The sequence below is a fragment of the Pseudochaenichthys georgianus genome, chromosome 10 (genome assembly GCF_902827115.2).
Source record: "Pseudochaenichthys georgianus chromosome 10, fPseGeo1.2, whole genome shotgun sequence".
NCBI lineage: Eukaryota > Metazoa > Chordata > Actinopteri > Perciformes > Channichthyidae > Pseudochaenichthys > Pseudochaenichthys georgianus.
Window position 1 is genome coordinate 23,627,840 of NC_047512.1, and position 57,500 is coordinate 23,685,339.

The following is a 57,500-nucleotide window of genomic DNA, read 5'->3' on the forward strand; positions in this document are numbered from 1 at the left end:
TGCAAATCAAAATAGACTATCTTCACGACCACTCTAATTATTTTCAATCCCTCTTTCTTTTCCCACTTCCAAATCAAGCAGCTGACTAAATGAGGTTTGCTTCTTTAAACAAATAAATCAGATGTTGCCACAACAACTGTGAGCCAATCATCTCTTCCTGTTGTGGTGCTTGTCAATGTTGGATTTGATTAGATGTGAGTATAGGGGGAATACATCAGTGACCAACTGCCACCTGCGGAATCTCACCCCAATACCAATAGCCTTAATCAACAAATAATATAAACACGTTCAGTGAAGCAAGTTTGAACAGATACATCATAATAAAGGGCTGGTGTATATAATAATCTTGTTAATGCGTTATTAAAGGAAGTGGAAAGATTGCTAGAAGGAAACAGAAATGTTGTTAAAATATACATAAATATCAAATACCCACAGTTAGGCGGCTTTTTAATATTACAGCCCATGATGTTGAACAGCCTAAGAAAGACCAGGGACCTGGTTTTTAATTTGATATGTGTACTACTAAATCTAAGACCAAACTGGTTTTCAACCTTGGCCAGGGAAAGGCAGTACGTTTTGTCAAGTAAATTCGAACCATTGTGTGCACCACAACTATGCATCATACTTTTGAGGAAACGAAAGTGAGAGGTGTATTAAACGTAACACTCTGAATTCCACTTGGCTGTTTGATGTACTTTTGTAAACTGTTTTAACCAGTTTACAACCTTCTTTCTAGTGCAGTATTTCTGTAATTGTAAAACATATTGATATTTCTATCAATCATTCAAACTTTATTTTATATACAGAAGCACTTTTCATGCACAAAAGGTAAGGTTGGCTTTTGAAAGTGTTTCAAAAGCCAAGAACAAAAATAAAAATGTTAACAAGTAACATATAACTTTGTGATTGATGAACTTTTAAAAGCAGTAGAAGCCAATGCACACAGGAGTGAATAAAACAAGAATACAATAAATAAACAATACAATAATACGATTATAATGAATACAAATGATTTTTTTTTTTTTTTTACTTTACTGAGAAAATCATGAAACAAAGAAACAATTTGTGATTGTTTGAAGTTACATGAGTGTGAGCTTCAAGCTGAACTTGGATTCTCACAGTCAGTTAAACTGTCACATACATCTGACCAAAATGAAGTATTGTTCACTTCAACATAATCTCCCTCCTCCACCTCAGCGCCCGGCGGGACCTGGTAAATCTGTAAGAAGCCGTTGTCACCCAAAAATAACCTAAGATCTCTGACAAAGTCTTTGACTACTGCATTGTTGAAATATGGTGTAATTTCTTTTATAATGCGAGACATTGAACAATAGTTAACCAATTCAATCCAATTTTCTCTCAAAGTTGCAATGATTGTATCAGGGAACTCTGGGGGAAATTTGATTGAGTCGATGCATTCCGATCCACGATCCAAATGCTGACTTTTCAGAAATCCTTCAGAACTGTTTGCCAACCCGCAAAGAGCACTGTGAGCAGACTTAAAGGCTATTTGTACGTCTCTGTCATCTTTAAACATTTTGATATGAGGGCGTATAGCATCATTTTTTTCTCTTAATTTTTTTGTGTCCAGTGTAAAGCGGATTTCCTGTTCAACATCTGGATAAAGAGCACTGCTCATACTTAAGACGTCAGAATACGAGAAATCTTTAAGGATATCTGGTCCACTTAGTCCCCAAGGCTCTGAGAAGTACACTCCAGTCACAATGCCACATTTCCTGTACCATTGATAGGCTTTCTGTACAAGTTGAGTCATACAGTCACAATATTTCTTTCCTCTCTTTAAACATGGACTATAATAGGTATATATAAAAATCTTTCGAACTTCGAATCCAAATTCCTTTAATAATTGATCAATTTCTTCAATTAAAGTTTCCTCACTGTGTTTGGTAAATTTGGTGGAGGAGGCTGAATTGTTACGATGAACTGCATAAACAAGTTCAGTCTTAATTCTTTCACCATTTTTCATTAAAACTCCAGCATATGCATATTGATTATGGTGGTCCTTAAGACGGTGTTTTAGGAAAGATGGCCAAGGTCTCCCGTCCAATGCTGCATCAATACTGAATCCAGGTTGCATCTTTGAAAAAAACGTCATGAATTTTGTAAAAAGCTTTTTGTCAGGAACATTTGTTTGTTGGTCAAAATTATCCTTCTCTTCTTCTTTCTGCACGGGGTTTTGAAAAACAAACTACCTTTTGTTTTCTAACTCAAAGAAACTGTTTGAAGTGGCTGCTTATAAACCCTCCCTTAGCCAATCGTTGTGGCCAATCTTTGGTCGCCATGCCCAGTTTGCTTACGTATGCAGATGCGTGGGAGCCTGATATTTCTTATAGGTTTCACTTTCGTTTTTCTTCAAAAGTTGTGTAAAACGAGACTTTCCTGAATCCCAAGGGTCAAAGGCAAAGCAGACAATCGACATACATTTATTTATTTATTTATGTAAACTGTATTTCCTTTTCAAAGTACTCACTTAGTATGTTAACTTCTGCCAGTAACTGATACAACTTAAAAAGAAAATTACAAATAAAAATCCCAATATTTCAGAAAATATAAGGACTGTTTTCAGAGCTGGAAGAAGCACTCAGATTGTGCTTTTAATTAAAAGTAGAAGAACCAGAGTGTAGGAATACTCTGTTACAAATTAAAGTCCTGCATTCAAAATGTTACTCAAGTAAAAGTACAAAAGTGTTAGCATCGAAATATACTTAAAGTACCAACAGTAAAAGTACTTAATATGCAGATTGGACCATTTCAGAGTAATATATATGATATGATTTTATTATAATAACCCTTATCAACGCTGGTAAGGTGCAGCTAGTTGTATTGACTTTGTATGCTGCAGGAGAGCTGGATTTACTCCAGGTCTGATTTAAGAGTTGATTATATTTCACATTATTAATCAAAATCTGTCAAGTAACTACAAGTATTACATAAATGTAGTGGAGTAACAGTACAAGACTTACCTCTGAAGTAGCTAAAAATGGAAATCCTCAAGTAAAGTACAAGTACTTCACAATTGTACTTAAGTACAGTACTTGAGTAAATGTACTTAGGTACTTTCCACCACTGACTGTTTTTACAACCAAGTCCAATTCAATTATATTCAAAATGTGTTACCTGTTGGGAAAATACTGAATGTACTCTTCTAATATCAGAGTAGCACATGATAAGAAAGGCCATAGGTAGCTGTGTACTTAGCAGGATGTATGATTACCTAGAAGAGTGTCAGGACACACTGTTTTAGACATATGATGCTATGTGACAACGACTAACATGATGATTCCTCTATGGAGATAGACATATGACTGTCATGTTTATTGCCTTACTTGGGCCTTAGCTAATCTGAACTAACATTGAATACTTGCTTTGAACCAGTATTCTGCATCTTGTGACTGTGACACATCCTCTCTTGTATGTAAGGCATTTGAAGGACTCTGTTCTGGGAACTATTTGTCCCACGCAGCTCTGTGTGTGATGACCACTTCCATTCTTGCAAGGATAATACATACATGTATCCTGATATTGAAGCTCAAGCCGGTGACGAGTGATATTTTCCTAACATTACCTAACAACCTTTCTTTAGTAATGTTATATTTATGAATGAAAGCCAATAATGTAAAATCATTTGAGTCTAAAGATGCAAATCAAAATAGACTATCTTCACGACCACTCTAATTATTTTCAATCCCTTTTCTTTTCCCACTTCCAAATCAAGCAGCTGACTAAATGAGGTTTGCTTCTTTAAACAAATAAATCAGATGTTGCCACAACAACTGTGAGCCAATCATCTCTTTCCTGTTGTGGTGCTTGTCAATGTTGGATTTGATTAGATGTGAGTATAGGGGGAATACATCAGTGACCAACTGCCACCTGCGGAATCTCACCCCAAATACCAATAGCCTTAATCAACAAATAATATAAACACGTTCAGTGAACCAGTTTGAACAGATACATCATAATAAACTGGGTGTGTATATAATATCTTGTTAATGCGTTAAAGGAAGTGGAAAGGATTGCTAGAAGGAAACAGAAATGTTTGTTAAAATATACTATAAATATCAAATACCCACAGTTAGGCGGCTTTTTAATATTACAGCCCATGATTGTTGAACAGCTAAGAAAGAACCAGAGGACCTGGTTTTTAATTGATATGTGTACTACTAAATCTAAGACCAAACTGGTTTTTCACCTTGGCCAGGGAAAGGCAGTACGTTTTGTCAAGTAAATTCGAACCATTGTTGCACCACAACTATGCATCATACTTTTGAGGAAACGAAAGTGAGAGGTGTATTAAACGTAACACTCTGAATTCACTTGGCTGTTTGATGTACTTTTGTAAACTGTTTTAACCAGTTTACAACCTTCTTTCTAGTGCAGTATTTCTGTAACTGTAAAACATATTGATATTTCTATCAATCATTCAAACTTTATTTTATATACAGAAGCACTTTTCATACACAAAAGGTAAGTACGCCGTCAAAGAACAAAAATAAAAAATGTTAACCAAGTAACATAACTTTGTGATTGATGAACTTTTAAAAGCAGTAGAAGCCAATTCACACAGGACTGAATACAACAAGAACACAATAAATAAATAATACAATCATACGATTATAATTCATACAAATTATTATTTAAGATTTTTAACATACATTTATTTTTTACTTTACTTTACCCACTTTTTTACTTTTCTGAGAAAATCATGAAACAAAAGACAACAATGTGTACTTATTGTAAGTCGCTTTGGATAAAAGCGTCAGCTAAATGCAATGTAATGTAATGTAATGTAATGTGTGATTGTTCGAAGTTACAGTTTGAGTGTGAGCTTCAAGCTGAACTTGGATTCTCAGTCAGTTAAACTGTGGCTGTATTCCTTTCTGTGTCAATCCACATTTACAGGAAATCGTGCTCCCTTCTTTCAATCTAAGTTATGTTCTTATGTTGTTCATTTAATTAAAAAAAGTGTTGTGGTGTAGTGCATAGTTGTGCACCACACCCCTTTTCAGGGGCAGTCATTATGGTTTTGAATGAGCAGGAGCCTCTGTGGTCTGCTTCCACACTTCATCATCCTGCTTCTTCTGGGTAAAGACATGCTCTGTCTTGATTGTATTTCTTAAACCAATCACAATCTAAGCAAAGTTACAAGAAGGGTGCAGCCACCACAGTGCCATTGCACAAGAGTTAGCGCAGATTGCAGAAGGGGGGGGTGAATGGAGATTGAGACAGAAAGGAAGTGGAAAAACACCAGGCTCCAAGACCCCTTGCCTCATCATCATCATCCTCTGGCTAGGGGACAAGTCAGGCAAGGAGGCTGGGGGTACCGGGACCCTCACTACTACAAATGACTGGGAAATAAGAGCGGCTTTCCCTCCTGGATCAGGAGAAGAATTGTATCAACTCTTTATGCAAATTCAAGATACACTTAATAACTACGTAAAAAGCTTGCACCCTAAATATACAAACATCAAAGTTCCATCTGTAAAGAAAATATGTCTGTTACATTATTTCAAAAACACTTGCACATGCGCTTATCATGAATTTAAACATCATACAGAAAATACATTCCTGATCACATGTAAAGTCATGTTATCTGAGTTAAAAGCCAACTGCTCTGCAACAGCTGGTTTATACTGGCTCCTCTTTTCTTCCCAGCCAAGCGCTGTTGAAATACAAAGCATTGGTGAATGGATCTCAATGAAAACAATTCTGATACAATCACTGGAAATCACATTAAGACTCCTCTTGCTTTGGGTTCCATTTGAAAGTAACTAAAGCATCGTCTCTCCACATGTCTTGTTATGTTTTGTATCTTGTTTGTGTCCATCCTCAAGTCTCCAGCTTACAGACGAGGTCATGTGGGGGACATTCTTCCTGCGCTTGGTGGCATCCAGAAGATACCGGACTTTGGTTGTGTTACTGCAAAGTAACTGATGGGTCTATAATTCACTGTTTTTAAATATGGACTACCCTAACTGACAAAAATGTCCTCTGCCAAAACGTTGATAAAAACATTCTATTAAAAATATTTGTTTCACAAGATTTGTGGGTTTAATCTTTAAAGCAACTTCAGCCCTAATCAAAAATACCAAATATTTAATCATTTTTAGGATTTTAACCCTTTAAATGCCATTTTGAATACATTAATTCACTGTTGTTTTTCATGATAAAAACAGAGAAAATTAGTGATTTTCCATATAATACATATCTGGGGATTGGCTTTTTTTACATTATATTTAATTACGGTATGAAAAGAAAACCCGTTATAAACTAACACGCCAAATGTACCTGATAACAAATCACCCCCGCCTCCAACCTGCTCCTTTAACCCCATCCGGAACGATAAAAAGGACCCGCTGTTTCCCCGGGGACCCTTTACGATGACGGACCTTGGGACCGGAGACGGGAGAGCAGGCGGAGGTGAGTGTTATGATGTTGACTGTTATAGGAGTAACCTGTACCATTAATGCACCTTATATATCGTGACCTTTACACACTAAACATATCCCTTGCATATAATCTCAACCGCTGTCAATCTACACAAACCAACACTTTTGGCGCTCTTGCTATAACGCCCGTTTCTTTCCAGGTGGAGCCGAGAGCCCGACCAGCGTCTTCCAGACGATATTACAATTTAATACAGTTGAATCATTTAATACCCACTACATCAATAAACAGTATAAAATATGCAAATAGGCAATGTTGACTGTACTGTGCAAATCCCCATGTGCAAGATTACCCAGCCCGAAGCCGTGGCGAAGTTACCTTCGTCACAATCACAGTCTTGGATGAGTCAAAGATTAGCAATGAAATAGATTTTGGTGCATTATTAGTTTTTGCACAGAGTCAGATATAAAAGCAGGAGCCAGTTGTCCGGAGCCATGCTCAAAGGCACCACGGCAGGGCCCAGGATGTGAACTGGGACCTCTTGTTGTGTCTCTTCAGATCTGTTAGTATTATTTCTCTGTGAGTCTATATTGTCAAGTCCGTGTCTGCCATTTCCTGTTTTACTTTGTCATTTCCCTTCTCATTTCAGGTAGTTCAAACCTTGCCTGTTTGTCCACTGACCTGATTACCTGCCCCGCCCTTATTGTTTGCACCTGTAGAGTCCCTTGCTTTTGTATATATTCTGTGTGTTCCCTGTGCCAAGTGCCAGATCGTTTTGAACCTTGTGAATGGATTACCTTGTTTTATCATCACAGTAAAACCTTTTTTGAATCATCTTTTGTCTAGAGTCGTGCATTTGGGTCCTATCAGTTTTTGTGTGCTCCAGTCGTAACATTACGATCTGGCCAACAAATGGACTCAGCCGACTCTCAAACCCTGAGGGCAGCGCTCTGCTCTCAGGCTCAACGTCTGCGGCAGCAGGAGGAAGAAATGAAGGACATAAACCAGGGAGTTACAATGACCCTGACTAGCAGCCAGAGTGAGTTTCGTGTCCTAGTTACAACACAAATTAATCACCTGGCTGAACAGCTCCATAATGTACTCACACGGTTGGATAGTGTGCCTGCCGCTCCTTCCAACGTGGCTGCCCCAGCCCCAGAGCCTACAGCTGTTTTTTCCATGCCAGCTTCCATGATTCGTCTTGCTCCTCCAGCGAAGTTTTCGGGCGAGTCCGGTAACTGCAGTCCATTCCTAACGCAGTGTGACCTGCATTTTACCTGCCAGCCTGCTGCTTTCCCCAGTGATCTAGCCAAGGTGGCGTTCGTTGTGTCCCACCTCACGGGAAGAGCGGAAGCCTGGGCTACGGCGGAGTGGGCACGGGAGTCTCCGGTGAGTAAATCTCTCCAACTATTCACTAAGACTATAAAAAAGATCTTTGACCGAACCACACCGGGGAGAGAAGCTGCCAGAGCCCTGACACAGATCTCCCAGCAGAATCAGAGTGTGTCTGACTACGCCATTGATTTTCGTACTTTGGCCACGGACAGTGGTTGGAATTAAGACGCACTATACGATATGTTTTTCAGCGGACTCAGTGACTGTGTGCGGGATCTTCTTGTTCCTCTTGATCTTCCGCCGGATTTGGACAGTATGATCGCCTTGGCTATACGCACAGACACTCGGATGCAAGAGCGATGGAGGGAGAAAGCCAGGAAAGTGCCACCTCATGCACGATCTCCACTAAGACCCGTATTTCGGACCCACAATTCCTCCTCTACCGTGAAACCTGCTTCGGGGAACACAGAAGAGGAACCCATGCAGCTCGGAAGGGCCAGGGTGTCTCCAGAGGAAAAGCAGCGGCGTCTCCGGGAGCCTTTATGTTTCTACTGTGGGAAGCAGGGACATTTCCTGGGAGCCTGCCCGTTAAAAGACGGGGCTTACCAGTAAGACGGAGGGTGCTGGTGAGCCTCTTAAAATAACTATTGAACATGAACACTCGGAGTATATGACTTTTCATCTGTTTAATTCTGCACAGCATGCAGTAATTCTGGGCTATCCCTGGTTGTGCAAACATAACCCTCACATTGATTGGCGGACTGGTAAGGTTTTGGGGTGGGGAAGCGAATGCTCTCATTCGTGTTTCAGGGGCAAGACTGCTGAAATTGTCAGAGCCCATTATAGACAATGACAGGGAACATGAAAATAATCAAGACTCAGACTTCCCTGACCTTTCGAACGTACCCAGCTGCTACCGAGATCTCAAGGAGGTGTTCAATAAAACTAAAGCGACATCCCTTCCTCCTCATCGCACCTATGACTGCACCATCGATCTCCTGCCTGGGTCCCCCTTGCCCAAGGGAAGACTGTACTCTCTCTCAGCTCCAGAGAGAGAGTCTATGAGGGAGTACATAGACGGCTCTCTCAAAACGGGTCTTATCCGTCCCTCGTCATCTCCCGCCGGAGCTGGTTTTTTCTTCGTTTAGAAGAAGGATGGATCCCTGAGACCTTGCATCGACTACAGCCCCCTAAACGACATAACCATCAAGAACAGGTACCCCCTCCCGCTTATGACCTCAGCGTTTGAACTGTTGAAAGGAGCTAGAGTTTTTTCAAAACTTGACCTGCGTAACGCTTACCACTTGGTGAGGATACGGGAGGGGGACGAGTGGAAGACTGGTTTCAACACTCCAAGCGGACATTATGAGTATCTGGTAATGCCTTTTGGTCTAACAAATGCACCTGCCGTTTTTCAGGCTCTCATAAATGATGTGTTGAGGGAATTTTTTAATCATTTTGTTTTTGTTTATCTTGATGATATCCTGATTTTTTTTTTTTGTTTTGCCCCGTGATGAAGGTTCACACGTTTCGCATGTTCGTCAGGTATTAAGAAAGTTGTTGGACAATCAACTTTATGTCAAGGCTGAAAAATGTGAGTTCCACGTCAGTTCCACTTCATTTCTGGGTTTCATCCTGGGTCCTGACCAGATAATGATGGATCCTGCTAAAGTGAGCGCTGTGGCTGAATGGCCCACACCCTCTTCCAGGAAAAAAGTCCAGCAATTCCTTGGTTTTGCAAACTTGTACAGAACATGTGTTAGGAATTTTAGTTCTATTGCCGCTCCTATGCATGTACTCACCTCTCCTTCTGTTCAGTTTGTGTGGACCCCACAGGCAGACCAGGCCTTCCAGAAGTTAAAAAAAGTTTTCACTACAGCTCCAATACTTACCATCCCGGATTCCGAACGGCAGTTCACGGTGGAGGTGGATGCCTCCAACGAGGGCATCGGGGCGGTCCTCTCTCAGAGGGCAGAGAAAGACAGTAAGCTCCATCCATGTGCCTACCTTTCCCGTAAGTTGACTGCGGCTGAACAGAACTATGATGTAGGCAATAGAGAGTTATTAGCCATGAAGGTAGCACTGGATGAGTGGAGGCACTGGCTAGAAGGGGCAAAACAGCCATTTATTGTGTGGACAGACCACAACAATTTGGAGTACATACGCAAGGCTAAGAGGTTAAACTCCAGACAGGCACGATGGACCTTATTCTTCAATAGGTTTAACTTCACTCATTCCCACCGTCCTGGCTCACAGAACGCCAAACCAGACGCGTTATCCAGGCGTTTTGACCCAGAGGCTCTTTCCAAGGAGACCGAGTCCATTTTACCGCCCACTCAGGTGATGGGAGGGGTGACATGGCCAATTGAGGCTAAGGTAAATCAAGCTTTAGAGGGAAAAACCGTACCCAGTGGTGGCCCCCCTAACCGCCTCTTTGTTCCCCCATCTGTCCGCTCTGACGTGATTCACTGGGCTCACACATCTGTATTAACATGTCATCCAGGTATCAGACGAACTATGTACATGATAAAGCAAAGGTTTTGGTGGCCTAAAATGGAGAAGGTTACTCAGGTTACTGAGTATGTGGCAGCCTGCACTACCTGTGCTCGGAATAAGACCTCTACCCAGTCTCCTATGGGTCTACTGCAACCTTTGTCCATTCCAAGCTGCCCCATGGTCTGACATCTCGCTGGATTTTATCACTGGACTGCCGCCCTCTGCAGGTAACACCACCATCTGCACTGTTGACAGATTCACCAAAATGACTCACTTTATCCCCATGCCCAAATCTCCCTCTGCTAAAGACACAGCAGAAGCGCTCTTATCTCATGTTTTCAGGCTGCATGGATTTCCTCGAGATGTGGTGTCAGACCGTGGGCCGCAGTTCGTTTCCCAGTTTTGGAAGGAATTCTGCAGCCTGATAGGAGCCACTCCCAGCCTCACATCTGGTTACCACACACAGGCTAATGGTCAATCAGAGAGGATCAACCAGGAACTGGAGACGTGTTTACGGTGTCTGGTGTCCCAGAATCCCACAACTTGGAGCAAGCAGCTGATATGGGTGGCGTATGCCCACAACACCCAACCTACATCTGCCACGGGTCTCTCCCCTTTTCACTGCGCCTATGGTTACCAACCTCCTCTGTTTCCAGAAGTAGAGAAGGAAGTGACTGTACCGTCAGCACATGCCCTGGTGAGGCGGTGTCACAGAGTCTGGGCAGGAGCTCGCCAGGTTCTCCTGAAGAGTGCTGCTCGCATGAAAAAGACAGCAGATCGACATCGTCATCCGGCACCTGCCTACAAACCCGGGCAGAAGGTTTGGCTATCTACAAGAGATCTGCCCCTGTGTGTGGCCTCCAGGAAGCTGGCTCCGAGGTTTGTGGGTCCGTTTCCCATAACGAAAGTTGTTAACCCGGTGGCTGTTCGCCTGCGCCTGCCCAGGTCCTTGAGAGTCCATCCGACCTTTCATGTTGCCAAAGTAAAACCGGTTCGGGAGAGTCGTTTGGTTCCTCCATCCAAGCCTCCTCCTCCCCCCCGGATGTTAGACGGCGGTCTGATCTACGACGTCAAGAAACTGCTATCAGTCAGGAAGAGAGGACATGGCCGGCAGTTCCTTGTAGACTGGAAAGGATACGGTCCAGAACATCGGTCGTGAGCACCAGCAAGTTTTGTTGTGGATCAGAAACTGATAAAGGACTTTTTCAGACTTAATCCACAGAACTCTGGGCCGTCCGGAGTCGGCCGTAGAGGGTGGGGGGGTACTGTTGTGTCTCGTCAGATCTGTTAGTATTATTCTATTCTATCTATTAGTCTATATTGTCAAGTCCGTGTCTGCCATTTCCTGTTTTACTTTGTCATTTCCCTTCTCATTTCAGGTAGTTCGATTCCTACCTTGCCTGTTTGTCCACTGACCTGATTACCTGCCCCGCCCTTATTGTTTGCACCTGTGGAGTCCCTTGCTTTTGTATATATTCTGTGTGTTCCCTGTGCCAAGTGCCAGATCGTTTTGAACCTTGTGAATGGATTACCTTGTTTTATCATCACAGTAAAACCTTTTCTGAATCATCTTTTGTCGAGAGTTGTGCATTTGGGTCCTATCAGTTTTTGTGTGCTCCAGTCGTAACACCTCCAAGTAGCAGTCCACACTCCATACTTTAAGTCTGGTGGGGGACTTGAACCGGCGACCCTACGGCTCCCAGAACAAGCCCCTACTGACTGAGCCACTGCCGGACAAAAAATCTAAATATTCAAGTAAAATACAAGTACTTCACAATTGTACAATTGTACTTAATTACAGTACTTAGGGACTTTCCACCACTCACTGTTTTCACAACCAAGTCCAAGTCAATTATATTCAAAAAGTGATTAGATTTGATTATAGGGGGAATACATTAGTGACCAAATACCAAATACCCAAATACCAATACACTTAATCAACAAATAATTGATTTTGGGTGAAGCAACTCCAGTAAATACTACATTCTTCCTCCTTCCTCACTTCAATTGGCGCCATTTTGTGTCTTCTGTTTCCTGAGTGGTTCTTAAAAATAACTCTCTGGGTGCTTTCAAGTCTGAGTCCTCATCTGCAATTGACCATGATAGAAATCCTGGGTTGTTGTTTTCGGTGATCACCAGTTGGCTTTAAGTTTACTGTGCCTGAGTTTTTTTTTTTCTTTTTAACTGAGGGGAAAGTAGTTGGTTGAAACATCCTCATTGCTGTTTCACACGTAAAGGTCGCCACTTATAACTACAGCTCTGCTCAACCCCCATGTCCTAGCTTATGCAATTGTCTTACTTTACTGGAGGACTTTGATCAAAACTGTTTTGGTTCTCTATTTTAACTTCTTGCATATTGGGCATCTCAGCTTGTGGAAGAGTTCAGCTTCCCTGCAGCGGCCTGTTTACCTCCTGAGTGAGTCTGCTAAGTTAAGGTCTCGCTCTCAGCAACTTGCTTCCTCACTGCTTTAATGTGACTTTCATCTCATACAGTACTGCTGATGGAGTGGTTTGTTTAGTGTCTGCTTAGTTATCCTGCATATAGACTCCACCCTGTTATTTAACACACTTCTTCTTTTGGTCATAAGATGTTGGTAAAAAGTATGTTTGGTTGTTCATAGCCAGGCCTCTTAGGGTAAAGCTGTAACCCCCGTTCAATACAGTAGTCATGTGAGCAACATATCTGCTTTCATCACAGTAGAGGTGTGTGTATTGTTTGTGTTCAGCATTAGAAAGTCACAGAGTAGCTCTGCACTTTTCCCCAGCTGCGTGGTGACACTCTGCCTCGTTGTAATATCTATATCATTCATAACCAGGATTAAGCGAAGCAAAATGGAAATAATTGAACCAAAATCAACATCAGGAGACGGAGGAATTTTTTTCTGATCCCTGTGCTGTTGTTCCAGATGTGGAGAAAGTGTCAGACCAGGCTCCAGGTGTTTCTCAACATACTGGACTTGTGTTCTGTGGCGGGCTCTTCTGGTTGCCAGCCACTGCCTTTATGGTGGTTTCTTCCAAGAGCTCTAATGAGAGATTTAAAAGCATGATACTACTTCTGCACTCAGCACTGCTGTCTGCGGAGTAACACTAGTCTGAACCCCTAGGGGGAGACAAACCCCACCTCAACTGCTGGCAGAGTTAATTAATAAGATGTGAACACAATGTAAATAATAATCTTCACAGCTTGCTTGCCTTACTCATTCTCTGGGCTTAAAAACATTCAATGTTTTAATAATTTGTGTGCTTTTTTAAATTCTTACTCTTGACCAATCTTATGTTTTGAAACCTGAATAAGCTGGAACTCCAGTGTGGACTTCTGGTGTTACACGTCTTGATCTTTGTATTTAGGTTTTGTATATTTAACATGTTTTTTTGTATTCTCATTTGTTTATGATTTGTACCAATTCTTAAAGCTCCATGTGAAAAATAATTACAATGTGTGCTGAGTAGGGGTGTAACGGTATCCGTATTCGTCCCGTACCGTCACGGTTCAGACGTCACGGTTCGGCACATGCAGTCACACGGCGAATACCCCTTTTTTTTACGAGTGGGAAAAAAGTCTGTCACTCAGGGCAGTATTACACTACATATAATCCAGGGGTAGGTATTGCGCCTAAAAGCCAGCCGCCCGTAAATAACAAATGAAGAACAAGAACAAAACAACAAAACGAACACAATATATGAAGAAGAAAATGTAGTAGCCTAGCTATGGCGAGTTCACACAACTCACAGGAGCTAGAAGACCCACCTGCTTCTTTTAAATCAGGTGTGTGGGAACATTTCGGGTTCCCTGTGGACTACAATAACGATGGGGTGTGAGTTGTGGATCGGACGAGGACGGTGTGTCGGCGTTATTCGACAGCGGTGCGGTATGCTGGTGGTAACACGTCAAACATGCTCAATCACATCCGAGTCAGTCTCAGTCCCCAGCGAGAGGGTTTTCTCGACGGCAGGTGACATAGTTACCGCCAACAGATCTGCCCTCACTACTGACAACGTAGACAAACTCTTCTTTCTGAAGAACAACTTGAAAATAGAGTAAAGCTTGAGTACCTTTATTTAGGCATAATGGCCTCACACACTCACAAGTTAATTACACATGTTAGACATTGCTCCTAAAGGTACAGATTTTATTTTCTTATTTATTTTAATATGTTCAAGACATTCTTTTTAGTTGTACAGTTTATTTAACCTTTTTGTTTGACATCAGCCAATATAAATAATATGGCCATCTGAGTGTGTGTGTTACTGTTTGTGGTTTGTTTTTAACTGTGTAATACAGTTTATGATTCCAAATGTTAGAGTTCCTTATTTTCATACCAAAACTTGCACTACTGTTAAAAATAAATAACGGCAAAAAAAATTATGCATTTGGGACTTTTTTTTGCTTTTCCTTGTTGTACCGAACCGTGACCCCCAAACCGAGGTATGAACCGAACCGTGACTTCTGTGAACCGTTAGACCCCTAGTGCTGAGACAATAGGCACATTCACACCGCAGTACTTTTCCCACAAAGGTTCATGAGAACTCTTTTGTCGCGTTCACACCAAAAAGAGCCGGTACTAAAATTAGATCATGAGAACCCCCCTAGCAGGGACTTTCGTGCGGCTCTCTTGTGAGAAAAGAGCTATATTCCTGATTGGCTGGGCGGATTGCAAACCACGCCCCGTAAAACTCCCAAAAAGTTTTGTGAAGCCGCCATTTTATTATCCTTTCATTAGCATTAGCCCAGCGCAGAAACGCAGAGAGACTGACTTATGGCAACACAAAATAAAACATGGGAGCGGTGGAGATGAGGAGGTGTCGGCGTTCTGACGATTTCCTCGGAAGGCTTCAGTAGAAGCTGCTGGGAGTCCCAGCAGCTTCTACTGAAGCCAGTCCCCAACTCCGGGGACTTCCGGCCGGGCGGGGACTTTGGGCGGCAGTATACGCCGTGAAGTGGTTTGCGGCCTGCCAGTAAACCCAAAGCAGAAGAAGAAGAAGTGACGTCAGCGGCTTCATTTGCCTAATCCACCCCAGGGACTTATTCTGGTGTGAACCATAGACCAGGGGTACTCAAATACAAATCTTAAAGGTCCAAAATAAATGTTTCAATAAGACAAAGGTCCATTTATTACGGTCATTCAAACTTTTAAACAATTGCAACAAGATTCTTAACACGAGGTTGCAAAAACACAAATAATCTGTATGCAGCAGTTTTCATTGTTATTGTGTCTGTGCTTGACCCCTCAGAGTCGCAGTGTAAGAGCTGCAGAGTTATGAATAAAGGCAGCTGCACCTTCTTTCATTCAGCATTCCTATTATTGCTTTATAAATATCTTGCCCCCTTGTGTGTCCACTGAGGTTCGTCAGGCCCAACACATCTTCAACAAACTCCCCCTTTGCCTCGTCATAAAAACTCACAAACACCAGCAACTGAGCATTGTCAGTGGTGTCAGTGGACTCACCCACAGCTAAGGATATGCACTGTGCATTTTTTATTCCATCACAAAGCTGATTAATCAAATCACCAGCCAGTATTTATGTTCTTCTGGTTGCTGTGGAATCTGAGAGGGGGATTTGCTTGATTTTACCTGTTATTTCCTCTTTTTGTTTGCCTTCAACATGGTCTCCATCACTTCAGTCATGCATTCTTTATACTTCAGTTATTATCCAGTGGAATGTCCTTACCTACTGTTAAATGAAAGTGGTTACTTTTTTTTGGCTGGGCAGTGAAGTTTTACACACCGTCTTATTTGACTTTCTCAGGACTTAAAACTGTTTTTTGGGGGCAGACCCCCTCAAAGAAAAAAAAATATTTACACACGTAAGGTCATCTTAATAGTTTTGTATGCTCATCCGTACCATCTTGTTCAGCAAAACGCCTCACAAACGTATTAAGATCAACAGCTTTAATGCGTTTTGATTCAATGCTGAGTGCAGCCAAACTGACAGTCTCTTCTCTGTCAGTGTAGACCGCAAATACCTCATTCCTTCAGTGCTTGGGTCCGAATGCTTCTCGTTTTGCGCCGTCCTGTTCAAATGAAATCGCGCCAGGACCGGGGGAGGTGTTACATGACGTGCATCTTGTGCTGCATTCACTTGCACTCGGACATTAGAGACTTTCTCTCATAAATATCCAATGAGCCACAACTTTTATTTCAAAACAAAGCTGCCAACTGGGGTGGCAGCTGGGGTAGCAAGGCCTATGTTTAGGGTGTCAGTTGCCACCCCGGTAGGTGAAACTAGGCTACTAGCTACAGTACAGATGGAACTAGATGAGCTGTTAACTCTCGCTCTGATTTTTTTTTTAAACTCTCGACAGGTTGAAAGAGACACACACATTTTTCCCACCCGCATCCTGCGAAGACCCGCCCTACTGTGCCTCTGATTCGCAGATTGTTTGTGGGGGAAACACGCTGACGGGATGCTGAATGTGATTGGAACAATGCGTTGACAGACACACACAAGAGGCTTCTCAATTCTTAAATGTCCCCTCCTCGACTCCCCTCATCGGCTCCCCTCCTCGAGACTTAGTCCCGCCCACAGGAGATGCGAGCGGAGGACCGAGGAGGGGAACCGAGTAGAGGGGAGGGGAAGCAGCAGACGTTTAAAAGAATGAGAACTCCTCTCCTCTGAGCGGTCATATTAAAGTGACGTCCGTTCATTATTACGTGGCAACAGCTGCATCATCTGTCGAGTGTTTTGTCATATTTTATAATCTCTGCTGGATCAGCTGAACATTGTTCCCCCACATATTTACTTTGAATGTATTGAGAGTGCGGTATAATGAGACAATACCAGGCTACAGATGCGGACACACAGACACAAATATATTTATATAAATATATGCAATTTAAAGTATGAGAGCACTCTCATAATAACGTAACACAATCAGAAACTGGATATATCCCCCCCCCCCCCTCTCTCTAGTCGCTGAAATGGGGAATTGAAATTACGGGCCAAAAGTTGTATTTGCAATATATAGATATTAATTTCATGATGATAAACATTGTGGAACAATGATGAAAAATGGGAATGGATGTGGCGACGTAAAACTGACACAAAACAACAACAAACTTTTGCCAGCCAATTGGAGAGTTTCATCAGCAGCACGTGGTAAAAACCACCAATGAGCGCTCAGCTCGAGATACCAGCGAGCCGTTTCCCATCAAGCATTTCGCTTCCGCAGCTCGTGGAGAGCAAGTGCGCCAACTCGCCTCGCCTCGCTCTCGAGTCCCGCGAGATTTCAAAGTCTCATGTGGGCGAGTCTCCAGAGCAAGTCGGACAAAATGACTAACCATCATGCAACGCACCAGCAAGACGTTGATCGCAATTGCGCAGGTCTGCGCAGGTCTTGCTTGTCTCAAACAAGCCTATTATTTTAGAACCTGCTCCCATCGCAACCTGATCGCAACGCGATGTTTACAGTGATAACAGCTGTGAGGTGCAGAAAGCAGAGCAGTGTGTAAAATATATATCACTCAGTATAACATGCCTACTCTCTTTATTTGCTTTAGTTTAGTAGATATCTACAAACAAAGAGTCGATATTTTTCTAAAACCATTTAGTGCTTCACATAATATAATACACAACGGCTGTAGCCTGATTATGCTTTAGGAGCTGTAGGTAGGTGTGTGTGTGTGTGTGTGTGTGTGTGTGTGTGTGTGTGTGTGTGTGTGTGTGTGTGTGTGTGTGTGTGTGTGTGGTACAGTGTGTAGATGCGGCGGACAGACGGGTCTCAGTTGGTTTGATGTCCTTACTTTTAATACTTTTAATCAGTGGTGTAGTGGAGATTTTTTTACTGGGGGGACGCTATTTTAAATTAGGTCATCCCAAACAAGTGCGCACGCGGGCAGTGCACTCACAAAACGGGCAGACAGGTCCACAGAAACTACCGGTATGCTTAGTCCTACTTTACTTACTGTACTGCAAAAAGCAGACGGCGCTGCGCTCAACACACACACAGACTCAAAACCATGGACACACTGGCACATACGTTACATAAACAATGTATAGGCCTACATTTCATAAACTACAGTATTGCAACTAAGCAGACAGCGCTGCTTTTTTCACACACACACACACACACACACACACACACACACACACACACACACACACACACACACACACACACACACACACACACACACACACACACACACACACACACACACACACACACACACACACACACACACACACACACACACACACACACACACACACACACACACACACCTTGCGTTTTGAAGACTGATACATCAGATATGGATGAACAAACTTTGCAGCCCAGTTTCCCAGCTTTGCAGTCTATCCACGGGTATGCCTCTTGTTTCCTCCTCCACATCTCCTCCGTCCATACCTCTGGGAAAGGTGAGCTTGAGCTAGCCAGGGGAACGTTGCTAGCGCAGCTAACGTGCACGTTAGCTAGCATTATCCACGTCTTTAGGCGGCTCTTCTGATGATGTACTGTAGTACTAGTAGCAGCTTCACTTGTAGCTTCGGTGCTGCTAGACTCTTTCTTCTTGTGAATTATATTCTTTTTAGAAAAGAAGTCAAGTAAAAAATGTTTGCCTGCCATTATAGAGCTTTTTCGTTAGCGTTCTTGAGGGAAAGAGCTGCCGCAAAATCGGCGGGCGGTAAGCTGGCCGTGACACCCCCAGCTCAACACACTCTCACTCCCTAAGCGTCCAATAGCGACGTTTGGTCAGTGTCCGTGGCGTCCAATTGTGACGCTCCTAGGCTCCTTGCGCAAGGGACGCAAAATAGCTTTCAACTGATTGCAATGTATTCCCATCTGCGTCGGGATTTGACGCTCATGGAAGCACGGCATTCGTTTATGCGGCTGCCCTTAAAGGCAATGTGAGCATCCATTCCCATTGGATAACGGAGAATTTTACACCCGGAAGTAAGTACTCCTCTTACTGTCGATTGATTTTACAGTGATATCTGCACTACTCATCGACTAAAAAACACCAGATTATTCTTGTTAATTACACAACATTGATTGGTTTAAATTGTGTACAATGCTTTTGTATTTTTCCCCTTCGATTCGGAGAAACAAATATGTTTTCTGAGTAAAGGATGGCAGAAGACACTACACTACCCAGAATCCCCAGCTATCGTTTGGCCCATAGATATATATAAACACTAGATGGCTCATGGGATATTTTCCAGCGTAGCTGACTGGCCGCCATCTTGCTACAGTCAACAGTTACTCTGATTCGCGTTATGGTAGCTGTTGTAAGGTGAGTGATCTGCACAAAAATACTCTTAACTCGCTGAAATCTTGATTGATTTACAAACGGTTTGGTTTATTATAAACATTATTAGCATGGCCATGATACAGGATGCTTGGACATGTTGAAATTGCAGCTTTTCTTTGTGTATGTGGTTGTATTTATTAGCTGGCTAATAACAAGAGGCTGTCAGTGAGACCTAGTATTACAAAGTTCACCCAGCAACTTTACACCAGTGGGAGAGGCAGAACTGCTCTTTCTTTTCAACACAACTTAAGTTACACATGATTTCTTCCACGTGGTTTGGCTTGTTAAAAACATCTTGCATTATGATACAGGAATTTGCTAGCTTTGTGTTTACAGAAGTACCTGAATATGCCGGACTTTTGTGCAGCCTACGGATGCTCCAATCGCCGCTGTCTGCAAACAAGAACCCGTGGGATCACCACATATGTTTATGTTTGCTCAGTCTAATAAACCCATAACATGGTTGTGAAAGAATACCAAAGCTGAGGCTGGACGATGATTGATTGTTAGTGTGCCATGTGTCACTGTGTGTCTTATTGGTTTTGTGGTATACTGTATTTTATTTTATTGTGTGCAAGACACATTTAAAACAAATAACCTTGAACCTTGAAGCCCCATCTCTCCCCACCTGCTCCTGCTTCCTACATCCCCTCCACACCACACCAAGTTGTTCTTCTTAATAATAATAATACATTTATGTTGGGGGGCCGCCTTTCATAACACCCAAGGACACCTTATAGGGGCAATATAGGGAACAATTTAAACAGTGGATTTTGTGATATATCAGCCGGGGTGAGTCAAGACAAACCACAAATGGACTACAGAAAGACATATGGTACAGTTTATATTATTCTTGGTCTTTTTTCAATAACATATTTCAAAGGTTCTGGATTTGTTTACAAATCTAGAAACTAAATACAAAACTAGGATGATATGAAGATCTCATGTCAAAAATAATTGTGATAAATTAGACAGAACTGGCCTGTCTGTGAGCACATTTTATGTTGGTTTGGTTCTTCTGATAAAGGTGTGAATATCTAAATAATATACCAACATATGCTATTGTCATTAGTTGTGTCCCTGTTCTTCAAGCTAAGGCATTGCTCAATTAACAACTCTTGGTTTACAGAGTGGTAACATGAGACCGATTTTTATATATAAAATATAAATGTATTTTAATTTTATAATTTATTTATAATTTATTTTAAATATTGACAATATAATAAAATAAATGGAAATATATACACCGGCAAATATTTAATATAAATACCTTGTGTGTGTGTATAGCTATTGCTTTATCTGATTAATGTTATTTTCATATGAAAGTCCATGATTATAAGTATGCAGTATCATAACTACATCTTTGATGTTTATAAAAAACGAAACCGTTTGAAAATCGGTTGAAAATTGAGCAAGCTATGGTTATTTAAATAGTAAACCATAATGTTATGAATGAGAGCACTGCCTGTAGCAAGATGGCGGCCAAGTGGCAACGTCGGTCTCCATTGGCCAGCAGCGCGTGTGAGCCATCTAGTGTTTATATATATCTATGGTTTGGCCTACACCATGTGCTCTGTTTGACAAACCCCGTTTTTTTCTATAGGCCCTGGCTGCGGAACGCGGAATGGGGCGGGGTCGGATGTGGGCGGGGCTGGACGTCCGATGGGCGGGGTGTATGGATATCCTAATGACACAAATAGCATCATCTGCTGGACAACTACAATAAGTACAGACACAAATCTGCACTGACTAAATATAATTAATCTGCACTCGACTAAATATAATTTAAAAACTACATATACAAATTTCATACTAATTAAATGCATGAATGTATTTAAATATGTGGTATAAAAAGTCATATATTCTATATTAGTGTATTTAAGTTCATTATTTAATATTTGTTTTAGATGATAGTGTATTTAAGTATATTATTTAATATTTGTTTTAATTGATTATTCATTTAGTCAGTTCTGTGCATACTCATATCTAGTCCATATATTTCAAATGATACATTGCACTGCATTTAATAGAATGATAGAAAAAGCATTTATTATTTACAACATTTATCATATAACAGAACAATCATTAAGATAACAGAACCGAAAAAGCAAATACAGTAAATATAAAAACCAAACGAAGTATACAAACAAAACATCTATACAACAGTGAAAGGCTTTGCTGATGCAATCATTCAACCGCGCTCTTCAAAACAGGCACGAACCTTAAGGTTTTCTTTATCAATGCTCAAAAAACATTATAGTCCGACTCAAATTTGAACCTGAACATAAATGCTGTGCTGCCTGGGGATGCTTCAAGCGCTCAGAGAAAGGAGTATGAATGTAAGGTTTCCCCACTGACATAGAGAGGAGGAAAGAATGGCTGGCTCAAGTCAGCAGGAGCAATGTAACTATCACAAAAGACAACAACAGCAACAACATATGTGAGGTAATCATATTTTTCACAAAACGAAGACCACACCATTGGGAAGCTTAACGTCTGATTAATAAAAATAACAGGGAGAGGCTTGCAAAGCTCTGGGAGTTGAGACTCAGGTGCGGGGTGAGGGTCTCATTGCAGGTCTTTAGGCTCCAGAATCCCCCTGGGGTTCTTGTGCTGAAAGAGGGAGACAGGAGAAAGGGTTAGATACATCTAGCAACCAGAGGATGGGAAATTGCCGACCTATTTTAAAACGTACCTTGTGTTTTCACTCTCACTTAAGTCCCTCTCCCTTTGCCATCAATCCAACATCAGCTGAGCTGCAACATAATACAGACAGGTAATAATCAACAGAATCACAAAGACATAATATGACTCTGCTAAAAACACTCACCCATAAATTACGTTTTTGTTTACTGTTTGGAAGTCTCAAATATCCACTCTAAATCCATATCGATAGCGATGTATCACAAAAATAGCTCTCTTCCTTATTATTGTGTAACGTTAACTATATTATACTAGCTTGAACTCCAAAATGGATATCCTCATTTCACCACCTCCACCCACTACAATCACACGCCCCAACTCCCTCCACCCGGATAAAAGCACGTTAAGAAGCCCCTTTTCTCTAATTCCACAACGTTGGAGGAAATAACATTAGGAGAACGGATTAATAGGCTGTTTGTGGTTAACGTGTGTTGCTAACGTTATCCGGCATTCTAGCCTAATCTAATCTGTTATCTGTAAACGTCAAATATACTGATTGAAGGGATAATCCACTAACATCCTTTAATACACATGTGTAGTTAATTTGATTCAGATGTTCTGATAATATCCGCAATATAAATCTTTAAATGTCTTCTTACCTTTAAAAGTCCATCACGAACGGTCGGGTCTATTATGCTGCAACCATAGACTGCTAGCTGCAGATCCTCTCAATAGTTTCCCGGAAGTGCTCCGCGATCCGTCATTGCTGTAAAAAACTGGTCCATTGGAGTGAACGGAGATGTCGGAACTCTTCTCTGGGCGGGGTCGGACATCCAACCCCGCCTTTTATCCGACCCCGGCCCATTCCGCGTTCCGCAGCGAGGACCACCATTCATTCCGATGGCTGGCGTCTATGTCACGTGATCTTCAAATGTCTCCCTGCAGAAAAAGAAAACATGGCCGAACTTCGTTTTATTCTAGTTGTAAAATGCCTATTTTAAAGTTAGTTTGGCCATTAAAATGCGTTTTGATGTCATTTGATGCGAGAAATATGAGTTGTTATTTCAGATTATGTGTGCAGTGGATGTACATGATCTTTAGTTTGCTAGTTATTACGAAGATTACTTCAGGAAATCGCGACGTTTTCATTGTTACCAAGGTGGTTGCTAGGGACGCTGCTATCGATATTATTTCTGTTATGTTGTGTAACTGTTTAATGGTGTTATCTTTATTGCTACACCCTTCCCCGTCAATATATAGTGTTGGTCCACAGCCTAAACATATTAGTTTAACAAAATCCGCATCTAAAGATAGCCTACGTTATTTCCCCCCTGTGCAATTCCAGTCTCAAATCTCACAGCACACCGTCATTAACAAATACCGGAAACAGACCGAAATAATAATAATACCTTATTCCGAGTGTGCTTGCTTTTCTCTTTGAAAGTCATCACATAACGGCATTGTAATACACGGTTCGGCGGCATTACATATTACATATCTGCCGTAGTTCTGTATTTATAGAGCCCTGATGAGAAGACAAACATGAGGAACTGAAAACGTGACGTGGATCATAAATATATCAGCCATTAAACAACATCTTACATTTCTTTTCACACAATGCGTCTCCTTGCAGTATCAACACTAATTCGGCTCACTTTTATATTTGATCCAATTGGTAGATAGGCTGTATTTACACCATAAAGGTGCACAGTTGATATAAAGGGACACCTGGTGGTTAAAGCATGTTATTGAATTTCAATATTTTTATTATTAGATATTAATACGATCCCTATAAAGTATATTCATTACTCGTTATTCTCTACTAATTGTTAATTAAAGACTGTATGTAATGACTATTTTGCACATCCCTTTCAAGATTTCAAGATTTTCTAAGGTTTATTGACATATCATATAGGCCTACACAACTGTGGTGTAGTTCTACACTGAATGAAAAACTTGGGTTGCAGGTTCCTCAATAGTGCATTACAAGACATCTATCAATATTTGTGCATACCTCCAGCAATGTTAACTATGTTGAAGCACTTATTTTAACTGATATTATACATAATGTATTATACTCTTATAGATGTATGTAGATATTTCATCTCCGGCCTTGTCAGGTATTGAACAATCAATAAATAAAGAACACAGAATTGTTGAATATAAAACACAGAATGTATGTGATTATACTAAATGATTTTCAAATAAACACAACTGCATATTTAACTGTTACACATGCTGATGTAACGCAAATGTTTCAACTTGGGATCAATAAAGTATATCTTATCTTAAGCTGATCGATAGCTACTGCCATATTTGCACAATGTGCCTCTGAACCTTGACAAGTGCATGTTTCAGGCTTATCAATTAATGTAATGTAATGTTATCACAGGGGTCACACACATAAGACCAGCTGTTAAATAAAGCTCTTCTGACCTTAGCTGGCATGTGGGTATATATATTAATACTGCCCATATTGGGCACAAGCAATTTTCACCCATTTATTAATTATATGTTTTAAATGTGAGTGTTTCCTTTCCCCTAAACCTCCAGGGATGTACACAGTTTAATACTGGCAACTTCTTATTATGGGAAATACGAAAACGTCTTTTAAAACTACAACTCCCAGTAGAGACGTGCCATAGAGAACATGTTGCGAAACAGAATAGAGAACCGCAGTGACGCGTCCTAAAACCCGGATGTAAACTTCTTCCGGTTCCTTCGTCAAAAACGCAATGCAATTTCTCCATAGGATTTTGGAAAATAGCTCGAAATAAGGTCTGTGGTTGACACACATTTAAGAGAAGGATCACGTTTTGTTCAGCCGGATAATCTCCACATGTCTCTCCTACTTTTATAATTTTTGAATCATAAATCTAGTCGCCAAAAGCGAAATGCTAACGTTATGCTATAAACGAACTACAAGCCAGTACAGCAGCGTCGCACGACTTCAACGTCACGCCAACTTAAGATCGTTTCAACTGACTTGCACTGAAACTGCACTTTGAACACTTTAAATATATTAACATTTTAAACTGTATACCCCGTTTATCTAGGCCCTTTTTGTTTTATGTATAGGCTACATGTCACACTGTGGGAAACGATATTTCTGGATGTATAACACATGTAGAATTTGTTTACAATAAAGCTGACTTTGACTTCCGCGTGCTTGCATATTTTAACAAAGCTTTTCATTTTAGCCACACTGAATTTAACTAGATGTCATGGCTGTGTCAATTACCAGTCTGATATCGTTTTACAAAGATGACAAGAAGAATGGAGATAGAGGAGAGAACCACTACAAGTCAGGACACGGGCAGCCTAGATGAAGGTGTGCTTACCGGTGTTGTCAGGGCTAGCATGAGGGACAAGGTTTATAGAGTGTCGGTGAGTAGTTATAGCAAGAGTACCGTTAACCTAGAGTTCATTTATTCACATTAATTCCCATCAACAAATCCATTTTATGTGTCACATGAAATCTTTATTAGGCAAGGCAAGTTTATTTATATAGCACTTTTCAACACATGGCAATTCAAAGTGCTTTACAAAAAATGAAAGACATTAAGAAATGGCATTTAAAATCAGTCATTAAAAAGCAAAGCTAATAAAATAAACATTAAAAGAAAAAATACATGGATAAAAGTTACAGTGCAGTTTAAGATGTGAATAGTTCAATTAAAAGCAGCGGCAAAAAGAAAAGTCTTCTTGCTGGATTTAAAAGTAGTCAGCGTTGCAGCGGACCTGCAGGTTTCTGGGAGTTTGTTCCAGATGTTTGGAGCATAATAACTGAATGCTGCTTTACCATGTTTAGTTCTGACTCTGGGGACAGAAAGCTGACCAGTCCCTGAAGACCTGAGAGATCGGGATGGTTAATCATTTAGCAGGAGGTCAGAAATGTATTTTGGGCCTAAACCATTCAGTGCTTTATAAACCAGCAGCAGTATTTTGAAATCTATTCTTTGACACACAGGAAGCCAGTGTAAAGACTTCAGAACAGGAGTGATGTGATCCACTTTCTTAGTGTTAGTGAGGACTGCAGCTTCCTAATAGATGTTTTAGTGAGACCTGTGAAGACACCATTGCAGTAGTCCAGTCTACTGAAGATAACGGGACAAGTTTTTCCAAATCCTGCTGTGACATTAGTCTTTTAATCCTAGATATGTTCTTTAGGTGATAGGCTGATTTAGTAACTGTTTTACTGTGACTGTTGAAACTCAGGTCAGAGTCCATGACTACACCTAGATTTCTGGCTTTATCTGTTGGTTTGAACATTGCAGACTGAGGCTCAGCGCTAACTTTTATACGTTCCACCTTGGCTCCAAAAACCATTACCTCAGTTTTATCTTTGTTTAATTGGAGAAAGTTCTGACACATCCAGTCATTGATTTGTTCAATGCACTTACTCAGTGTTTGAAATGGAGCATAGTCTCCTGGTGAAATGGTTAGGTAAATGTGTGTGTCATCTGCATAGCTATGCTAACTTATTTTGTTGTTCTTCATTATCTGAGCCAATGGTAGCATGTAGACGTTAAAGAGAAGAGGCCCCAAGATTACACATTTTACACACCAGAAAACACAGAAATATCCATGAAATAAACATACAGTAGGCTATAATTGGGAAGGCATTATAAATGTAAATATATTTTAAATAATAAAACAATCCCACCACCACAGGTATCTACAGGAGAAGAGGGAATTCTCTCCACAAAATGTGAATGCCCATGTGGAGAATGGAAATGCAGTCATGCGGCTGCATTAGCCATCTTTGCCATCCACACTTTCAGCTGCACTGACACCCCCTGTCAGTGGAAGAAGCCAAAGGCAGCTAAACGTACGCATTCAGTGGAGGAGCTATTTCCTCCAACCAATAACTCATTCAACCCGCTGACAAGAGAGCCCACCTCCGAAGATCGTGACTGGCTGAGGGACAGACTCGGGGGCAGGTTCTCAGGAATGTCTTGGCTTCTCTCCCCCGAGCCAGAAGAGGAACACTACAGCTTGGAAACACTTACTGTTCCTAAAATTCTCAAATCTGTTGGGCATCAGGGACCTGAGGCAATTGTGGCAAGCATGGCATTGTCTGAGGAGCAACAGAGGGCAATTCAGGTGGCTACACTGGTCAGCGAACCAACCCAAACTGGCATTTGTTCAGGAAAGGAAGGTTGACTGCCAGCAACGTTGGAGCTGTCCTGAGGTCAAAGCGTGTGACTGCTTCCCTTAGTGCCAGGGTGCTAGGGCAACAACAGGCCCTTGGTGGTGTTTTGTCTGTACAGTGGGGGACTATGAATGAATGTGAGGGCGTCAGGGCATTCACCACTGCAACCCAGATGCAGGTCCATGAGTCAGGTTTGTGGCTCTCCCAATCAGGAGTGTTGGGGGCATCTCCAGATGGTCTGGAAGGGTCTCCCGCTGTGCTGGAGGTAAAGTGTCCCTACGGAGCCAGGGAAATGACAATTAGTGAAGCATTGCAAGTCAAGGGCTTCTGTGTCAGTAAGGAAGAGAAACATTCAGCCTGCGTGAGGAGCATCCTTACTGGCACCAAGTGCAAGGTCAGCTTCACCTCACTGCAAGAAAGAAGAAGAAATTGTGAATCGTTTTTAATTTACATTTACTCGCCTTTGCAATGTTGTGGTTGTTAGAGTGTTACCCCCTAAACGCACCAGGAGCGTCTGCGCCGCGTTACGTTGCGGCTGCGCCACGCTGCGACCTCCTCCTGCGACCTAACACACCAGGCGCGTTTCAAAACGTTGCGGAAGCGGAGCGTCGTGTGTGCAGCCTCGCAGTTCTTAATTAACTTTAAAACATTAATATGTAGTTGTTACCTTCCACTCCACAAACTGCAGCGACTAAAAACCAGGCCTTGTCCTTTCTGATGTTGTCCTTGTAAAAAGCATTGGTTACATCGTATACAATGGTGTGTTTCTCCACTTCCATTATGAACTCCTCGTCGTCCATTGTGCGTATCGTAGTGGAGGTGTTGTGATGAAGGAGGGGGGTCTGCTAAATTAGTATATACGCGTGATGGGCCTGGCCCGGATGCTCACCTTTCCACTTCCTGCGAGGGGGGGGCTGCCTGTCCGACCTTACGGCTGCGCCGCGGCAAAAATAGGATTCATCCTAATTTTAGAGAAGCGCTGCGCCGAGCCGCTTCTGGGACGCGTCTGAGACGTAACGCGGCGCGTGTGGTGGAATAGCACCCATTGACTAGAGTGGCCGCGATCCTTACGACCGCCGCGGCGCAGCCGTAACGCGGCGCAGCCGTAACGCGGCGCAGCGCAGACGCTCCTGGTGCGTTTAGGGGGTTAGGCTTCCTGTCAGCTCGTCTGTTGGGAAGATATAAAATATTAGTTTCATGGAAGTCACATCGTCACAAATAAGAGCATTAAGACATACAGTACATAGGCTAAAACATAACATCTAAAGATATAACCTTGCACTTTGTCTCGTGAACATTTTCACTATTTTGACATTTTTATAGATCAAAATTGAACTAAAGAAATAAAGGTAGATTAATCCATATTGAAAATAGGTGTCAGCTGCTACACTAATTATAATAGTTATATTTCTTAATTAATTAAGATATTACTGTATTGATCCCAATTGGGGAAATGTTTGTGTTGCAGCAGCATAACAAGAAAAACAAAATATAAGTTATTATATATACAAAAGTATGTTAGGGATGGAATATTAAATTGAATATAAATGTAAAATGTACATGTGATGTTACGTCCAAGAGAAGCTATGGAGCAGAGAGTTCTCTGCCAGCCAGAGGTGATTTGTTATTAGTTCAATATGTCAAACTGATTTCCCTGACTACAATCTTTAGTTACATGGTGAAACGTTATGCTGCTTGTACTAATTAGACTTATCATATAAGCCACACAGGTTTTAATAGGATGTATTCATTATCTTTACTTATTTTGCGGTCTTTTCAGCAGTGCCATCTCTAAAACGGCGATACACTACCCATCATTTACATTTCACCGTGACATGGACAACAATGTAACGTCAGCTTACCTCATGGCACGAATCCAGACTCTCCTTTGGAAAACATTGGCCGGGAAACGATAGAACGAGCACGTTTCATGCGAAGACCTGTGGCTGCAACCCGGAGCAAAGCAACCATTGCGTAGCTAACTAGTAGCGCTAGCTTTAGCTAACGTTAGCCAATGAAACGAACTGCCGAGTAAAATTGGAAAACACTGGCAATTAATTGTTCTATAATTTATAAAACTACGGTGTTAAAAATGACCATTTCAAAAATAGAGATTCTAATGGTAAGATATAGATATACAGATACTAAAGAGACTACAGATAGGCTACTAAAGATAGGCAGGTACTTGCTTTCAAGCAGAACACAGGGGAAAACAAACTTAGCGGGAGTGTTTACGTGTGTAGGCGTAATGACGTACAACGGACTCGACCATTTCTGTAGTCCTATTCAGCCACTCGGTAACAACCATCGTTTTTCAGACACGTAAACTCTTCACAAATCACCAGTGGGGTCACTGCTGATGTATCTACTGTCGTAGAACAAAACGTGATTTATCTCTTAAATTTGTGTCAACCACAGACCTTATTTCGAGCTATTTTCCAAAACCCTATGGAGAAAATACATTGCTTTTTTGACGAAGGAACCGGAAGTGCTAAAAATGCTAACTTACTTCCGGGTTTTAGGACGCGTCACTGCGGTTCTCTATTCCACCACACGCGCCGCGTTACGTCTCAGACGCGTCCCAGAAGCGGCTCGGCGCAGCGCTTCTCTAAAATTAGGATGAATCCTATTTTTGCCGCGGCGCAGCCGTAAGGTCGGACAGGCAGCCCCCCCCAGGTAGTGTAGTGTCTTCTGCCGTCCAAAAACTCCGAAAAAATATTTGTTTCTCCGAATCGAAGGGGGAAAATACAAAAGCATTGCACACAATTCAAACCAATCAATTTTGTGTAATTAACAAGGACAATTTGGTGTTTTTTAGTCGATGAGTAGTGCAGATATCACTGTAAAATCAATCGACAGTAAGGAGAATAGGCTACTTACTTCCGGGTGTAAAATTCTCCGTTATCCAATGGGAATGGACGCTCGTAATACAAGACATGATCATTATCTTTTAAATAACGTTAACTAAAGGGAACAATCTATTTGACACAGCTGAAGCTCTGGCCTTCCTTAAAAACAAACTAATTTAATCAAATTAACAGTTGCATTACACACAATGCACGTTGTAGAAATGCGTGTGTGCACCACGACAAAGGAGCCTCATTCACTTTACATTGGGGTTGTTTGCGTGGTGCCGACACGCAAATGTAACAAAGTTCGTGACTCCACCACGCATTGTGGTGTTAAGGAGTCGTGGTGGAGTCACGCATTCTGGTGAGATCAGGTTGGATTAACTACATCATCGTTTTTATCGTTGTAATGCCATTGAAGACCAGTTTAGACCAGACAATGAGGAAGGTAAGCCGTTAGCCTGGCGTATGTTAGTACCTAGCGCCACTTGTTTTGATGTACGTTTTTGTGGATAACCTCGCGAGTTTGTATCTTTCAGTGTTGAGGTGGGCACCGTTAGATTCTGTGTCTCCTTGCGATCATAAACGATGTGTTGGATGTGCGGCTAGGATAAGTAATAAGGGAGCTAGGAGTGATTTTCGGTGCAGTAATAGGTTAGCATTTTCGCTCGGGGCTAATTCAGAGGCTCACTGTTAGCATTGTTTTTTTAATTTTTTTATTCCGGATCGTATGCCACTCTATTCGACCGAATCGGTTCATAAGCATAGGCCATGGGATGCCTGATAACTGTAGATGCTTCCACATCAATGTCATCTCCCGACGAATAGTCAAATTCATCGTTCAAAACGTCGATCTCATTGCAAAATTCCTCCATCGCTGCCATATCTGCTACGTTGTGTTGACTTCCGGTGGAGCGAAAACACAGCCAGTGACGTCACCATTTGGGACTCCCCTAATGGCAGCGGCCTGGTCCCGGAATTCCCCACCCGGCCGGCGGATAATTAATTTTCTTTTGGCGAGTAATATCATATACAATAAATATTACGATCAATATCCATTGTAAAATGAATAAACTACCGGAATATTATAACTGTAATTGGTGTTTCCTTTCCCCTTTAAACGTCTGCTGCTTCCCCTCCCCTCTACTCGGTTCCCCTCCTCGGTCCTCCGCTCGCATCTCCTGTGGGCGGGACTAAGTCTCGAGGAGGGGAGCCGAGGAGGGGACATTTAAGAATTGAGAAGCCTCTTGTATATATAAGGTGTGAACGCGATCTGTACTTAGTTCATGAGAAGTAAAGAGTTCTCATGAACTAAGTTCTCATGAACCTTTGTGGGAAAAGTACTACGGTGTGAATGCGCGGTATCTGACAAGGTCATGTATCAGTAATGAAACTATTAATAAAGGAAATCAAATCAGAGGGTCACTATCTTTTGTGCTGTTGAAAACAATCCCTGTGTAGCTGGAGGAAGGAGCAACATCCATATATCTTGGTTTATTAAAACAAATATTTAAACTAAATTAAAACAATCAAATAAATACGACTTTTGTAATGTAAGGCAGTGCTCAGATTTTGCACTGTTGTGTCTGAAGTAAAAGCAGCTGGAGAATGACTTGGTTCTGAAAAAAGGCATAGTCATAGTTCAGGCATCTTTACGTCAAAAAACACAGTAACTCAAAACTAAATATAGAAAATCATAGAAAATACCATAAAAAGGTATAGTATAGCATGTTTAACAAAATGTAAACTAGTTTGTCGTAAAAAACTGTTTAGTGTGTCCAAAAATATCAGAAAACAAGTCATAGCATATTGTGTTGAATAAAGTCAAAATATAGTCTTTTGCAGTCATAGTATCGCAGGTTTAAAATAAGTCAAAGTGAATAATGTTGAAACATTCCGAAATAAGTCATGGCATTGTATTTGAAATAAAATCATAAGAAGGCACGTTATGTTGAATAACAATCACAATGTAGTATCAGACAAATGTTAAAAAGTCATGGTATAGGATGTCATGAAACAATCTTGGTATTGTATGTTGAAAAAAAAATCATTGAATCGTATGTTGGAAAAAATCATTAAAAGTCTTAGTATATTGAGTTGAACAATTAATTGTAGATTATGTCAAAAGATGTGAAAAAGGGGATATAATTGAATGTCTGAATCAACGTCTAAGTATAGTATGTGGAAAGATATCATAGAAAATGTTACTGTCGTGTTTCATGAGATATCTGAGAAAAGGTCACAGCATGACTTTCCATTTAGCTGACGCTTTTATCCAAAGTGACGTACAATAATAGCAAATTGTATAATATTTAAAAAAAAAAATCATAGTATATAAGACATGTTACTTGTTAGATGCTTTTATCCAAAGCGACTTACTGTGGGCAATCCCCACAGGAGAAGGTGAAGTGCCCATGGACACAACGACATGCAGTGGGGTTTGAACCTGTGCTTCCCTGTTCCAAACACCAACGCACTAGTCCACTACGCCACACACCTCCCTTTAAAACATGTTTTATAGTATAACATGTCAAAAAAAGTAATTGTAGAGTATATCAAAAGTATCCTAAAAAGTCTAAAAGTATATTATGTTGAGAAAATTCATCGTAAAGTATTTGAAAATAGAGCATAGTAAAAAAAGACATAGTATATTATGTAAACAAAAAGTCAAAGTTTAGTGTTTATACAAAAACTCATAGAACAGCATGAGATAAAACAATTAAAATATAGTTTGTCAAAAAACAATGTCATAGTATAATATGGAAACAAATATCACACGAAAAAAGCAAAACAACTTTATACCAAAAATGAAAACATCTCTAAACTTCTCAGAAATCCCACACCTGTGCAGGCGCATCAGAGGCAGAGAGATTTTTTCCTGTGACAAAGACGCACAACGACTGAATGGTTGTTCCCTTCCCCCCCCCCCTTCTTCTATATTGTTAGGTAACATAAAGGAACAAGTATAGTTCAAACTACTTTGTCCTGTCAAATTCTGCATTATGTCATTTAACTCATTTTGGCAGGAGATCCAGTTGCTGATTTTGGGGTATAGTCAAATGTGGATTATGTCCTTCCTGCCTTTACTCCATCCGCCCTCTGTCTCTTTGTCCATTTATTTGTCCTCGCCTACTTATGTGTCTCGTTCATGTCCACACACCTGTTGAACAGGCAGGGACATTTAGTTGCTAATGAGGGAACAAAGCCAACACAGTTTCAATGTGAGTTTTTATTATTTATTTTATTTAACAGCTCAGGACAGATGCAGACAACAAACATCCAGACAAACACTTGAGTTCTAAAAATAATTAGAGCACTAATTACAATTAGAACCCAACGATATTATATTATCAAATTAAAAAAAAGCATCCCTCCAAAACCTGTACCAATAGTAATAGTTCAACACAGTCTGAATGCCATTGAGTGTTTCAAAAAAGCCCCAAAACCTTTGTTTAACTACAAAAGGTTAAGGCCAATGTTTTATTAAATTCAAATATATATATATTAAATGAAAATTAAATTAAATCTTGTTTCACATAAATTGTGAGCAAAATGAAGTATTAATCAATTGAACATAATCTGCGCTGAGGTGGAGGAGTGAGATCCACCTCAGCGCCCGGCAGGACCTGGTAAATCTGAAAGAAGTCGCTGTTACCCAGATCTCTGATAGTGAGTTTGACTACTGCGTAGTTGAAATCTAATGTTATTTTTTTTTTAAGAGAACTATAATCAACCCATTTAATCAAAGTCTTTCTCAAAGTTTCAATGATTGTTTCAGGGAAGTCTGGGGGAAATTTGAGTGAGTCAATGCATTCCAATCCATGCTCCATATGCTGACTTTTCAGAAATCCAACATTACTGTTAGCCAACCCACGAAGATCATTGTAAGCAGATTCAAAGGCTTCTTGTACGTCTTTGTGTCTATCTTTAACATTTTCGTTACTAAGGATAGCTTTATATTCTTCTATTTTTTTTTTGTCCAGGGTAAAGCAGATTTCCTGGTACCAGTTAACATCTGGGTAAAGATCACTGAAACCATCCAACCAACTTGAGACGTCTTGTTTGTTAAAGATACCTGGTCCACATAGTCCCCAAGGCACTTTGAAGAACACTGTAGTCATAATGCCAGGCCATTGACTGTCCCATTGATAGGCTTTCTTTATAAGTTGAAACATACAGCCAGGTTTTTTATCTCGTCTCTTTAAACACGGACTATATTGGGTATATATACAAATGGACACAACTTTGTTTCCATATTTCTGCAAAAAAATATCAAGTTTTTCAATTACAATTTCCTCACTGTGTTTTTTCTTACAAGGATCTGGATACTCAGCTTCAAAAATCTCTGTTTTAAAATCTTTCATTTCAACAACAGCATATGCATATTGTTTATAGGGGTCCTTAATATGGTGTTTTGGGAACATTTGGAAAGGTCTACCGGCACACGGTGCATTAATACTGAATCCAGGTTCTATTTCTGAATTACGTTTCATTACACGATTATAAAGTGACTTAGGGACAGACATATTTAGTAGTTCTTTCAAATTATTGTTGGCATTTCGAACACCAAGCAACACCTTTGGTCTATTTGCTGTTGTTGATGTCCCTGAATTAGAATCAATGGCACAGTGATGATCTTCCAGATGCTGGTCTTCTTCCCTAGAAAATAAATATAAAGGTTTGACTTTATTCACAGGACAAAACAATATGCTTAAGATTGTTATTTAACTGTTTAGCACAACAATGCTGCATGTACTGAATTCATAAAGCATATTGTCAAAAGCTAACAGATTGTCAATGGCTGATTTAACTTGTGTGCTAAAGGGCGATGTGTTGGATTGAAGATCTCTTCTTGTTGTGAAAAGAAACAAACTATATATATATTTTACTTTCACATGTTTATATTTTGTATTGAGATCTGCAGAAGGTTTAGACAAAGATAAATAAAAACAAGCTGTAAATATCAAGTTGTGGTGACGTGTTAAGTCTCTTTCTGTATCTTGAATGCAGACTGATCAATGTTAGAGACAAATAAATATTAAAGTTGGATTGAGTCATTCGACCCACTGAAAGCTGTATTTTAACATTTACCTGTCTCAGTTTCATGGGACCCAATACCTAGTAACTACTACTTAACTAGTTTCAGTTAATACAGCATTTTATTTCTTAGACGATACCTTTGGGGTGAGGAGGGTTCTGGCTCGGTGGAAGTGGAGGAAGACATCTCTTCACTCTCAGGCGCTTGTGGAACTTGTTGTCTGCTTCTGTCCGTCTTAGTGGAGAAAACAAAATGTTACCATCTTCTGATGTTAAAGTCTTTATTGTCATTAGTGGAAAACACGTCTGTTATGAACGGCTGAATGCTTTGCCTGTGGTATTGCTGCGTGCACATTTGAGGTAGTGCTTCATTTTCTAAAGCTTCTTTTTCCATCCTGCATTTTAGCCTTTTGTTTGAACCCTGTTGTATGTCAATAAGTAAAGCAGAGCAATACTGTTCAAATTGAAAATGTTCTGTAAAAGTTCAAATGTTTTTTGTTTGTTTCTGGAATTAAATCAAATAAAAAGAGCTGTTGTCATTTTTTATCAATGGAAAATGGAAACGGGAATGATCTTCTATTCAAATGTTTCTTTAAAGTTTGATAAGCATTTGATGAATGAAATGCTTAGTTCTCAAGCTCTTCATCAGTGCTCAAACAAATATGTATAAAAGTAGATAACCTAAGTAAAAATGAGAATTTAGGACATAAAATAGTGCAGAAGCTTAAGTAAATAAAAAAAAATGTGCCAAACAGATGTACAGTAATTTCAATATATATATATATATATATATATATATATTGAAATAAAATAATGTAGAGTAACCTTACCTGCATGATGAGAGGGTCTAAATTACTCTGGAGAAACAAAGAGACAGAACAGTTAGGTGGACAAAATGTAAAAGTAAAAATAATGGCTAGTAATGGCTTTTTGTGTTTGATTAGTTTTAGGCTTATCATAACTGAACTTTACAGGCCAGTTTTTCAAAGTTACACGGAGAATATACAAACAAAACACAATACATGTAGAGAAACAGAAAATGTATTGAAAATGTTCTGACTCACCAGATTTGAGTCTGAGACCAGCCCAAGCAGGGGCTGGCAGTTGTTGTTTTGTAATTTAGTTAATTCAAACTGGTCGATTAGATTTAGGTTAATATCAATGGATGTCGAAAGATTCGCCAGCCCCTGCTTTGGATACATTCTAATTGTTCTTTTTTCTCTTCTAATTTCTGGGTTTTCTTCATGAAGTGGCTGCTTATAAACCCTCCCTTAGCCAATCGTTGTGGCCAATCTTTGGTCGCCATGCCCAGTTTGCTTACGTATGCAGATGCGTGGGAGCATGATGTTTCTTATAGGTTTCACTTTCGTTTTTCTTCAAAAGGTGTGTACAATGAAACTTTCCTGAATCCCAAGGGTCAAAGGCAAAGCAGACAATCGACATATATTTTATTTATTTATGTAACTGTATTTATCTTTCAAAGCACTCACTTAGTATGTTAACTTCCTGCCAGTAACTGATACAACTTAAAAGTAAAAATGAGAATTTAGGACATAAAATAGTGCAGAAGCTTAAGTAAATTTAAAAATATGTGCTAAACAGATGTACAGTAATTTCAATATATATATAATATATATATATATACAAATACAAGTCCTGCATTCAAAATGTTACTCAAGTAAAAGTACAAAAGTGTTAGCATCAAAATATACTTAAAGTACCAAAAGTCAAAGTACTTAATATGCAGATTGGACCATTTCAGAGTAATATATATGATATGATTTTATTATAATAACCCTTATCAACGCTGGTAAAGGTGCAGCTAGTTGTATTGACTTTCTATGCTGCAGGAGAGCTGGATTTACTCCAGTTCTGATTTAAGAGTTGATTATATTTCACATTATTAATCAAAATCTGTCAAGTAACTAAAGGTATTACATAAATGTAGTGGAGTAACAGTACAAGACTTACCTCTGAAGTAGCTAAAAAGGGAAATCCTCAAGTAAAGTACAAGTACTTCACAAGTGTACTTAAGTACAGTACTTGAGTAAATGTACTTAGGTACTTTCCACCACTAACTGTTTTTACAACCAAGTCCAATTCAATTATATTCAAAATGTGTTACCTGTTGGGAAAATACTGAATGTACTCTTCTAATATCAGAGTAGCACATGATAAGAAAGGCCATAGGTAGCTGTGTACTTAGCAGGATGTATGATTACCTAGAAGAGTGTCAGGACACACTGTTTTAGACATATGATGCTATGTGACAACGACTAACATGATGATTCCTCTATGGAGATAGACATATGACTGTCATGTTTATTGCTTACGTGGGCCTTAGCTAATCTGAACTAAACATTGAATACCGCTTTGAACCGGTATTCTGCATCTTGTGACTGTGACACATCCTCTCTTGTATGTAAGGCATTTGAAGGACTCTGTTCTGGGAACTATTTGTCCCACGCAGCTCTGTGTGTGATGACCACTTCCATTCCTGCAAGGATAATACATACATGTATCCTGATATTGAAGCTCAAGCCAGTAACGAGTGATATTTTCCTAACATTACCTAACAACCTTTCTTTAGTAATGTTATATTTATGAATGAAAACCAATAATGTAAAAGCATTTGAGTCTAAAGATGCAAATCAAAATAGACTATCTTCACGATCACTCTAATTATTTTCAATCCCTTTTCTTTTCCAACTTCAGGAAGTGAGGATACTCAGTTCGGACGAAGCCCGGGGTCCCCTTCTGGAGCCAGGCTCAGAAGGAGGACTCCTCGGCGAGCGTCTGGTAGCCGGGCTTGCCACAGAGCCCGGCCGGGCACGGCCCGAAAAGGCAACGTGGTCAACACCTCCGCTTCTCCGTCCCGCGGGCCCACCACCTACGGAAAACAGCGATGGGGTCGGGTGCACTGCCAGAAGGGTGGCAGTGAAAGCGAAAGCAGAGGGTCTTGACGGACCAGACCCGGGCGACAGAAGCTGGCTTTGGGGACGTGGAACGTCACCTCTCTGGGGGGGAAGGTTGTGCGGGATGTGGAGCGTTACCAGTTGGATCTGGTTGGGCTCACCTCTACGCACAGCGTCGGCTCTGGAACCTTACTTCTGGATAGGGGTTGGACTATATTCTTCTCCGGAGTTGCTCAAGGTGTGAGGCGCCGGGCGGGTGTGGGGATACTCACAAGTCCCCGGTTAGGTGCTTCGTTGTTGGAGTTTACCCCAGTGGACGAGAGGGTCGCCTCCCTACGCCTGCGGGTTATGGGGGGGGGGAAACTCTGACTGTTGTGTGTGCTTATGCACCCAACAGCAGTTCAGAGTATACGGCCTTCTTGGAGACCCTGGAAAGAGTCCTGTATGGGGCTCCTGAAGGGGACTCTTTAATCTTGCTGGGAGACTTCAACGCACATGTGGGCAATGATGGAGACACTTGGAGGGGCGTGATTGGGAGGAACGGCCCCCCTGATCTGAACCGGAGTGGTGGTTTTTTACTGGACTTCTGTGCTAGTCATGGATTGGCCATAACAAACACCATGTTCGAACATAAGGATGCTCTTAAGTGTACGTGTACCAGAGCACCCTAGGCAGAAGGTCCATGATCGATTTCGTTATTGTATCATCGGACCTGAGGCCGTATGTTTTGGACACTCGGGTAAAGAGAGGGGCGGAGTTGTCAACTGATCACCATCTGGTGGTGAGTTGGGTCGAGTGGCGGGGGAAGCCTCTGGATAGACCTGGTAAGCCCAAACGTGTAGTTCGGGTGAACTGGGAACGTCTGGAGGAGGCCCAAGTTCAGGAGGCCTTCAACTCACACCTCCGGCGGAGCTTTTCGGGCATTCCTGTGGAGGTTGGGGACATTGAACCAGAGTGGTCGGTGTTCAAAGCTTCTATTGCCGAAGCCGCGGTGGGGAGCTGTGGTCTCAAGGTCTTAGGTGCCTCAAGGGGCGGTAACCCTCGAACCTCCTGGTGGACACCGGTGGTCAGGGAAGCCGTCCGACTGAAGAAGGAGGCCTTCAGGGATTTGTTATCCCGGGGGACTCCCGAGGCAGTTGCAAGGTACCGACAGGCCCGAAGGGCAGCAGCCTCGGCCGTGGCCGAGGCAAAGCAGCGGGTGTGGGAGAAGTTCGGAGAAGACATGGAGAAGGACTTTCGGGCGGCACCAAAGTTGTTCTGGAAAACTGTCCGACACCTCAGGAGGGGGAAGCAGGGAACCATCCAAGCTGTGTACAGTAAGGATGGTACGCTGTTGACCTCAACTGATGGAGTGTTAGGGCGTTGGAAGGAACACTTTGAGGAACTCCTGAACCCGACAACTCCGCCCTCTATGTTAGAGGCAGAGCTGGAGTATGACGGATCAACACCAATCTCCCGGGGGGGAGGTCACTGAGGTCGTCAAACAACTCCACAGTGGCAAAGCCCCGGGGGTGGATGAGATCCGTCCAGAAATGCTGAAGGCTCTGGGTGTTGAGGGACTGTCATGGTTGACACGTCTCATCAACGTTGCGTGGAAGTCGGAAACAGTACCGAAGGAGTGGCAGACCGGTGTGGTGGTTCCCCTTTTCAAAAAGGGGGATCAGAGGGTGTGTGCCAATTACAGAGGCATCACACTACTCAGCGTCCCCGGGAAAGTTTACTCCAAGGTACTCGAAAGGAGGGTCAGGCCGATTGTCGAACCTCAGATTGAGGAGGAACAATGCGGATTCCGTCCTGGTCGTGGAACGACGGATCAGCTTTTTACTCTCGCAAGGATCCTGGAGGGGGCCTGGGAGTACACTTATCCGGTCTACATGTCAATCAATCAATCAATGTTTATTTATATAGCCCAATATCACAAATGTTACATTTGTCTCAGTGGTCTTCACAGTGTGTACAGAATATCAGTATGACAATACAACACCCTCTGTCCTTAGACCCTCACATCGTACAAGGAAAAACTTCCAAAGAAAACCCAGTTTAAAGGGAAAAATGGGAGAAACCTCAGGGAGAGCAACAGAGGAGGGATCCCTCTCCCAGGACGGACAGACGTGCAATAGATGCCGTGTGTAAATTGAAAAGATAATACATTTGCAACATAGGTAGTCCAAATGTTTGGAAATGCATGTGTGTATAATAGGAAGATGAATCCACGAGGATATCCATCCAGTACCGATGATCCAGGACCACAGCCACGACTCAAGATCCAGCGCTCGCGATCCAGGACACAGGACCGCAGGATCATCCATGACTCCGGATCCCAGCGTATATAGACACCAAAAAGAAAGACATTTGGGGAAGCTGGGTTAATCGGAACATGAGAGTACACGGGTATAGACAGAGAGAAGGAAGAAGTAAGATGTCCCCCGACAAACTAAGCCTATATCAGCAAAACTAGGGGCTGAATCTAACCAGCCCTAACTATAAGCTTTATCAAAAAGGAAGGTCTTAAGCGCACTCTTAAAAACGGATAGGGTGTCTGCCGCCCGAACACAAACTGGAAGCTGATTCCACAAATGTGGAGCTTGATAAGAAAAGGCTCTGGCTCCCATTGTACTTTTAAAGATTCTAGGAACAACCAACAACCCTGCATTCTTGGAACGCAATGCCCTAGTAGGACAGTAGGGTATAATGAGTTATTTAAGGTAAGATGGCGCCTGCCCATTAAGGGCTTTGTAGGCGAGAAGAAGAATTTTAAATTCTATCCTGTGTTCTATAGGGAGCCAGTGTAAGGCAGCCAGAACAGGAGTAATGTGGTCCCTTTTCCTAACTCTGGTTAGTACACGAGCCGCAGCATTTTGAATCAGCTGAAGCGACTTGATTGACTTCTTGGTACTCCCTGATAATAAAGAGTTACAATAATCCAGCCTAGAAGTAACAAATGCATGGACTAGTTTCTCTGCATCGTTTTGAGGCAAGATATGCCTGATTTTTGCAATGTTACGTAGATGGAAGTAGGCGGTCCTTGAAATTGATTTTATGTGGGCGTTAAAGGATAAATCCTGATCAGATATAACACCAAGATTCCTTACAGTCTCACTGGAGGCCAAATTAATGCCATCCATAGTTAGTATGTCTTTAGATAATTTGTTTCGTAGATTCTTCGGGCCAAGTACAATAACTTCAGTTTTGGTCGTGTTTAACATCAAAAAGTTTAAGGTCATCCACGTTTTTAAGTCCTTAAGGCAGTCTTGAATTGTATTTAGATGATTAATTTCATCAGGCTTGATTGATAAATATAGTTGAGTATCATCCGCATAACAATGAAAGTTTACAGAATGATTCCTTATAATATTGCCTAACGGAAGCATATATAATGTGAACAAAATAGGTCCGAGCACTGAGCCCTGTGGCACTCCATGGCTAACTTTGGTTTGCGTGGAAGATTCATCGTTAACACGTACAAACTGAGAGCGTTCAGATAGATAGGACCTAAACCAGCCTAAAGCAGTTCCCTGTATGCCAACTAAGTGCTCTAGTCTTTGCAATAGGATATCATGGTCGATAGTATCAAATGCAGCACTGAGATCGAGCAAAACAAGAATAGAGACAAGTCCCTTGTCTGAGGCTATTAGAATGTCATTTGTGACTTTAACCAGAGCTGTCTCTGTGCTATGATGTGTTCTAAAGCCAGACTGAAAATCTTCAAATAAATCATTGTTTTTTAAGTAATCACACAACTGTTTTGCGACCGCTTTCTCAAGAATTTTTGAGAGGAACGGAAGATTAGAAATAGGTCTATAGTTGGCTAAAACCTCTGGATCGAGGTTGTGCTTTTTAAGAAGCGGTTTTATCACTGCTACTTTGAATGATTGTGGAACATAGCCTGATAATAAAGACATATTCATAATATTTAATAAAGAAGTGCTAATTAATGGAAAAACTTCCTTCAACAGCTTAGTTGGAATTGGGTCTAACATGCACGTTGATGGTTTAGAAGAGAGAATCATTGAATGTAATTGTTCAAGGTTAATGGCTGAAAAGCATTCTAGTTTACTATCTAGTGTAATATTAGAACTTACGATTCCGGGAGCTGTTGATAACACTATACTGGTCGAAGGCAAGAGGTCATTAATTTTGTTTCTAAGAGTAACAATTTTATCGTTAAAAAAGCACATAAAATCATTACTACTGAGTGCTAAGGGAATAGAAGGCTCAATGGAGCTGTGGCTCTCTGTCAGCCTGGCTACAGTGCTGAAAAGAAATCTTGCATTATTCTTATTCTCATCTATTAATGAAGAGTAGTAGGCTGCTCTCGCTTTACGCAGTGCTTTCTTATATTCATTGAGAGTAATATGCCAAATTAAACGAGATTCTTCAAGTTTAGTGGAACGCCATATCCTTTCAAGTTGTCTAGACTTTTGCTTTATTTTGCGGGTTTCGGCATTATGCCATGGAGCTAATCTATGTTGTTTTATTTTCTTCTTTTTCAAAGGAGCAACAGAGTCTAATTTTATTCGCAGCGCATCTATAGCACTATCAACAACATGATCAATTTGGGGTGGTGTACATTTTGTATAAGTTTCCTCCCCTACATGCAGACATGCTATCGAGTTAAGTATTGGTGGAATCTCTTCCTTAAATGTGGCTATAGCACTAACAGATAGGTTTCTGCTGCAAGAGCTTTTGACTAATGCTTTGTAGTCTAGTAACAGTACTTCAAAAGTTACTAAGAAATGGTCGGATAAAGCAGGATTATGTGGTTCGACTAATAGTTGCTCAATTTCAATACCATAAGTCAGAACAAGGTCGAGAGTGTGATTATAACAGTGGGTTGGTTTATTTACACTCTGACAGAAACCAACAGAATCTAATATAGAGTTAAATGCAACAGTAAGGCTATTTTTATCATCGTCAACATGAATATTAAAGTCACCTACGATAATTACTTTGTCTGTTTTAAGAACCAAAGTTGATAAAAACTCAGAGAATTCTGATAAGAATTCTGAATAAGGACCTGGTGCACGATACACTGTAACAAATAAGATTGGCTGCAAAGTTTTCCAGGTCGGATGCGTAAGACTAAAAACGAGGCTTTCAAAAGAGGTATAATTACATTTTGGTTTAGTATTGATAAGTAAACTTGAGTCAAAGATTGCTGCAACTCCACCTCCTCGGCCCGTGCCTCGAGCAATATGAGTATTGACATGGCTGGGTGGAGTGGCCTCATTTATGCTGACATATTCTTCATGTCTCAACCAAGTTTCAGTGAGACAGCATATATCAATATTATAATCTGATATTAAATAATTTACCAATATTGCTTTAGATGCTGGAGATCTTATGTTTAAGAGACCACATTTAATCTTCCTGTTTTGTTGCACTGTAGTAGTTGTTACATTTACTTTTATTAGGTTATTATGTATGACACCTCTATTAGGTTTTACCTTAAATTGTCCTTGGGCAGACACACACACCGCTAATATTGGGTATTTTATTGGGTTCGGGATTCCTATGGGTGACTGCCTAGGAGAGAGCGCAGAGAAGCGTGTAAGACTGCGACTCTGCCTCCTGGTCTCAACTCCAGTTTGTCATGGATTACGTCCACAAAGCCCTGAAATGTTTGCCGAAATGAGATCTGCACCTTCCAAAGTAGGGTGAATGCCGTCTCTCTTAATCAGACCAGGTTTTCCCCAGAAGGCTGTCCAATTATTTACGAAGCCCACATTGTTTGCTGGGCACCACCAAGACAACCAGCGCTGAAATGATGACATGCGGCTATACATGTCATCATTGATCAGATTGGGGAGGGGACCAGAGAAGATTACGGTGTCCGACATTGTTTTAGCATAACTACACACCGACTCCACATTAAGTTTGGTGCATTCTGATTGGCGTAAACGAACATCATTACCACCGACGTGAATAACAATCCTACTGTATTTACGTTTATCTTTAGCCAGCAGTTTAAGATGCGCCTCAACGTCGCCCGCTCTGGCCCCCGGAATGCATGTGACTGTGGAGGCTTCGGTCTCTAAATTCACGTGTCTCATAATAGAGCTACCAATAACCAGAGTTGGCTTCTCAGCGGGTGTCTCGCTGAGTGGGGAATATCTGTTAAACCATGTGTTTTGTAGACTTGGAGAAGGCGTATGACCGGGTTCCCAGGGAGTTACTGTGGGAGGTGCTGTGGGAGTATGGGGTGAGGGGGTCTCTACTCAGGGCCATCCAATCTCTGTACTCCCAAAGCGAGAGCTGTGTCCGGGTCCTCGGCAGTAAGTCGGACCCATTTCCAGTGAGGGTTGGCCTCCGCCAGGGCTGCGCTTTGTCACCAATCCTGTTTGTAATATACATGGATCGGATTTCGAGGCGTAGTCGTGGGAGAAGGGGTCTGCAGTTCGGTGGACTAAGGATTGCACCACTGCTTTTTGCAGATGATGTGGTTCTAATGGCTTCATCGGTCTGCGACCTTCAGCACTCACTGGATCGGTTCGCAACCGAGTGTGAAGCGGCTGGGATGAGGATCAGCATCTCCAAATCTGAGGCCATGGTTCTCAGCAGGAAACCGATGGACTGTCCACTCCAAGTAGAGAACGAGTCCTTACCCCAAGTGAGTTCAAGTATCTCGGGGTCTTGTTCTCAAGTGAGGGAACAATGGAGCGTGAGATGGGCCGGAGAATCGGAGCAGCAGGAGCGGTACTGCAGTCGCTTTACCGCACCGTTGTGACGAAAAGGGAGCTGAGCCAGAAGGCAAAGCTATCTGTCTACCGGGCCATTTTCGTTCCTACCCTCACCTATGGTCATGAAGGATGGGTCATGACTGAAAAAACGAGATCGCGGATACAAGCTTCCGAGATGGGTTTTCTCCGCCGGGTGGCTGGTGTCTCCCTTAGGGATAAGGGGAGAAGTTCAGTCATCCGGGAGGGACTCGGAGTTGAGCCGCTCCTCCTTCGCGTCGAAAGGAGCCAGTTGAGGTGGTTCGGGCACCTAGTTAGGATGCCACCTGGGCGCCTCCCTAGGGAGGTGTTCCAGGCACGTCCAGCTGGGAAGAGACCAAGGGGTAGACCTAGGACCAGGTGGAGGGATTATATCTCTTCGCTGGCCTGGGAGCGCCTTGGGATCCCCCAGTCAGAGCTGGTTGATGTCGCCAGGGAAAAGAAAGTTTGGGGCTCTCTGCTGGAACTGCTACCCCCGCGACCCGACCACGGATAAGCGGGAGAAGATGGATGGATGGATGGAACAAGTAATATAAACACGTTCAGTGAACCAGTTTTAACAGATACATCTCATCATAATAAACTGGGTGTGTATATAATAATCTTGTTAATGCGTTAAAGGAAGTGGAAAGGATTGCTAGAAGGAAACAGAAATGTTGTTAAAATATACTATAAATATCAAATACCCACAGTTAGGCGGCTTTTTAATATTACAGCCCATGATTGTTGAACAGCCTAAGAAACTGTAACTGTAACTGTAAAACATATTGATATTTCTATCAATCATTCAAACTTTATTTTATATACAGAAGCACTTTTCATGCACAAAAGGTAAGGTTGGCTTTTGAAAGTGTTTCAAAAGCCAAGAACAAAAATAAAAATGTTAACCAAGTAACATATAACTTTGTGATTGATGAACTTTTAAAAGCAGTTGAAGCCAATTCACACAGGACTGAATAAAACAAGAATACAATAAATAAATAATATAATTTTTATCACACTTTTATCCAAAGCGACTTACATACATTCAGTACTGTGGACAATCCCCACAGGAGCAATTTGGGGTGAAGTGTCTTGCCCAGGGACACAACGACATGCTGACTGCAGTGGTACTTGAACTTGCTACCCACTGTTTCGAAGTCCAGCACTCTATCCACTGAGCCACAGCCGGCCCATTAATACAAATTATTATTTATTATATTTATCATAATTATATTTTTACTTTATTGAGAAAATCATGAAACAAAAGACAATAATGTGTGATTGTTTGAAGTTACATGAGTGTGAGCTTCAAGCTGAACTTGGATTCTCAGTCAGTTAAACTGTGGCTGTATTCCTTTCCGTGTCAATCCACATTTACAGGAAATCGTGCTCCCTTCTTTCAATCTAAGTTATCTCAGATATTCTGTTGTTCATTCAATGAAAAAAAGGGTTGTGGTGTGGTGCATAGTTGTGGCGCAATAGGTGTGGTTAGACCAGAATTGTTTCCAGGTGACGAAGCTTCAAACACTTCACAAAGAACATGTCATTGCCTCAGGGATGGCTGTTTCAGTTGGTGCTTCTGTACTATTCTCTGGGTTTACATTTGTAAATGTTTGCATACTAACAAGCTACTAAGATGACTGCGTGCAAGTGTTTTAGATGATCGTATCAATGTTACCCAAATCTATGTTCTTTTATGTAAATTGTTGAAATGCTATTCTTGTCCAAGTGTACCTTGTAAAAGAGGTAATCAAGAGAAAACACAAGTGGTTTAACAATAGCTTAATTGCAAATTGGTAATTTCACGTCATATTAGAGTTATATAATTTCTTACGCTTATGCAAGGAATGGCTGTAGGTTGAGTTTCAGAACATCACACCCAGTTCATCACCCACAAGTGTTGGCTCTTGCACCCCTTACAGTATGATACAAAAATAAAACATGAATATGACTCCATTAAAACTGCAAGCAAAGCTTTTCAGGGGCAGCCATTGTGATGGAAACTTCTGAAGCAATGGAGACGAAACTCAGAGAGACACTGGGAGAGCTTGATGGAAAACTGATGGTTTATTATGGAGTTACGGCCGGAGAATTGACAAGACATGTGCTGCAGCCACGAGGGGACACAGCGGTTGCCAAACCAATTCTGAAGATCTCGTCTGCACTTCGAGGTTTTAACTAATTCAGTTTAACAACATTCCTCATCAGCGAGACTAAACAAATATGGACCCTGAATCTAACTATAGCTGTCGTTCATAGAAAAAGTGTGTGCGCCAGGGAACCTACGTCGCTGAACAATAAACTACCTCATTGCAGCTTGTGCTCTGTCATAGACTGGCAACACTTGGCCTCTCCTTAAGAGAGATAGCAGCAATACCCAGGCCCGGTTCCAGAACAAAATGACTTGGGGTGCAGAAAGTGGTAGGCTTACGTGAGCAATAGTGTCCGGCAACAGCAATGAAAAATAGCATTGATGAACAGATTATAGCATTTGTTATGTTTTGAAACCAAGCAAGTGAGAACATTTCAAGTGTGTTAAAAGTGCAATCCTGAAATATTTCATCCAGTCCAAAGTGGACTATGGCAAAGAAAAGATAAGATGGACCTTTATTAAAAAAAAGGACACAATCTTCAAAACTGTAAAACAAATGAGAACATATTGTAAATCAAGGCAAATATGATTTGAACCAGCTCATGGTTTGCAATGGCAAACATTGAAAGGCAGAAGTATTATTAAAACCATGTACATCATCACCTTGGTCCCATATACTCTTGGAAGAGAATTTACTGTGCTTGAAAACTGGTATCACATCATCATGTGAGGTTGACTTTGTGACCTGCACTTAAACCTTTATCATACAGAAAATACATTCCCGATCACATGTACAGTCATGTTATCTGAGGTAAAAGCCAACTGCTCTGCAACAGCTGGTTCGGGTAAATAAAGCATCGTCTCTCCACATGTCTTGTCTACTTATGTTCTGTATCTTGTCTGTGTATGTAGTCCATCCTCAAGTCTCCATGGTACAGGTGAGGTCATGTGGGGTCAGCTTGTATGACAAGGAATTGCTGCTGTTTTTTGTTTACATGAACAATTTTCAGGCAGTTAGAAACAAAAAAGGACAACAAAACTGTAGGAAGAAAAGTAAACGTAAACATATGACATTCATTTTCCAGCAGGAGAATAAAGAAGATACTTCTATCAATATATGTATAAAGCAACAATGAACAGCAACACAATGTTTAGGCAGGTCAAACTATTTTGCAAAATTGTAAATAACAATAAAAGAGTTGGACAGCGCTATATTAAGGTTTCACCCTCAGTATTTTTTTGTGTAGATTTTCTGAGTCTCAGGATAGAGTGTCTGGTATGTCATAAAGATTGCGATGTTGGTAAATGAAAAAGACTCAACTTGCTTTGATGCTTTCTTAAATCACCCTCAGCTTAATGTCATCCAGTCACAGTGGGGCATATATTATTATTATATATTAAGGGTCAAACTCCCTGCCATTGCTTAGTATTGTGTGGAAACAAAAACAGGTTGTGGTAGTAGGGAGACGAAAAGAACATTATGATTGCAAGTGCAAATGGAAATTGTGACTGCATAAAGAGTCATGTAGACTGTAGACAGCTCCTCTTCCAGTTTATTCACAAGAGAAGCACCGTCTTCGTTTCAGTGAACAAAAGACAAACAATGTAGGAGTAGAGAGTGCTTGACATTCTGAGAAACACCTGGATAACCATAGTCTTACAGTCTTTCAATACGTCATGAAGAGGTTTTACCTGATCAGGTACTTTCTACACTGTGACAGTACACAGAAGATATTGAATACCAAGCATGTCTTTGTTCGTGCGATTGAATAACAGCCAAAGGCTTCGCATTCAGAGCTTGCCTACTAACAAAGGAGTTGGCCATTGTCCCAGAGTAGATTTCCACTCACATAAATCATACACTCTATGGTTGAAGCTTGCAAACACATTTCTTTCAAACTTGTGAGTGAAATGAACATGTACAAAACTGTCAGAAATGAAAGAGAAAGAGCAATTATCTATTTGATCTGTATCTGTTTGATGGTGATAATGCTGTGGGTTGTCATACAGTAGGGCTATTGTTAGAGAATATTTCTTCTTTCTTCCTAAGTGTCAAAGAATAATTCTTCCTTACTCCTAAGATATTTAACATTTTCTGTGTGTTGACATTTACGATCAGCCCTGCTCCTTATCTTCCGTAAGGAATGTGATAATGCAGTCGTACTATAAGTTTTATGGCTTGACCTAGTGGACATAGGGGGTTTTACACTAAGCTCCACAGATATGAGAGACATCTCCTGTGTCTCCAGATGTTAACGCCCATCCCCAATATGTGGATTTGACGCTCTGTAAACTAGTTAAAGGGTCTACCAAGATGCGAGGCTGATCAGAATTGACATGACAACCCACCCGTGCAGTCAGAACCTTTTGCTGCTGTGACTTGTGATATGAATTCTCCGGCCGTTGACTTGTAATAAACTACCATTGTTTGACATCAAAGTTCCTGCTCTCCTCGTGTCTCTCTGAGTCCTGACTCTCCATTGCTGCAGAAGTTTCCCTTACAGCTATCATTTAGAGAATCTCTAAATAAATGACAACATGCATTTGCCATCGTCCTCATGAAAGACAAAGAGAAAATGTTTTTTCATTCGTCCAGATTTTCAATCGGCTCACCTATACAGTATGGGCGTCATTCTTTGTATCCTGTGTGTATTGCAAAGTTGTTTTCAATCTGCTCTTTCTGAACACATACTTAACCAGTCTGCTTGCTCTCTGCCCGGGGCACGCCTTGGAGTTGTACAACCTGTTGAGCTGAATGAGGCTCTGCCGTCACATGTGAAACTACGGCATCACACAACTTGCTGAAGGTTAGAAGTTCCATGTGAGTATTGTTGCATTTCGCATATTGGCTACAGCACAGTCGTTGGTTGGCTCGGTGCTGCATTAAATCACTCTTTAAACAAGCTGCTGGGCCCGTCATCGGCAACAAGTATGTTTACAGAGAGTCTGCCGACACACCACCAGCTTCTTCTTTTTCTTCCCACAAGGACCCACCGTGACACAGGTGTCACATGATATTTAAGTGTTCTGGAAATGTCCTCATACAGCTTTGGCCTTGTTTTTATCTCATGAAGTCCCTCAGCGACACACCCTGAACCGTCTGGGGGGTCATGGGCCGGGTCATTTGATTTTGTGTTCCCATAACAACATGTCCAAGATGTCCATGTGCCAGGCTAACACATATAACAGAACTACATTTCAGAAGCTTGTTTTTTGTTGCTAACGGTAAAATTCAAGCCAATCCTTTATTACATTGAACCTGTTGTGGAAACATGTCTTGATGAAATTGATATGAAACAAATGAGATAAATATCGTTGTGACACTGATGTCACATCGGGACATTAACCGTAAACCTTCAGGAGTGACATTTAGAAATATGATTATGATCTGCACAGTTAATTTAGGTGATTCAATGATATTTAGTTAGTATATTCTTTATTCTTCAATTCAAATAATGTTATATTATTGTTGTTAAACTAATTTAAACCAAAAAATCATCTTCATTAATTAAGTTTTTAATAAAAGTGACTTTACCATTAATGCCCAATGTGACATATAAGTCACATTTCAGATATTTGACACTAGGGGGGAGGGGGTTACTGAAATGTGTTCTATCTGGTCTATTTAGTCAAAATGATGTTCCCCTTCATTTCCCCAAAAGTAGAAATGGGTCCGGGTTCTTAAACATTCTGACAATGTTAATCATAACATTTACATTTTCACTCAGTAATGGATGCACCTTGAAATGCCGGCCCAGTTCCCAGTTCTCTTTATACGGCCTGGAGTGTAGTGCAATTGGCTAGCCATGGTTAGCTCTTACTGAACTCTAGATTGTTTTTACATTTATATGGAGGCTCTTAGGCGCAGGACTAAACATGTAATGATAGGAGATGAAAGGTTCCCAGGCAGGCCTAAAATGCTAATCACAGCTACCTAGCAGCTAAATTGCCTTTTCAGACTTACAGAACAAATGCACCTGTTTAAGCACATCACAGTATCTGATATTCTGATCAATATTAGAGAGTGCCGTCTTTTGACAACGAGGTATGTTCTATACTTAAAAAAAGGTTTTATTTAAGACTTTATTTAAGAAATATGATAGCCAGTTGGTATCCTACACAAAATAAAATGTCTTAAAGAAATGCGAGTATATAATGTGTTACTTTCATCATTGATTAGGCTATGTGATGTGATCCTCAGCTCACTGCAGATAAGTCACCCCCTCCGTAGAAAGGACACCTACATCGAATCCAAATCAACCTTAAACGCGAAGTATGTAGGCATAATTAACTCTGTCCTGAGAGAGGGATCCTTCCTCTGGTGCTCTTCCTTTTGCACGATGAATATGAATGCTTTTACTTGACATATTTGCTTTGTTTCATGAGCATCAGTTACAATGAATCAACTGAGGCTCTATTGCAAATGAAAAGAGGTGAAAGACCTTTGACCATATCACACATTGCTGCGTTAATGTGTATCTTTTACTTTCCTTCTTCTCCTCTGCTCGCTTAATCCTTAAGTCTCTGTTGAATTTGTCACATATGTAATGAAAAATATATAAATATAAACCAATGCTTAAAGATTTCAAGACATAGAAAGTCCATTGGCCTATAAACCATTCGTCCTTTAAAGTTAAACAAATAATAAAACTGCTAAAATGTTGTTTAAAATTTAATTTTGAATTATTAAAGGATGCATTTCTCCCACAAGCTCATTTTTCTCATGCCTTTTGTTATCGCATGCAACCACTTGAAATTGTGTTTATCATGTGTGTGTGTGTGTGTGTGTGTGTGTGTGTGTGTGTGTGTGTGTGTGTGTGTGTGTGTGTGTGTGTGTGTGTGTGTGTGTGTGTGTGTGTGTGTGTGAATGATTGATTACTGGTGTGCATTGCCCTCTCGTGGCTCTCTGTTTATTCCTTATTACATAAGCACAATTATTTTGATGTAGTACTTTTCCTTGGTTAAAACTGGGATTACATTAAATGAAAACACAATTCAAATTAATAAGAAGGGGGGGAAAGATTATTTAATATTAAAAAAAGAATACATCAGAGGAAAGTAAACACCAACTGTGTCTTTCTAAAAAATAAAAAAATGGAATTAGATTTGACCATCCAGGTCAGAGGTCACCCTCTTGGGAGGACACCGTCAAAACGTGGAAGCAAAAGGTCGGTCAGCGCGAAGAGGTTTATGATCACTGCCTCTCTTTGATATGTTGACCTTTCAGACCAGAATGACTCGATGTCTTTCTGACAAAAGCATTTGGAGTAGTAAACTGAGAGTACAATTGGGAGTTAAAATGAGACAGTAACAGTGAAATGCGGTTCATTATTTCATAATAATTTAATGGGAAATGAAGACAGTTGCCATGCTAACCGTGAGATGTACCAGATGTAACACAAGCACTCAACACTTGGTGGAGCTGTGTGTCCAACAAGGAAAGAGTGAAGAGGATGGTGAGTTATGACCATCTGCACATGGCGGCACAAGACCTCGAGACAGCTTTGAGCTGAAGGGGGCAGCCGCACTCTGTGGAGTACGCTGGGCCTCATGTGAGACCTGTTGTAATTGAAATCTGAAACAAATTGTAGAGAGCTTAGATTGTGGCTTTTCATACGTAAACACTCATTGGAGAGTGCGCAGTTATTTCCAAATCAAAGCCTTCTCAGGTTCAGTTTGCTTTGCAGAGTCCATGAAGCACACTTTCTTCCCCTCCCAGGTATCAGGAGTCTTTGAACCCAAACATGGCCCCATAAACTGACCTGTCAGAGGCTGCTTGGCCGCATCACTGCTGAGGGTAACAGGGCTACTGTTCCTATACTACACCCTGCATCTGAGACATATCCTTTTCGACAGCTTATGTAACATGTCAGCTGAACGGGGGAGACATTTCTGTGTGTGTGCACGCGTGTGTTTCAGGACATACAATATCAGTGTTTTAGAGGGCTGAAGGTGTTGGCAGGGGCAAGGAGTCGGGTCAGAGTGTCGGGACCTATCTGCTGTTTCTGTTTGTGGTCACTTTGGGTCCATGTTACAAGTGCACTCGTGTGTGTGTGTGTGTGTGTGTGTGTGTGTGTGTGTGTTAAGGTTTGTGTGTCCTACAAAATGGTCAGTTGATAATAGAAAGACTATAATTAACATGTGTTGTTGTTGTTGTTGTGTTATTTGCACAGAAACATATTGTTATTTACTTGTGAAGGGAGCGTTTTTCGATGTTTTATGCCGCTTTATCAGGGTGGCTGATCTATAATGCCAATATCATTTTGTTCTATTCGTTTTTTTGCGTCCATTAAAATACAACAATTTAATAATGACAACGATCAGACACGACATTTCTTCAGTTCATATGAACATTTATTTTACATTATTTTCTCTATTGTCTATATAGCTAAAGTAGATCTGCACTCTGGATGCAATTCCCTTTTATAAAGTAAAAAAACATTACTATCATCATCATGGCGTTTGATTATTGCTAGTCAGAAATAAGTCACACTAAAATACACTTTGTTAACAGGATTGTATCTAAATGTAATGCTGTTTCTTATTGTTTTATAGAAAGGTTATGGAAAGCACTGAATGTCTGTGAAAGTGTTGTCAATGTGTTTCGATGTGAAACTGTGGTAAAGGTGCCCGTATGATGTCAGTGTTACATCCTGTTATGTCCCTTCGCAGAGATCTGTGCTTTAGATTCAACAGTTTCTTATCAGTTTAATGCTTATTTGTGCGCTTGCTGACAGCTTTGTAGATTTTATTTTCAACTGTCATTCCTCAACAGAGAGTTTGTTGTCAGAGTGTGTCTCCCACAATGTGGCGGACAACCTCAGAGCCATCCATCCTCACTGAACTAAACACCGTTTCTACTTCCTCTCCTTTGTAGAGCTTTTGTTTACCTTCTCCCGTTGCTTGTTTCTCCTCTTGTTATTTCCTCACATCTCTTTCATCTTCTTTCATTTTTCTCTGTTTTTTCCTGCACACCGATAGAAAGGATATCAGGTATCCATAGCAACATGTTTGCGAGCGTGTGTGTGTGTGTGTGTGTGTGTGTGTGTGTGATCTCTGTGTGTAGCCCCTTGTCCGAGACACAACGTGGTAATTACCGGAGCTTACCTCGACGCTAATTAACCGTCGCCGTGGTAATTGGAAGGGTCAAGTGAGCAGGACGATTGGCTCACCTTCCTGCATCCTCCTCCACCATCCCTCGCTCCTTTTCTCCTCTGCTGACAACTTTGCTACCCCACCTCCACCCCCTCTGTCTCACCCTTCTTCCCTCCTATCCTCCCTTCCTACCTTTCTCTTTTTCTCCCCCTCTCAGCCTTCTTACCAGTCACTTTTGCACCAACCATTGCTCTCTTCTTTCTGCGACTTCTTGGTGTTGTTGTTTCAGATAGGAGGATTATCGCAACATCTTTGGCAACCATCTCTAAAAAGTCTGCCCTCTCTCACAGGCTCCACCTGATTGGGCAGACTGACAGCTGGCTGACAACCAGGGGTGGAGCTCTTGACCTTCACCGCCTCCAGGAGTCCACCGCAGCATCCGATTAAGTTACCTAGAATATGTTGAGCCATTAAAAGCAATAAACAGGTACTTTTCTACAAAGTGTTTTCAAAATCGATTTTTGTTCAAATAACAATTCAACAAGTAACAATGTGAGAGTGCGGCTGTCAGGAAGCCAGAATAATGTACCTCTGTAACGGCTGGATGAGTATAGAGAAACAACTCTTGGATCACTAGTCTGTTGTGTAAACCTAATAGAAGATAATGTCAATGCTGTGTTCATGAGTAGTTTCTGCTACCCCCGAAGTGTCCAGAAGATCAATGCAAGCCTAAGAAATGTCGTAGTTGATGAATACTTAGAAACGTGTAAATTGTTAGAAACCATCTATTGTTCCATCCAATCAGAAGCTACACATATCTTCAAAAAGCAGGTCAATGTACTGTAGTGTAACAAGCTCTAAAATAACACACATAATAATACTTGTGCTAAACAAACCTGCTTTTATTTTGTAAATGTATAAGTTAGTTTTATACATGCACCTGTGCAGACATATGCACCTCAGTAGGTGTATGAGGTAGGTAATAGTGAGTATAATTCATTACGTTTAGAACATATTAAATGATGCTAATCCAGCTGAAGCCCTAACATGGTCATTTAGCAGATGAATGTTAGCATTCCATTTTGTAATTTGAGGTTGTGCAACGTAATCATTGTGCAATAAAATGTATCAATTGTCAGCTCCGATATGTCGAACATATTTCAAAACTTTTCACTTAAATGTTAGTTAACAAAAAATAACTTAGATCTGGGATAAGAACTGGTGAGTTTGGTGCAACCTTCATGAATTTGCAAAAAACTTGTGAAGTCCAGTTTTCCATGAGTTTGAGGTGATTTGAAGCCATTCAAAAAAAAACGTAACATTTGAATCATGTGGTCGACAGTAGTCCTGGAATGACTGAGTCCCGTACCTCTGGCCCTTTATCTGCCACTGCTGTCCTGGGAGGTAATCCTATCCTCCTCCTCCTCCTCCTCCTCCTGTATTCCTCTCCATTTTGCTTCTTTTGAATGTAAAACACAAAATGGGTTAATTACATTGTAAAATAAAACAATTTCAATGTGTTTTATAAGTTGACACACTGCACAGTTTTCAATAACACATCTATTCTACATGGACTACCCATATGTGTCCTGCTTTCGGCAAAGAGCTGAAGGTTGCCAGGCGTCTGCTCCTTTCTCCGCATCAACCGTTTCTTCTATCCCCTCTATCGCTCCTCGGGGTTTCAAATTCTCCTCATCCTTCTTGTTCTCCTGGCTCATGAAAAGAAATCCATCTGCCCTTTAGGCGGGAAGAGTAAAACATATTCCTGCAGCTTAAACCAGACAGAAGAAAAAGGATAGAGGTCGAAAAAAGGTGGATGGTGGAAAGTAAAGTGTTCGTCGGAGCACCGAGGTGAGGAAGCTTTCAAATGTGTTGCCGGAGCTGTGGACATTACATATGGGCCGAGAGGGAGAAAGGAAGGATGGCAAAGGTGTCAGGGGAGAGTGTTACAGTAGATAGAATAGAGGACAGAGTGAAAAAGGAGCGGGAGAGAAAAGCAGATTGATGAGGAAGACGATGGACGCAGTAAGCGACGGGAGAACTGGAAGAGGGGAGATAAGGTGAGACGTGGGTTTGACATCATTACCGTCAGCAGGGCTTGTGTTTACCGCTCGGCTCCTCATACTGAGAGGACACCTGGTGAGCTGTCAACACACACACACACACACACACACACACACACACACACACACACACACACACACACACACACACACACACACACACACACACACACACACACACACACACACACACACACACACACACACACACACACACACACACACACACACACACACACACACACACACACACACACACACACACACACACACACCCAGCAGCCGTCACAGTGGTGCTCTCCGTGGTGCTGAACCCAACATGAAGGAGCCGAGCACGGAGCAGAGCGGGACAGGCCTCCTCCTCTGTTCTCCTCGTGGAGAGGCTCCTGTCAGAGGGGGAGAGCCAGGGTTAGGGTTAGGGTGGAGGAGAAGGGGTGGAGGAGAAGGGGTGGAGGAGAAGGGTGGAGGAGAAGGGTGGAGGAGAAGGGGGGGAGGAGAAGGGGGGAGGAGAAGGAGGGGAGGATCTATTTTTAACCGCTCTCCTCATTGTTTATTAATGAACGGGTGTTTAGTCAGACCTGCGGTGCTGTTTAATGTATGATGACAACGTCGCTCTCCGGGGACCTTTCCCATACTCCGGGTCCTGTATTTTACATAACCGACACAGATTGGGGGGGGGGGGGGGGGCACTGGGCAGGTTGGCCATGAGTGGGGGCTGAAGGGTAATTGAATGTGTGTGTGTGCAGACAGGAGGATATCCTCTCCCTCGCTGCTGAGTGGTTTACACATGGGGAGCTTTAAGAAGGGGCCACGCTGAGATTCCCACCTCTTCTCTATGCTGGGAGCAACTTAGAAACACAGCTAAGAAGTCTTCTTCTGAAATGATATGGATCCACACATTTGATAACACATTTTAACTTTATATAATGTACAGCCTTTCCATTGTGAAATATCAAGCAGCTAACTGGTCCCGTAGTCTTGTTTTGATTTGCTTTGATCAGACCATTTCTCACACTTTTTCTTCATTTATTGCATCCATTGCTTCCTATCTTGACGACTGTAAGGCTCAGCGTACTTGCATCAAGTATAAGATTACTATAACTTGTTAAAAATACTGCTGCCGGCATCTGGAACTAAAAAACAAGATACTATTTCCTCTTGGTTAATCAAAGGTTGAGACTTACATGAATACCAGCGCTACATGGTAGTATATTTTTATTTTCTCAAAAAGTAAATATGTTGTTAAATCAACAATAAAGTAGGTTTCAATTTCTGAAAGGAACTACAGGAGTAGAGCTAATTTGTTTTAGAATATTGAAAGTAAACCCCATAAACCTGCTTTTCTATAGCACTAAAGTAACTCAGTTTTGTTAAAAAAAATACCTAACATTTATTATTATTCCCTTGAAGATGATGGTTGTGTAATTTGGAAATAAACCAAATGGCTTATTACTTATATCAAAGCA

The 57,500-nt window shown here is 41.3% G+C and overlaps 3 long non-coding RNA genes across 3 annotated transcripts; 1 reads left to right on the plus strand and 2 right to left on the minus strand.

The window, feature by feature from the left end:
• The first annotated feature begins 6,396 nt into the window (after positions 1 to 6,396).
• On the plus strand, positions 6,397 to 13,425 carry LOC139434695 (uncharacterized). The gene is made up of 3 exons (XR_011644014.1): positions 6,397 to 6,438; positions 6,608 to 7,794; positions 7,992 to 13,425. It is a non-coding gene; the product is annotated as an uncharacterized lncRNA (long non-coding RNA).
• An 8,233-nt stretch (positions 13,426 to 21,658) lies between these two features.
• Positions 21,659 to 22,974, minus strand: LOC139434598 (uncharacterized). Its single transcript, XR_011643922.1, has 3 exons — positions 22,790 to 22,974; positions 22,183 to 22,243; positions 21,659 to 22,100 (listed from the first exon to the last, which is right to left on the minus strand). It is a non-coding gene; the product is annotated as an uncharacterized lncRNA (long non-coding RNA).
• Positions 22,975 to 33,345: 10,371 nt separating this feature from the next.
• Positions 33,346 to 36,385, minus strand: LOC117453934 (uncharacterized). The gene is made up of 4 exons (XR_011643923.1): positions 36,236 to 36,385; positions 36,002 to 36,028; positions 35,312 to 35,406; positions 33,346 to 34,793 (listed from the first exon to the last, which is right to left on the minus strand). It is a non-coding gene; the product is annotated as an uncharacterized lncRNA (long non-coding RNA).
• Positions 36,386 to 57,500: the final 21,115 nt, after the last annotated feature.